The following is a 71,414-nucleotide window of genomic DNA, read 5'->3' as shown; positions in this document are numbered from 1 at the left end:
AGAATATGTTTTCTTTCTAGACCAAATATATAAAAATATATTTTTAAAAAATTCCATAAACAAGAGTTTTTTTTACTTGCAGTGCGGACATAACGGAGGCCCCGTTGCCTGGGCCCTCAGCCAGCTCTGGTTTGAATACAATGGATCTTGATCAACTGAAGAGGGAAAAAATAAAAATGCAACTGAAAATTTTAAAATTACAAGAGAACTATTACACTTTGAAAGTAAAAGAACTTAAAAAATGAGGATTAATGGTTCTGTAAAGCTGACATTGCAGACAATAAATTAAACGATTGCTGTGTTTATATCCACAAACTGACACGTTAGTTGGAAGTTTCTTTGGTGGAATATTACTTTTGACAAAAGCTACAAAATCATAGAAGTGTGCTGCATTTATACACCATACTTTTTCTTTGCTATACTCAGTTTTCCTTTAGCATTGTTGATTACCATGTTTTACTTTGTTTTTAGAATTAAACAAATAGCTGATATTTTCTTCTGTAGAATGTGAATAAACATGATTTTATCTGTAAATCATATCATGTAAGAATGGATGTTTGTGTAAAAATTGGCTAATCGTAAACCTAACTGAAGAGAAAATAGCTAAACCTGAATAAGACATGAAATTAAGTGTACTCGTACTCATATGAATGAAAATTCATATGTCTCAAAAGATGTGACGTCCAGAAATAGAAGGGGGGTGAAAGTTAGGTGAAGAAGGGGTATGGGGTTATTCCCTTTATCTTCTGTCTTCTTCTGAAATCAATAATGTGACATAACTGTTTTGAGGGTATTCCCTATTCTTATTGTCCTACTTGTGCAAATGCAAATATATATCAGCATGTGTAAATTCATTCTTCACAAGCCAAGACTGCCTAAATGAAACTGTCTTTCTTATTGTCCCTTCAAATAAAAGCATACATAATTACATTCAAATGATTTTATTACACTAAGTTTTTCTACTTTAAAACTTGTATAAAAAATCACCTTGTCTTTGATTTCTTAGAAGAGACAATGATACAATAAATAGTTTTAAAGTGTTTTTGTGGATGTGACTCCATTTAAACAGGAGAATTTCACTTTACTTGAAAGATGCATGTGCCACCCTGCCTAGACAACTTGTCCCTCCTTTGCATCCCATGTAAAATTTTGTAGATCTGCCACTGTTGGAAAATCCCAATGATTTTTGCAAATTAAGGCTCAACTAAATAAACAAAGAAAATTGTGTTGTTTCAATTACTTCAAAAATAAATATTGTGATGAATAACTAACTAAATGTTTTTCCCTTCTAAAAACAAAAACCCCCTAAAAGGTAACATTTGTTAAGTTATCATAGGACATTCACATCAGTTCATTTCACATTTAAAATTTAAATCGTAGTAAACTATTATGGTTCAGCGGTTGCTCAGATGAAAAAACTTTCCCTCAGTTTATTTGAAACCTATACATACTCCTTTAATGTGGATGTATCTTGTTACATGGATATGGAGAGAAATATGCATAAACTACTGTGTAGTAAGATGTATTAAGATCCAGCGTAAAACTGGGACATCACGACATCGACCTTGCTTTTTCTATTTGTATTTCTCTTGACATCACCGACTTTTTGTTTTGTTTTTCTCAAATAAATTGGAAAAAAAAAAATTCTAAATAGCTATTGACCACTTTGCTAGAAAATGTAGATTTACCAATTAGAGAATGGTCAATTCCATATTACCTGGATTATATTTATATTAAAAAATATACAACGATTGTGCAAGACAAGCATATGTTTACTCCAGAAGATGATCCAAAGTGATGTACAGCCTTTGTGTTCCCCATAAGCGGCTGAGCACTGACTGACTTTTCCCAGCAGAAGATCATCCAGCATGTAGCATCAGATTATTTAAACCATATATTAACCTTTATGGGCTACTGTGTACTGTCTCTAATTGGTAAATCACATTTTCTGCTATATTTAGAAAAGGCGACCACTTTATTTGAATAAATTTATAGATAAAATGCAGGTATACCGAGGAAAGTCAGATGTCCCAGTTTAACACTGGGACATGAACGCATCTTAAGTTTGCGGATGTCGGTGAAGCGGGAAGTGTGAAATGCGTCTCAAAATTATACACATTTGTAAATCATATCGTACGTGCACTTGCAACCGTTTCGAGGTTTCTCTCCATATATAAATAGCGACTGTAAATGTCAGTCTGAATCGTATTACCTGTAAAACCTGCCGTCATTGCCGGAAGTCAGTGTTTGGGCACACACTTAATAACTGGGGGTGGGGTTTTTTTTTCAGTGTAACTGAAAAGTAAAGTTTTACTTTCCTGCGTGGGACATCATTTGCTGTCTAGTCGGCAACAGTGGTAAGTCCCTATTCTGGAGTTTCACATCTCTGTTTGTTTGTTTGTTTTTTTTAAACAAGTGGGGTTTTATACATGGCCACAAAGTGTCGCACGGAGTGGAGTCGCCGAGGTGCATAGTGCGTAAAAGTGGCCAAATTTTGCTTATCAGTAATAGAGTAAGCATCCTCTGGTATTAACATCTTGATAAAACTGTTGACGTGGGTTTCTATGTCATGAGCAGCTCCTGTAGGAATAAGGAGTAAGTGGACTAGAACTTTTGTCCCTATAGTGTATTTCACTTTTTACTTTTATTGTATTTACATTAAAGTAGATGTAAAGTGTTTAGTGTGGCAGTTCGTGTCAGGTCTTCAGATTTAAATTTGCAAGAGAAAAACAAGAGGTGTGCTTTGACTTTGAAACATTGCGAGTAATATATCAATCATGTCTGTGACAGATGGATATAACTGTTCTAAAGAAGTTAGACAAAACAAAAACAACATTTTCATACAAATTTGTCCAGCCATAATGACAAAATGTGAAATAAATAAAGGAGAGTTCCAGTGTTGTGCAAAAGTCTTGAGCCAGGACACGTCATGCGGAGATATGTCAAGTTTTCAGCTAATAGCTCTTTGGACATCAGTTGGTTTACAATAAAAAAGAAAATTCCTGTCAAACTGTGTTATCTGTGGCATTTTTCAGAGATTCAACTAAAGAAATTGGAAGAAATTGTATGTTTTTGTGACAGGCTGCTAGTAACAAAGTACCTAAAGATACAATTTAATACTGGTTCCTTGCTAAGTTATTTGTTATATATTAGTGATGGGTCGGTCGCGAACGAAATGGCTCTTAGAGCCGGATCTTTGACGTGAACGACGGGAGCCGGCTCCTTATCTTTTTTTCTTTCTCTCACCCTCTCTCTCGCACTTTTTTTTCGCTTCACTCAGCATGCGAGCCTTGTGCTTTAAGCTGGGAAGAAGGGGGGAAGGTAGTTACACTCAATAGCACAGGAACAGAGCTGGAGTGAGAGACAGAGAAAGAGAGCCAGGGACAACAACATCACATTAGAAAGGTATAGTAATCATCCACAACTATTTTCAGTTGCAGATGATAAAGGATTCAGAAAGTTTATTCATGACAGAGAATATGCATGTTCTTTTTGTTTTCATATTATAATTTATATTTAATTGTGTTGTGGTTTGCAGTGTTTTGTGTTGTTTCACTTTAAATTTGTAAAAGGAAAAAGCTGAAAATTTAAATAGTTAAAAGTTGAAATGTGAATAGTTGATTTTTGTATTATATGATTTATTTATTACATTTTATGTGGAGTGAATAAATAAAAGTATATTTACGGTGGCCCCTAAAGACAAAGCACATACAAACTTCAAATCACGTACGAACCCTGAAGCATGTACAAACTCCAAAACACGTAAAAAACACGTACAAACTCCAAAACACGTACAAAAGACAACAGAAGTGCTCCAGGATGCTAGGGGCAGTGTTGAACCTTTGTTACCTAGTAGCTACACAAGCCAGCAAGTACCAACGACCAGATTTGGTGTGTGGTAATAACAGGTAAATGAACATTTATTAATTTTTTTATTATTTGACTATATATGAATGCTTGTGTATAAATACACAAACAATACACATATGCTTTCATGCTTTCAATTGTGTAATTTAAGTGATCTAGTAGCTCTGTTTTGGAAGTTCAGTTCATGCTAGAAATGTGTTTTGGAGTTTGTACGTGTTTTGTCTCTAGGGGCCACCGCATATATTTATATATAAACATATATAAATAAAACCACTGTTTTTTAACATTAGTAATTCCTTTTGTGCATAATTTTATATTATTGTTAATAATAAATTAATTGAAGCAACAAAACAACCCGAAGAGCCGGTTCGGAGCCGAAAGAGCCGGCTCTTTTTAGTGAGCCGAACCAAAAGAGCCGGTTCTCTAAAAAGAGCCGGAAATCCCATCACTATTATATATACAGTGTTATTTAGACAACACTGTATATATAAGTCCCTCGAGTTGGGTTAGGTGTTTTTAATGCTTGAATGATTCATAGGTCAGTGTTAAGGGGCCTAACAATCTAAAAAAAATATTCCTCTGAAATATTCAGGCACAAGGATGGCACTGAAAACAACTGAAAAAGCAGCTAATCCAAGCTGATGTGTTCTTTAAGTTAATTCACAATTATATTGCACTAAGGAATTCAAATATAGTCAGATATGTTAAAAAAGTAATGTAAGATTACATTTTAATATATATAAAATTTACAAAATATTTTAAAAAGTCAATGGTGTTGTGCATCTTTTTGAAAACCAGAAGACATATCTATCTGACATCTATCTGATTAATTGACTGATTTGAAAGTTACAATGAGTTTTGTCAAATGAAGTCTAAACTGAAATAAAACAAGACATGAAAACTTTGTCGTCAGACCACAATGACAAAACCTCAAAATGTTAATACTGAGAACTGTTTTCAGGACCAAACTATTAGTATCGGTATGAGCTGAACTCGAGATCTGTGCGGTGGTCAGCAAACATTTTTCTTCTCTCCCACAACAAAAGACGAACAAAGAATTCAACATTCAGTTGTGCTATTTCTTTTTATGATCGTGTCACTCGGGTAAGGGCTCAGAAATGTTGTTTGGGGTGGAAAGTAATCAATGATTACCCTGAAATCTGTTTAGGAAGAGTATATTTTCAGTTTTGAAAAATAAATGGAGAGGAAAAGATCTGTGGAAGAGGAAGACCAAGAAGACTGTAGATTAAGGAAAAGATGGAACGCTGAATATGATGAACCTTCTGATGATGAAGACAAGAAGAAGGAGGAAGATCATAAAACCTGGAAGACAGAAGGAAAACGTAAGTCCTTAGTCACCCAGCACTGAATATCTTTTTAGATTTTTGAATATGTTTCTCTAATTGTATGGCAGGAAAATACATTCATATTATTTTATTATAGGGAAATTATTATTGTTGTTGTTGTTGTTGTTGTAATTTAGAGTTTTTGCCTGTAATCTGTGGAACCACAGAGGGCATCCTTGACTGTGAGAAGCTGGAACAAAGTAAGCAAATACAATTATCTGAGAAGCATAAGCACATTTTATGGAAACCATTAAACAAGAAAACACTTTATACTCTTTGAAACTGTGCCCACAAATAAAAATCATGTATATAAAAAAATGGAACTTGACTTCAATGATCTGTAGTCATCAGTTTCTCTCCAGCTGAATGAATGCATGATAGATTATGCACTGGTGATTCTGAATTGCCTTCCCCCCATCTCATGAAAGCTGGGAAACATTATTGCTCTCCATCAATCATTTGGGAAAAGTAAATACAAACCTACACTAAAAAAAAAATCTCTAAACCTTGGATTGGATTGCAGATCAGGTGCGAATGTTTTGAACATCTTTAAGAATTAAGAAAAAAATAAAGATAAAGCATTTTCCTTTTGTGGTTCAAATATACAATTTTAAACAATGTGCACTGTTTTAAAGAGGATCAAATGTTAACTTGTCAAAAGTTAGCTTTATTTTTCAGTGTTCTTTTCTACTGTCATTTCAATTTTCCTGTGTGTTTGGATGATCAATTTAGGTGAGGCATGTATTAAGTATGAAGGCAAATGGTATAAGCCCCCTAGATTTGAGATACTTGCAGAGAAAGGATCGTGTAAAAAATGGAAAGCAACTATTTTCTATGATGATCAACCTCTGGAGTATTGGATTAAGGTACTTTTTTTTCTTTGCATTTCTATTAATCAAAGAAAATCAGATTTCACTAAATAAACTGTCAAACTAACTTTTCACAGGAAGGTTACCTAAAAACCGAGGGATACAGAAAAGGAAGATCCAAGACTAGAAAGGTAACTGAGCATGAGAGTATTGTAATTCTGATTTTCAAAAATGAATTAAAACAACACTGAGAATGATAATTAAAGGTCATTTTTCTTGAACCTTGAATCAAAAGGAAATACGATCATCCGGCTCTGAAGAAACTGAAGATGATAATGCTGAAGGTAAAGACCAGCTTTCAAACAGTGAGGAAATGCTCGTGGAAACAGAGCAGAGAGAGTAGAAGCTGAAAATGTTGGCAGTGAAGAAGATGAAGAGAAACAGGCAGAGGGAGAAATAGAAGATGAGACTGTGTCTGCTGTTGCTCCTAAACATACTGACAAGAGTGTTATTTATTAAATGATGTTATTTACTATTGGCATGTAACTATCCTAACAAAAAGTGTCTGTGTATGAAAATCACTCTTCTCTTTTCAGAGAGGACAACAAAACATACAATTTCAACAGTAGCGAAACATCCATTCAGGGGGAAAGAACTAAGAATTATTCTCAAGAGATGTTTTGATGGAAGACAGGTAAATATATATATATCTTTATTTTATTTTATTTTATTTTAATACACTTTACTGTCTGGTATTTTTGGTCCTCATGTGAATGTTAATGACATAAGATTACCCTTATTTTTTAATCAGGCCATATCATCAGGTCAGAATTTCAATGTAAAATGCAATACTACAAATCACTGGTTACTCTACGAGTAACTATTTTAATTCCATCAAAGTTTCATTTCCTTTTTGCCTATAATTTAAACTTGATATCACCAATACAACCATAAAAAATAATGCATTAATTGCTGAAACTTGGAAATTTTATGTCAGTGTTAATGTGGATCATCACGATTAACGTGACAGAAAATATCTATCTATCTATCTATCTATCTATCTATCTATCTATCTATCTATCTATCTATCTATATATATATATATATATATATATATATATATATATATATATATATATATACACACATATATAAATGTAAATCTATAAGAAACAGTCAAAAAATCTTATGCAGTTTTTTGGTTGTAGACCTGTGTAATTTAAAAATGAATATCTGTTGTTGTAAATGTAAATCTAATTTAAATGTTTAATTTTTCCTCAGGGAACAGGTGCTTGTCACTCCAAGTGGATGGCCCGTCCAGGAGAGTGCAGCAGCTCAGCAAAAGTTAACACACCCACTGCGGCAGTGACACTCATTGCTCCCTCACACATACATGACCTATCCATCAATGGGAGTAATGGGGAAGGCAGTGAAGACCAGTTACCACAAAGCAGTGAAAGAAAAGAACAGGAAGCTTCCACATCTTTGGAAATAGTGAATAAAACTGAATCCAGTGCCTTAAACTCTGGTATTAAGAGAGTTTAACATTAAATAAATATTTAATAGCCACTGTGCATTTTTTTCATATATTTGATTAATTGACATGTTGACTTTTGCAAAGATGCAGGGATGGAGGACAGAGAAGATGGCCATTTAACGCACTGTGGAAATGAGAAAGAACAAAACAGAGAAGATCCTCTTGACATGTCCAGATCTGAAGTTAATGGAAATACCAGAGATGTGGCAATACAAACTGTGCCAAAAGTGCTACTGAGTGAGTTCTTTAAAAACCAAAAGCAGTTGCATGTGTTTTGGCTTTCTTATTTTCTCAGTGTTTTTCTAGAAGAGATTTCTACTATCTCTTCTGAGAAAAAAGTCAGAATTCTGAGAAAAAAGTCAGAATTCTGAGATTAAAGTCAGAATTCCGACCTTTTTTCTCAGAATTCTGGAAAAGAAGAAAAAAAGACATGCCCACTTTTTTTTCCCCTCCGGTGGTCCTAATCCTCTTCCGTACATTCATGGCCATAATCAGTGCATGACCACAACTGGAAGTGTATTTGAACATGGCATGGCTGTTGGTGCCAGTTCCACCGGTCTGAATATTTCAGAATCTGCTACTCGGGTTTTCCCAAACAATCATCTGTAGAGTTTACAGGGAATGGTCCTAAAAAGAGAAAATATCAAGTGAGCAGCAGTTCTCTGGTGTAAAATGAGGTCAAAGAAAAATGGCCAGATTGCTTTGTGCTGATAGAAAGACAACAGTAACTCAAATAGTGACTAATTGCAATCAGGGTATGCACAAGAGCATCTCTGAACACCAAACAGTGAAACAGATGAACTGCAATAGCAGAAGACCACACAGTTTGAGTGCTGCTAACTTGAAAACTATTTTGAGAAATTATTTGATTCTACTAATAGTAATTACAAATAATTATAAAGTGTACATACATAAATCTAATGCATTGTTATCCCTATCAAGAAGCAGAAATGCAGCCTGCAGAAGAAACTGGGGGAGATATTGTTGAAGATAAGGACCAGTTTCTAAGCAGAGGGCAGCTGGCAGTGAAAACAGAGCAGAGAGCTGAAGAGAAGGTCGGGTCTGGACATGAAAACGAGGTTGTAAACTCAGAAGATGCTGGGAATGAAGAAGAGGAAGATGAAATGGGAGGAATGGAATCTGAAGCTGTACCTGCTGTTGCCTCTAACCACACTGACAAGTGTGTTATTAAAGGTGATATTTCCCACAAGTCTCCTAATGGAAAATAGTAAATACTTTCTTTGTGTGTGTATTCATTTCACTTTTTGGTAACATTTTGTCTTTTGTAAAGAAGGCTCAGCAGACAGAGGAGATGCACAGTCAGCAAACTGTGGGAATGAGAAAGAAGCAAAAGGAGAAGATCCTCTTAACATGCCAAAATCTGAAGTCACTGTAAAAGCCAGAGACGTGGAAAGAAACACACCAATCGAACAGCAGAATGTGGAGGAAAAAACAGAAGAGGAAATGAGTGAGTTGTTCAAAAACTGAAATAACTAGCATGATTTTTTTCAGCTTTTTTTTTAAGAGAAAATTTTTTTATGTATTTATTTGATTCTTTATTATTTTTAATCTTTTCGGGTCTTTTTTCCCCAATATGTTTTCTAAATGTACAGGTCCTTCCTGTGAACCTCTGGCTGCGTCAGATGAGTGTGAACATAAAGATGTCCACTGCTCTGGCCACAATCTAGCTGAATTACACTCCATGAGGCCAGAGAGGAGGTAAGATGTAGCTGTCCTATCATTTAGGTAAAGATTTTTAATTTATTCACAGTCTTAAAAGGTTTTTTTTTTTAACTGCATTTATTTCTACAAAAACAGTTCTACTTGAAATAAGCCCAACATTCCTAATATTCCTCTTAAAAGTTTAATTTTTTCCACAGTTCATCTCAAGCAACTCAAACCTCTGTCGGCATTAATTTCTCTCACATGTCAGAGGCTCTGTCGCCTGGGCCCTCAGTCAGCTCTGGTTTGAATACAACGGATCTTGATCAACTAAAGAGGGAGAAACTAAAAATGCAACTAAAGGTCTTAAAATTACAAGAAGAGTGTTACACTTTGATAATAAAAAAACTTAAAAAATGAAGATTAATGCTTCTGTAAAGCTGAATTTGAAAAATTGCTGCAGTATGTCCACAAATGACATGCGTTATTTGGAGGTTTCTTTGGTTAATTGTTACTTTTGAGAAAAGCAACAAAATCATAAAACTGTTCTTTGTCTTTGCTATACTCAGTTTTCCTTTCACACTGCTGATCACCGTGTTTTACTTTGTTTTAATAATTCCACATACAGCTGATATTTTCTTCTTGAAATTCTGAATAAACAACATTGATGCTTTTTATCTGTAAATTGTGCAGATGTCATCAAACTGTGTTTTCTTTGGACTTTGCCCAACCTGTAATAATTATTGTAGGGAACTGCGTTGTAATTAGAAGAATACATTCCTTGAATTTTTTGAAGTGGCCTTGAGCAAAAGTTCTCCAGCCATCATTGGCTGCTTTGTCACTCATTTTCAGTCCGGATTTTTAAATGTGTACGATGATTTGTAACTTTTGAAGACTCACTCATGTTTCAATCCACACATAAATACAAAGCAATCTGACACACGTACATCTAAACCTAAATAAATACTGATTATTTACACACAATTTATTAGGTTCAGCTTTACGACTACGTGTGCAAATGTCTAAAACTACATGTACCATTGCTCTCTCGCTCACTCACAAAGCCTAAAATCCATGTGGACAAATCACCTGATACGCACAGATCACGTCCCGTGTGGGGCTTTGAGACAAATTTAATGCTGAAATGATGTCATAATTAGTAACACAGCAAAATGCCTTGTTTGTTTCTGTTGAGTTTTGAACAAGAAAATCATATTTATACAAATTTTCAAAAGACCCAAAAACATGTTTATCACATCTTTTGTTTGTGTTCAGATGTCAAACTAAAAAATAGAATGGAAACTCTTTTTGTACATTTATATTTACAGTTCATTCATTTATTAATAACACAGACACTATTCTGTCATATTTTCTTCCTCCTCTTCCTCTTCTTCGTCATCATCGTCATCAAAATATTTATCCTCTGCATCTCTGTTGACAATGTCCAAGTTGTCATAGTCTGGATTCTCATCCACCTCCCTGTAACACAAACACATAAACACCTTAAGTCACTTTCAAAGCCCACAGTGTAGGATTTTTGTCATTTTCCACTGAACTTCAGAGTTTGTAACTTTTCCCCTCCTCTGGAGTCTCTTTACTAACTTGTGTTAACGTGTAATTTCACAACAGCTTGTACAGCACAGTCTCAATATGAAACAGAAAACAGTTGTGAAAAAGTTCAGTTGTTAGTAATGTATTTTCAGTATGGAGCATACTTTGAGCATGTGTCACGCAACATGCCCAGACAAAGTGGCAAGCATGTCACTATGGTAACCATAAAGCTACAGATTCAAAAGAATTAGTAAGCGTTGAATTTTAGGCCAAAGCGTGATCGTTTTCTAAACTTAAACCTTCAGCTTTTAATTCCTTACACCAACCAAGTTGTTTTTAGTGCCTGCACATAACCATGTAATGCATTTGGTATTGATAAAATGATTTTACATGTGGAAAGTACTGTGGAAAGAAAAATCTGTGTATATGTGTCCGGACAGATGAAAAATTGTGATCCAGGACACAAATGAATAAAATACAGGTTGTCTGTACCTCATGAACTGCCTTTAAACTGCGCTGAGCTTTAGCAAAAATAACTTTGGCAGATTACTGAGTTCTGTTATTCTGTGAACTGATAAATCTATGAGGAATGATCATCTCAAAGCTTTAATAACAAAACTAGTTATTTTTTTCAGCAACATTCTCAAAAAGCCTGCTTACTAATTTGAAAATCTTACATTACAAACAAGGCAGCACGGTGGTTAGCACTGTTGCCGCACAGCAAGAAGGTCCTGAGTTCAATTCCAACATCAGGCCGGGGTCTTTCTGTGTGGAGTTTGCATGTTCTCCCCGTGTTTGCGTGGGTTCTCTCCGGGTACTCCGGCTTCCTCCCACCGTCCAAAGACATGCAGCTTGTGGGGATAGGTTAATTGGAAAATCTAAATTGCCATTAGGTGTGAATGTGCGAGTGAATGTGAGTGCGAATGGTTGTCTGTCCCTGTGTGTTGGCCCTGCGACAGACTGGCGACCTGTCCAGGGTGTACCCCGCCTCTCGCCCTATGACAGCTGGGATAGGCTCCAGCGACCCTGAAAAGGATAAGCGGTAGCGAATGGATGGATGGACATTACAAACACCTACAAACATACACTAAGGCTACGTTCACACTGCAGGTGAAAGCGCATCAAATCCAATTTTTTTGACCCTATGCGACCCATATCCGATCATGGTATGACAGTGTGAACGGCACAAATCCAATATTTTCAAATCCGATTTGGGTCACTTTCATATGGTACATGTGGTACTGAATCCGATACATATCCAATGTTTTAGAAAGCGACTGCTGTTTGAACGGTCATGTCGCATTAAATCCGTCTTTTACGTCATTGACACAAGACAGACGCCAATTATCAGCTCCGGAGAAGCTCCTAAGAAGACATCGCGAACGCTTCCTGGCCATCCAGTGTAGATGTTAGTGAAACTGTTGGGAAGACAACGTAAACATTTTATTTCTACTGTATAATCTGCAGATTCTGACAGAAATCTGCAACTATCCTTTGAAGCACCGCTCCTCTAAAACAGCAATAAGGATAATTATTAGGTTATTTACATTATTATGTAAATAACAAAATAACTTAAAGCAAAAATTGGGAAACGTAAAGTCCGAAGTCTTTATATTAAGGGCCATCAGTCAAACAATACTGTTTGCTCTGGGTCTAAACAGAGCGCGTTGTGTGTGACGTCTTCTTTTGCGCATGCGGGCCGCTTTGAGCGTTCACACTAGAGCGCGTTTGCTGTCGCAATTTATTTGTAGTGTGAACAAGCAGACAAAAAAATTGGATTTGATCAAAAAATCGGAATTGAGCATTAAGACCTGCAGTGTGAACGTAGCCTAATAGTCTGAGGAACTTGAGCTGTCAAAGGCAGCTTTAGGTTGGCTACAACGCGATGAAGAAGCCTTTAAACTGCTCCTGTGTGCTGTGTGACTGACCTATAGTTGAAATCCTTGTCTTTTCCATCCAGAAAACGCTGGTGCATCTGACTGATGAACTCCTCTCTGAGAAGAGTCTTCTCCTCTGGCGTCGGCTCCCATTCCTTCTGCTGGTCTCTGTCATCTACAGCATGAAACACAAAGCAGAATAAGAAAAGATGGAGGGAAAAGAAGAAGAAAAGAAAAAAGCCTAAATTTTCTTCTTTGCTTAACTTCAGTGTGAAGTTTTTTCTTCAACCCCAACTCTGACTGACCGTAGTCGTCGTCCTCCTCTTCTTCCTCCAGTGCGCCGTCTTCCTTCTCCTGCTCCTCCTGCAGACGATTTTGGATGAGTCGTTCCTGGTAAGAGTTGAGGAGCAGATTGGCGAGTCCTCCTGTACCTTGCCCCGCCTCCCCGGGTCCTCCCTGTGCACCATCCAGCATGGCCTCCTGGGAGCGCTGTAGCACCTGCAGCATTCATGAAGGTAATTAGAAATATACTCTGAAATATACAAAAACATAATCACATATAAAACGCAAGATAAAGAGAACTCACCTCTTCATCTGTCAGGTACTGGCCGATATACTGTTCGTACAGCAGCGGCTCCCTCATTCGCATCTGTTCTTCACTGAAGTACTGGCCGTCTAGAAGAGGAGGCATGGCACAAAAAGAAACAAAAAACCAGGCCGATGGCGAGTTAGAGAGAAAAACAGAAGTTGGTGGGTTGGCTGCAAGTATTTCAGTTGACATTATCAAAGACTAAAGCTATCTGCACAAATGCTGCATGGTGGCATAATTTAAAAGGGTGTATTACATCATTAACTGCTGCTGCCCCTACCCTTCTGCAGAGCCCTGAGCGCAGCATAGCGCTGATTCCTGACTCTGGTCCTGTCGGTGCGTCCTGCAGCCCGTCTCTGTATCACCTTGCTGTAGTGCTGTGCTCGTGGGTCTGAGCTGACATGTGCAAATGCTGACAGATGCTGAGGCTTCAGGCAAGCCTAGAAATTGTAAGATGAAAAACAAAATATAATAATGGAATTCTTCACTTCTTTACCAACACTACAATATTTAGTTAACAGTGTATTTTGAAACTGGATTTTTTGCAGACCTGTAATGTAAATGTTCCTGTCTGTAAAGAACTTTTGGGTCAGCTTCTGTTATTTAATGTGTTATAGGTAGACATAACAGTCAACACACAGTCACAGTGCATGTTTGAAGTACATATTTTCATTTCTAAACAATAATAACAGTTTATTCAACACAATTCAGTGCTCTGCAAACTAAACTCAGAGGACAGAAGTATCAGTCGCATCGCACTAGTACCAACCCAATACCAATGCCAGCGCTGGTATCAAAATGATATTTAGATCGATAGGCCCACCTCTACAGTTGGGCTCAGAGGAAGATTTAGTACTTAAAAAAATATATAGCTCAACAGCCATCAGCTGCAAAATATACAAGGAATTTGTTCCCACTGAAAGTGAAAACAAGACACACTTCTTTCACTCTTTAAGGCAAAAACAAAGCTAAGTACAGCCAGGCTAAGGAGGAGGAGATGCTAACAGCTGATGATGTGCAACACAAATGTCAACAAATGACTCCACTGTGTCATTTGAGCACTTGCTGGTTGCACTCCATATGACAGGAACACTAAAAGGGATGTGGGAATTACTGACACTAGCACTAACTAGGCTACTTTTGTGCTTAAATTTGATTCATGCTCAGTCACTACTATTGTACTACAATGCTGGCACCTTGTTCCAACAGAGTAACACATTAAGTGATAAAGAGTGCCATCAATGGCAGCACGTCACCGGGAAAGAAGTTTGCCTTCATTTACTTATGAATGTCGTTGCCTCTAAGCATCTATATTGGGCGATGTTGCCCTTCACTAACACACACACACACACACACGTTGAACTGTGGGCACATACATGGTACCTCTCCAGGAACACCAGCGGCCTGCTGCGGTACTGATGCAGCAGCTCCTCTCTGCGCTCCTGCACGGTCAGCTCAGCCTCTCCGATCTGCTGGCTCTTCACCAGAACGCCGCTCACAGCTATGGCCTCCATCATTGCATTCACACAGCTGGACTCACTCAGGTTTATATTCTGTATGATGAGCAGAAAGAGTAAATCGGCGAGGCGTCATAATGGCAGACCGCACCTGACACTGTGGTTGAAAAGAAAAAACAAACAAACGCTGTTGTCGCTGATTGCTTCACCTGGATGTCCTGCACCACCCGCTGGGTGTCTTCAGAGCTGCTGGAGTCACATCTCTGTCTCCGTGGCAGTATTATCTCTTCTATTTTCCTCTCGTCTTCAGTCTCACACAAGCTTGGCTGTGTTTGAACAGGAGGGTCGATCTCTCCCCACATCATTAACCGCGGTGTCACTTAGCCACCGTCTTCCCAGGAGCTAACGATGGTTCACTAAGAAAAGCTCAGCCTACTGCCAACTTCCCCTGTTTGTTTCTTTTAAACGACCAATTAGTTTTTACAATTTAATGTAAAACCTCTTGGATGAGAAAATCTCTTTTATGGAAACCTCGCGTGTTATTTTACCTTTCACTTATTTTGTATAACGTTTCATCGCCATAACGGTCCGTCACTTTTGTGTGTCCCCTTTTCTCTGTGCAACCGAAAGAATTGTTCCTCCCCCACAGCCTTTTCTTTGATGTCTTTGTCGCCACCTTGTGACAGACTTTAATGCTTATAATTTTTTCCAAGATAGAGAAATATTTTGGAAATAAATATTAAACATAAATTGCACATGGGTCACCTCAGCTTTCTTTTTTATTCTTTTATCAATTATTGCTTATCATACTGTGGTGTTTAATCACTGTATAGTCTATTATTTTAAATCTATGAAATCTATGATCTCAAATAATATGTTAGGTGATATGACCAGTATTTTTCCAAATATTATCAAGGTCAGGTTGAAATGTTTTCACCTTGAGGCTCTGTCTATGGCTTCGTCTTGGTTGAAGTGCTCTTCAGCAAGACAATATACCATAAACTGCTTCTGTGTGCACATAAAGGACTGTTCAGCTTTAGAGAGATAAGTGATAGGTCACAGCTGTCTCTGTCTGAGAGCCACTCTGGAGAGTAAGAGCCTCTTCTTACTCTCCAGACTTTCAGGTGTGAAGCATGAAAATCAAAGAAGGGAGAAAAAGAAGAGGAGGTACAGCAGGATTTGGCATTAAAGGCCAGTCTTTGAAAACAAACAAACAAAAAAAAGCTGCTCTTGTAATGGAAATGATGTGTCTTGTGGTCAGGGTTGAAATTACTATGTTGTATTTTTGCATAAGTGCATTTTACTATTAAGAGCTGTTGGATGGATTCATGGTTTCACCTTTGCTGCAACCTCTGAGGGCTGGTAGATGTACATCTTGTTGTGGTAGAACTGAGGAACAAAATATTAATTTACTTTAACACTAAATGTGTATTATGCCATTTCTCCAACTAGTAATACTAAGTAAAATAAAATAAAATAAAATAAAATCAAGGTCGATTGCTGCTGCTATTTGGGTTAAGAGTGAACATTCTTTCTTTTTTTTAATTGGTGAATGCTATGAGATAATGCTTGCAGAGTTTTTCTCTGTGTTTGGCTAAAACTTCTTGTGGAATTCATTTAAAATAAACTGTTGTATGATTTAAAGTGCACCTCCAACTTTAACCCATTGGTGGTGCTGGAGTTCTTGAGCCATGGGCATAAAACTTAGTGGAAAGTATCAGAGGGTTATCATCAACCAGATTTCAAAATATTTTAGCATACAGTTTTCAGATCAACCACATACTTCAATGGCAGGAGAACAGGAGGGAGATGATTAAAGAAAAAGAATCAGCGTGGATAATGTTTAACCCATAGTATCATCTTCTTCTCTAGCCTTGTTTTGGTGTTTCAGAGGTGTTACAGTGAGCTCACAGTAATCTGACACAGCTGTTCAAATGACTGTACTATTTAGACAGGAGTATGCTGCGGGCCCCTTTTCGAAATGGCATGTCTCCACCCGCTGGACAGCAGAAGTACTACAACTCTCATTTCTGCAAGATAGAAACAAATACGAATCTATGGTGTCTGGTTAATGAACACAGTCCTATCTGTTCTCTCCAGACAAGTGTTACTCTCCATCAAGTCCCATTTTTAAAGCTCTAAATAACAGCACATGTATGTGTGTGTCTGTAATCCCAGCACCTGTGATAAAGAGGTCCTGCGTATATTGATGTGGCCAGCTGGTCCTGCTATTTAAACCCATGGCAGAGAGTAAAGGAGTTTAGAGGAAAGAGAGATGTAATATCAGAGGAGGCGTGGGGGAGATATGAGGGCTGAGTGTTGACAGAGGAAAAGGGTTAAACTTAGGGGCCAAGAAAAGAGCAACTAATTTTATGACTTTTATCAAAAGTATTTCATTATATCGATCTGTATTTACAGCACTATAGCTCCATGCGTTATACATTAGACTGGTATGTTAGAGAAAAGTGAAAGAAATGAGGTGAAATAGACCATCCACACAACCTTAAAAAACAAATCACAAAAAATTATGTGCTGACTAAAATATGGAAAGCAAACCGGTGAGCATAAAATGTTCAGAACCCAAAGTGCAGTTTTCACTGTGACAAAACTTTGTGCATCTTTCTGAGCTGTCAAAGCAAGGTCCCATTATTGTGAATAGTTTGCAAACAAAACCCTGAGTCTCTAATTCATTCTGTTTGCTTTCCATGCAGACTTCAGGTTGACTGACACGTGAATCAATAGTTAATAACTGTATTTTGGTTTTGCAGTCAATTATTTCTCAGGGGGGCCCAAAGGGAGAGAAAGAGAGTTACAGGTAAACGTGCCAAAAATGGATACCACTGAGTCAACAGCTAATTAAAAATGTAATTGCTCAGTTACTTTGTTACAGGAGACAATGGAGTCTTTATTTGGAAAGCAGAAATAAATAGAAGGCAGAAGTGATTATGGTACAGTCATAATAACATAACAGTACCACCAGGGGGAAGAGCAGCAGTCTGGATGATGAAAATATAGAAGAGGTTGATTTATGTGCGTAGTATAGTTTAGGTTTCAAAGATAAAATAGACTAGACCTGGTTTTATTTTTTAATCCATTTAAAGAGTTTGTGTGACATGATGATGAAATATTGGACTTGAAATAAATAAACAGCATCCATCGACTAGCTACCTGGATACATATTCTTTTGTGTACTGCAGCCTTTAATTTCCTGTATTCATTCGAGGTCTGTCAGTAGTATTGAGTCAGCTTCTAAATGAACGCACAAGATGACTCATTAGATTACTGCGACCGCTTCTAGGCAATGACTTTTGACATCTGGACTTATTATTTCCTCTTTGTGACACAGCAGAGAGTCATTTTAGATATTGATGAACACGTTGTGTTTGACAGTGACGGAGAGCAGAGGGGAGAAGGTGGCCCAGTAATTACAACTGCGCTGGTTGTAAGCAGCGTTTGGTTTATTTATTACTTGTTTGGACTGCCGCTTTGTTATTTTATGATCTTTACCTTATAACATAAAGCGCCTTGGGGCTGCAATGCTGCTCAGCATGCGGAAACAGTCATCTGAGGCTATGGTAAACATAACAGAGCACTGAGCAGCTGAAGGGTTGGGTGAAAAAACAGGCCAGAAAGAAAGGAAATATCACCAGGTGACCAAAAACGTATCTAAAATGAACTTCTGAGTATGTCACAATGTTAAATGATACCTTTGAACCATCTAATGAAAAAGGTTATCACAGTTTGCTTCCATGTGTGCAGGGCCCAATAACAAGTTATTGCAGATTTTAAAGGTCAGTGGAGTTGTGACTGTTTCCTCAACTTTTTGTTAAGAGAAATGTATTTTTCATTGCACGTGCCAGCTAAAATCCTTTTATGTACGCCTTTACATTTGCCTTTAGAGGTGATGCACACAGTACTGTGTGCAAGTTATGAGCTCCCCTCATTTCTTTATATTTTGCTTCCAAGCAGCCAGACTTTCTCGTGCTTTTTCAAAGCGCTCTGTATAGTTCTCCGGGCTTTTTAAAGATCTTCTGTTGGCTGCTTCTTTCATCCATTTTAAGACCAGCCTTGGTGCCTGACCATTTTCAAGGAAGCATAAAATAGGCCTCTAACCCAACAGATGATCCACGGTTGTGTTTAAATGTAGCAAAGCGCCAGTTTCAAATTGTATCCTTAGGTACTTTGTATTTAGCAGCCTGTTGAACAAGAAGATCATTTGTTGCAGTTTCTTTAGTTTAATCTATAAAAAATGCAAAAGATAAGACAGTTTGACAGGCAATTACCTTGTTGCTATTTTTCCACCAACAAGGTAATTCCCAAAGTGCTATAAGCATAAGCATCTCAACATGATGCACAGTTTGTCCTTAAAAATTTTGAGGAAACTGGACAAGTGGAGGGAAAACGAAGGAGGAGCAGCCCTAAAGGAAAACTATCTGTAGGTGATGAACAACATCTGAAAGTCACGAAGAGGAAGAAATCTGACACAGGACCTGACAGATGCATCTGAATGCTCTACTGATACACCTACCGTTCACTAAAGCCTCACCAGAAATGGTCTCAGTAGAAGGTTGGCTGTCAAGAAGCCATTATTATGGAAGGGAAGCAGAGAGGAAAGGCTGAGGCATGCCACATTAGAGAAGAACTGGAAATCAGTGGCAACAGGTCAGATGGAGTGATGAATCAAAATTTCTAATATTTGTTTCAAATATTTGTCAGTATCTACAACAGAGATCAGCAGAGAGGTAAAACAATAAGCATCGAAAACCATCTTTAAAAGGCAGTGGAGGCTTTGTCATGGTTTGGGGCTGCATTTCAACCAAAAGTACCATCTGATTTAGATTCACCGTGCAATACTATCCGGAAAGCATCTGATGGCAACACCGTCATTTTTCATCATGACAATGATTCCAAACCCCCTCGAAATGGATACCTGGATAGAAAAACACACAATGGAACACTATTGTCTGTTCCTCGACACAAAGTTTGACCACCCATGACAATAGTGAGGTCATCATCTGGCCTCCTAAGAGCAACATTTTTGAAGCAGTGTGGGATCATCTTGAAAGACAACAGAACAAAGGCAGCCAACATCTAAAGAAGAGCTTTGAATGTCCTTCACCAGGTCTGGAGAGCTATTCCTGAACACTACTTTAAGAAATTATAAGAAAGCTGCCAAAGAGAGTTCAGGCAATGCTGAAGAATAAAGGTGGTCAAACCAATTATTGAAGAGCTTATTAGAATTGTACAGCAATGTTTTTGCCTTGTGTACTGTATTTCCATATGTGTTTGCATAGTTTTCAATAATTCACCTTCACCTATTTCCCATTTTCCCAGCTAAATATAAAAAATCAGACATGACTCAACAGTGATGCATAGAACTGTATTTCAGCATGGAGTTTCATTACTGTCCTTCACAGCAGTCCTTCAGACAGATATCTCCCATGTTATTATGCTGGCTGAGTTGGCACAAGGATGAAGGTAACAGCTCAAAGCTTTTTAGCTGAGTGAGCTAATGTTTTGTTCCTGTCAAACGCTGTAAAGCAGCACCAGAACGGAGACTTCCATAATAGTGCTTTGTTATACAGCACTTACCAAATATACTTTCAGATCCCCACAGCAATACATTTACGACATATTGAGAATCTTCGCCAGCACAATATATCTTTTTTTTTCTTTTTTTTTTGCCTGTCCCATTTGGTTCTTTAGCCGTCAGAATTGTTGTCTGAAGACCAACAAGGATACCCAGTGGATTTATTTTGCCAAATGGATCATCGTGGCATTGCCGTATTGGTCCATTTGATCGACCTTTGTTTTTATTATTTATTTTATTTTATTTTCAGTTGTTACAGACGGGACAGACATGAGTGAGGGATAGGAAAGGGAGAAAGAAAGAGGAAGGAAAAGAAAAACAGAAGGGGAGAGGGACAGTGAGAAAGGGGGGAAAAAAAATCTCCTGGATCACCTGTTGAGAGAAAAAAACACAAAGCAACATACTAAACACAACACCATCGCATTAATCTAGCTAAGTGTAAACAGCAGTAAATACTAAATATTGAATGTTGTTGTGCAGCATGCAGGACAGACAGCGCACAATGTGCTTTGAAGTAGCAGCCAAAAAAGGTGTGATTTAAGTCTACGAACAGTGAACACCCGTGTGCACACCTGTGTGGATCAGCGCGCTTGTATTCAAATGGTTTCCCCATGTAATGGTCTGCAAGAGGATGTAGAGAGCCATAGCCCTGTCCCCCAGAGCATGAAGCAGGCATGGAGGAGATCCAGGCCCCAGACATCCAGAGGCCCCAGAGTGCGAGAGCCCAAGGAGGACCACTGGAGGGGCATCCGTGCCACCCTCATGGGAAGGGCTGAGGATCCCCAGACGAGGGGTCACCCAGTAGCCACCGAGCAGAAGCTAGAGGGGGCTGCACCGGCGTGCCCGCCGGCTCCGCTGGCAGCCAGCTGTGCCAGAGTGAACCGAGCCACAGGCACAGAGGCCGGAGGCCCGAGGGCCCCCCGCGCCCCGGAAGAGGCCAGCACAATATATCAATGTCTGATCAATTTTGAGATTTGGGAGATTTCTGGCACAACTTCAACTACAAAGTTCTTGGAGTATCGACTAAAATCTAAAGAGGTGCAATCTTCAGTGGCAATTTTAACATGTATATAATACATTTCAGCTTGTGGGTTTCATAAAGCTCATTATAAGCTATTATAGAAAAAATTAGGTTAAATGTAGAGTAGAAAAAACTAAATGATTAATAATAGCTGTCTGACATACAGATCACAAATGAGACATTATTGGATAATAGACAGTCATGCTTCCCTGGCAATAGATGAATGAACTGGAGAAGTGTGACCTTTATGACAACCCCAGTGAGGCCACAAACTGAGGTCAGTCAAACAATTATAGAACAAACTTGTTCTATATACTTTTATACTTTTTGCTGAAGCTTTATTCTCTTTAATTTGGCCAATTGTTGATACTTTTCGCCAAACCTTATTCTTCAAATCACCCAGGCACCCTCAAATACCACTCTTACCTCTATGAGGCCCAATGGTGATTTGAAAATCTGTCACTAAAACATTCATCCTGGTTGTTCCTTTGTTCCAATGGTCAAGAACTATGACTTCTTCAAGAACTACTCTGAGATCTGTTATGTTTATTAATGTTTTTTGATCCACAGATTATCATCTGCAATTATCTGGAACAACAAGAGATAGTCCTCTGTGTGGGAGATTCACAATTCTCTTCATCTCAGTGTTTACAACTGATATCAGGACACGCACTTTAAAAAGTTTGACTCAGATATAAAGCAATGTAAACATATTTAGTCTTAATAATAAGTCTTAATCTTGCACTTACATTGCTTATACAGATACATTAGTGTCGAGCAGAGTTAAACAGTTTGTGCATGTAGATAGACTCTTTATGACAGGAAACAATTGCACACACAAAACACACAAGCACATGCAGCAGAGCAGGATTAGCCCTGGCAGCATTTTGGTTGGAGCCTTATCTGAAGTAATGGTGGATGAGAGTCTTGATTCATTTTCCCCTCTCCTGTCACACTGAGGAGTTCTTTGCCTGAGGACAACACTTCTCGCATAATAACACCCTCAGTATCAAGAACACACTTGGGAGTCATCCTGCATGTTTAACACAAATATGCAGATTCTCACTAGTTATGATCTTATCATTTACAAATCCACATGCTTTATCATGTGTTTTCATCTTCAGCTTGCTCGTTGTTTTTGGAGCACATGCAATAATATATATATATATATATATATATATATATATATATATATATATATATATATATATATATATATATATATATATATATTTTACATAATGCAAACATGACAAGTACCATCGGCTCCTTGTAATGCTAACTGACAGATGAGAATAGAGCGCTTAGTTTTTTTCACCTTGAAAGGGCTCTCTTTTAATGTCATGTCATATTAGTTGATGTCACCTGGGACAGGGCGTTAATAATGGAGATGAATGGAACTGTCAGTGGAAGGGAACAGGTGTTTTATACTGACAAGCAGGCACAGAGAGGAGAAGACAGTCGCACTGAAGGAAAGGGATAAAGGCAACATGAACGGCTGCAGGCAAGTATACTGTATACACTTTAATTAAGCACTGGGAGAAAACAGATCATCTTGGGAAAGAGATACACAGCTACGTATTTACCAAGAGGAGTGTACCACTACACTCTCCTGCTGAATGTCAAAACCACAACTGAAGACCCTTCAGTTCGCTAGATGGAAATACAAAATTGGTTTAAAAAAAATCCACTAGAAACTAGCATTTTTTGGCATATTTTGGCAGCAATATTGGAAACAATTACAATGTACTTTAACCTACTTTGATGCGCCATTTTCTTTTTGCAGTAGTGGTCCAACAGGGCAAGCAGTGCTTGTCCAGTGAAATCCAAACCAGAAATTTCAATAAGGAGAAATTCATTGGAAAACATTGACTAGATTTATTGAAGTACAAAGCTTTTATCATATTATATTAATATAATTATATCCTATTTGGCAACTGGACTCTATGCTGAGGTAGCAGAGCAGAGCAGAGGAGGAAGCGGGAGAAGACCTGTGCAGTCTAGATGCTTGTGGTAGTAGAAATGGAACAAGTGGAAGATTGATCTCTGATTGACGCAGTGGAGATGGGGAAGAGCTGAAGAAGAAGAATTGATTTTGACAGCATGGGAAAGAAGTGATTAAAATAATAGACTAAAACCCAAATAGCTTGGGATACAGGCAGGCAAGTGCATACAGATCTTTGTTGTTGAAAGTACGCACAAGTTTATCAATTTGAAAGTTCAAGCTTGTCAAGCTGAGAGGACAGCAGCTATTTCTGGTTGTTGCACATGTGCATTGCAGATAAATCTCTCAATTTATGGAACACTAGTGAACTAGACAAGCTACTGTTTGCTTTGCTTTCACTGCACTGAGATCAGTTGCTATTCTTTGCAATGTGCAGAAACAGAGCCAGTGTTAGCAAGTAAAAGTGTTATCATCAAAGCCTGGATGATAGAGATGGGACATCAAATGCAAATCCACTCTTCTGCAAAAGTCATCACATGCCATGGCTCTGGCTGTAGCTTGAGCAAAAGCCACATAAACAGCTTGTCCTCACTTGATTTTAAAGCAGTTTATAGATGAAAAGCTGCCCCTTTCCTTCTCCTTTTCCTCCTTTTGTGATAGCTATTATAGTTTTGCATTTTTAATTTCTATTTATTTTTATTTCATTTTACATTTTCAGTGCAGTTTAGTTTAAAGCCTAGGTTATACTCTGTTGTGGACACAGACACAGACAGATAGACCTCTGATAGTGGAATAGTCATTCTTTTTATACTTCTTTGACATCCACTCGAGGTCTGCCGTCTGGGGACCAGGTCTAGTTGGTGCCCAAAAACAGGCAGGTGCACGAACGTCCGCACAAACCATTATGCTAACCATCTGATAATGTCATTTTTATGTCACTGGGTCCTGAGTGGACCCTAGCAGACTCATAGACATGGAAAGCATAATCCCTGCTTAGTTCATTTTTATGATTCAAAAATGTATTACATGTAATAGTCATTAGTCATTAGTTTAGTTTTTCTCAAAGTAAACATTATCTTTTAAGTGAATTTATTCGCATTATCTAAGGTGAGGGTTTGGTATCTTTCCATGATTACGTTTCGATTTTTGGTTACTTTCCTAATCCAAACTCCAAATAAACTCTGTCAAACATTGTGAGCAGAAAAAGAGGAAATAAAAGTCAGACAGCTGGACAGAAAGACAAAAAAATAAATAAAAATAAAGCTGACAAAAAATGATGACGGGCACATGGAGTGGCAGCAGCTGTTGAGATGTTGGATGTATCACTGACACCACACTGAGCTCAGATCAGAAGTGCAAAGTGAGAGGAATTTGGTGAGGAGAACGCGTGTGCGTGTATTTGTGTTCGGATGCGCCTGCTTGTGTCTATCAACGGCTGAGTGACTGAGTACAGCAACAGCTGTGACAGACCTCTCGAGCACAGCTTCACTGATATACGACACACATGAAGGCATGCACACACGACTTAGTCAGTCCTGTAGCAACAGCAAATCCAGGAGACGCTCTTCTAAAGCACAGTATTGGAGTTTGTATAGTTTGCATTCGTCTACTCTCTTTTTTTTTTAAAAAAAACTCTGTTAAGGATTTTCTTCTAGACACTCTCTCTTTTGTTTTTGCTGAATCTAATCAAGGAGTTCTTCAAAAGAAGTGGTTGGAAATGGCTGTTTTGATGAGAACAAATCTCTTTTGATCATGACTGACACCAGAAATGTTGCAGATTTCTTCTTTTTTACTTTTCTCTACTTTGAAGGATATTCCTTCATTTCAGTCAGAACAATGGTCTCCCAGAGCTTGACTCTTTAAGCGGATTGCTTTGTTTTGGGGGGATTTCAAGGCTGCAGAAATCCAGCATCTGGACTAAACTGATGTCCACCATTGGCTGTCGTTCCTATTGTGGTGTTTTTGTGGATGACTCACTCAGGGGTAATTTTCCAGTTTGCTAACGCTCGCCATGCTGGAGCACCCTCCATGTGTCCGGATTGACCCTGCCCCTTTCAGGCCTCAGCCAATCAGATGCAACATGGATAAGCCAGATATGCGTTTTGAGTTAGAGCGCCAAGCCTGTCAGAGTCTCAGACAAGGTGGGATACCTGTTTCTAGTCACGTTTCCAGTTCACATCACATAAACATTTTTAGAGCTGCACTCACACAACACATGAGGATTTGAAAATGTGTGTAGCTCAGTTTGATTGTATTAGTAGTTCTTTTTAAGTAAAGCAATTTTGTGAAAATGTACACTGAATATTTGTAGATATTACATCAACTGTTTTAAAAGTTTAGGCTTTCCCATCAAAGAATAGAGGTTTATTTTCTGGGCCGAGGTGTTAAAGGGATCAAATATCCTGCTAGTGGCTTGGTTACAGTTGGGGCACAGCCAGCCTGGGCACAGCACACGTCGCCTTGAGCAGATGAACCGAGCAACCTGTTGGCTGGAGGTCCCTGGGCCTTGAACCAAAGTATCTGGACAGAGAGGAGTGTGGACCAATTTAGACAAGGACAAACTCCAAGAGGCTTTAGTTTCTTTTCATTAAAAATTTAAAGGCATGTTATGGTGCATTGCCACAGTTTCAGTTATTGAAAAATATGCAATAACTAATAAATAGCAAAATAACAGCCGCAGCTATGCCTAGCAGAGACTGCCCATGCATCCTTTCACCACATCGCTTCTCACGTTTTCCCATCAGACCGAGTGTGCACAACCTTTTAAGCTGTCCTTACACTTTATGTACTTGTGTGCGAGTTGGCAGTTTACAGTAATGTTCCTCTTAATTCTTTTTTTTTTTTTTTTTTTTTGGCAGAAAGAAACAGTTTTATTTCAAATATGTGGTTTCTTTTCTAGAATATATGGATATGAGAATAGTCGATGCTGATCATAATTGGAAAATTATGTTCCTCTTAATTCACAGGGCGGTCTAGAGGGATTGGGTTTCGAGTGGTTACAGCATGGTCGGAAATAGAAAACTTGTGGGGCGGGGGAGAGAGGGGGGACACAGAGGCAGACCACAGGTTGGGGGCAGACAAGACAATCTGAACTGCCCACTACATCGTGTTTACCATATAGAAGACTCCTTAGGAAACAAGAAAAGACTGATGGATAAATACACACTGTAACCAACTGTCTCTGCACAACTTTGAAATAGAAAAGGTGGTCCACAAATCCATGCACATTCAATTTAATGTAGAAAGCACTCTGAGTGAACTGTTCACACAGAAGTGAACCAGATGTGATACATCGGCTAGTCATTATCACTGTCACACATGCAAAGCGGTCAAATATGTGAAAATAATTGTATTATTGTTATATATATTTGACAACCTCCTGTACTTGTACCTCTGTGTCCTTAATGAGTGTTTTGGACACCTCATCATGCATTAATTAAGATGTGAATTGACGATCATTAAACAGGTTCTGTCAGGGAGGCTGTGTGTCAGGCAGGAGTTGGATCCAAGATGCAGGATTCAAAGGATTCAAAGAAAGTAAACTAAAAAGCAGCTTTAATGCTGAGCCTGAACAAAGCACACAATATCAAAGACCAGAAACGAGGAAACCAAAGCTACAAATCATCTAAGAACCCACACTGGCAGGGAGGACACAGCCATGAGGAAGAATGTGACAAGGGTCAAGGAAATACTGAGACAATATATATAAACACAGAGGATAATGAGGGAACAGCAAACAGCTGAAACTAATTACAGGTTACAAGACAGGGGAAATTGAGCTAAATACAAAGCAGAAGAGATGTGAGACCGCCAAAATAAAACAGAAAGAAACAGAGCACGGGAACTGAAACACAGATAAGACAGAAGGGTAAACAACCACAGAGACAGACTGTCTTCACAAAAATGCATGAGGAGCACAGGAGGAGTATGATTACAGAAAAAACATAGAATACAAGCAAAGTAGAACCAAGAGAACAAAACTAAGAAGACGTGAGGATACAAATAGTAAAAAACAAAAGAATTACAGCTATAATGAGAACCAAAACCTGGAATAACCATCTCAAACTCAGTATATCCAATAAAGAAGAATTCAAAAGTCCAAACACAGAAGATAGTGGGTCAAAGACCTAGGATCATGACCACTTCTGAATTTTTCCAAGGATACCCTAGTAAGCTGTACAGGAGATCAGCCTCACTAATTTCTGATAAACACTCAGTCTTTTTGTTCTGGAAGAAGAGGTTTGTGACAGATGAAAATAAGTTGTAGCATATGAAAGGTCTCGTTTTACCTACATTTTGATACCAGGCTCGTCTTCTAGCAGTGATGCCTTCTGTGTAAAAACGTTTTTTTAATATGCTCACATAACTGGCTTATGGAGTGGCTATGAAATGGAGAAATAACACTGGTGTTCATATTATGTTGCTCAAACAACTTTAAGTCATGAAGAAATCTCTTAGGCTCAGTGCAGTCTTTGCAATTTGTTGCTTCATTGCCTGTTCAGCTTGTGACAATTTTAGTTTCGGATAATGCAATTCATTTCACCAAAAAACAGTCGCCTGAATGCTTTGTATTGTAAGGTAAAGACCCTACAATAAAACAGAAAACCTCAACAGTCAAATAACCCCCTTTGACATAGATCCCATGTTTCATTTTACTCAATGAGCTCAATGGGCTCTTTTGCATGGTCAAATTGCACAAAGTGCTGTGTGCATAAACTGTTTATGACTAGGCTAAAGCGAGACTTCCTCTTATGTAGTAGCGTTTGACCAATGAGTGCACATTCCAAACATAGATTCTTTCTCAATACATACAGTAGCATCGCTTTGCAAATGTAAGTGTTTGTCAATGTGTGTGTTGATGTGTTGATGTGTGATTACACTATGCCACCATAAGTGGAGATTAAAATGTGCATCTGCACTGCAATGTATATTTGCGTGCATATGCAAATATTATGCATGCTTGTAATGAGTATCTGTGTTAGTGTTTGCATAGTGTGGCTGCCCATGTTTCCCTGCAGGAGCCAGTTAAATCTTTCCTGCTGCCAAGGGGAGAAACTGCACCATCCATGTCAGCCAAGTCCTCATCACAGAAATTAAAGCGATATGAATGTTTTTGTAGGTCGCTCATAAGGACTATCTGTAGATTCTAATGGGCCACAGTAACACAGCATGGTCCCATTTTTTCCAACTCAGGGAAGAAAATGTAGGCCACACTCAAATTTCTGAAAACATTCAGCTTGTCCTTATTAAGTAAGACTTTTTACAGGTATAAAGACAGAAGACATGAACCTGAAAACCTGAAAATGTAAAAGGAAGACAGGAGATTTAAGAGATAGATGTGGAAGTTTGGATTCGGGTTTAGAAAAGACTTGAAATCTGATAATATCCAAATCTTGTTCATTACACTACATACAGTGCAAAAAATCTTGACCCGCCCCTCATTTCTTGATATATTGTTTCCAGTGAATTTCTTGTCATTTTGTCATTGTTCAAGTGGTCTTTAGTAATAGTTCTATAGGTTTTCTGAAAGTCTTTCAAAGTTCTTCTTTGAACATTGGCAGTGTGGGATCACTTTGACAGAGAAACAAAGGCAGCCAACATCCAAAGACCTGTGAATGTCCTTCAAGAAGCCTGGAGAACTATTCATGAGGAATTCTTAAAGAAATAACAAGAAAGTTGCTTAAGACATTGTTGAAGAACAAAGGTGGTTGTACAAAATATTGACTTTCTGGCTTGTTAAAATTGCACAAGCTTTTGCCTTATGTGCCATATTTCCAGTTTGTACATGTTTTAAAAAAAGTAGCTTAACCTAATTGAAATGAGGGGTAGATGTTTGCATAGTACTGTATTACAATTAGTGGTTTCAGTGTTTTCTGTGCAGCATTTCATCTATTTTAACCTCTTAAGCCCCAACACCCCGGATACGGGGGCAAAAGGCAGGAGATCGCATTTGGGGTTAGGCGTTGGGGCTTAAGAGGTTCACCTGATTTCAGTTCTCTAACAAACTGGGCAATAATATGTCTATTATTTATCATATGGAAGCAATTAACTCATACTCCTAAGGTTTCGAATGGAGTTTTCTGAAATTATGGGCCCTTTGTTAGTCATTGGTGCTACTTTCGGTCATTACACAAATGTACTATTTATAAAGTGGGGGGAAACCTGCAGTCAGGTGAGACTGAAGAAATCACTTGGATGAGAAAGGAAAAGTTTCTTCCTCTATAAACACTATGACCAGATGAACCAACGTTCTGTGACCCCCACTATTATTTGGTTAAATGTCCCTTGGCAAGTTTCACTTCGGCCAGCTTCTTTTGGTTGCCACCAAAAAGCTTCTGGCTTGAGACTGTCTGGATATTTGACCATTCCTCGTGAAGGAATTGGTAGTTGAAGTTAGTGTAAATTGGATGGTCTCTTTGCATGGACCTGGCTTTTAAAGAATAGTACACAAATTTTAATAGGTTTGAACTTGGGGATTTCGGAAGCCTATTCCAGAAAATGGAATGGTCGGTCTAAATGTTAGCCTGCTTTATTCAATCATCTTTATGGTCAGACGGGACACAGTTGAATGCTCCAACAGGATAAAGATCCCAAAGATTCAGCAAAACTGGTTTTGGAATAGCTGAAGGGTAACATTAAGCTTCTGAAACTGGCTTCCGAAAGTTCCAACCTTAAGTCTTTTGAAAATTTGTGGCCCATCATTCAAAAATAAATCTTAACCAGGAAACCAACCAATTTAAATGAACTAACAATTTTGTCAAGAAAAAGTGGTACGATGTCCAGCCCAAAGTTTATTGATGGCTACCATAGGGTTCTGGTCGAAGTGGTACATGCTGAGGGACATTTAACCAAATATTAATGGTGGTGCATGTACATTTGAGTCTATATGTATACTTTTGACCCCGTGTAGAGAAAATCCATAATAAATTCAAACTTTTTTTTACCCAGTTCTTGTTTTTTAACATCGTGTCCATAGTCAGTTCCCCCCCTGGAAAAAACAGTTCGAAGACAGCCCAAAATTATCATGACATTTAACCAAACTGTATTTCTACATTAGTTAATTTCTTTTACTTGTCTAAAATTGACGAAGTGCTGATCAAGCATACCCACATGGGGTCTTAGCCCATGGTGGAGGAATACTCTGATGAGGAAAGCTGAGCTACAGTTTCAATGTCACTGGGGTGATCAGCTTCAGCCCAGAAAGTACAGCAGTAAATTTTCACTTTATGGATATGTCCTTTCAAACCACTGATCAGACATTATGGCTCAGCACTGAGTACTGGATTTGTACTTACTGTAGAAGGTTAAATTTAAACATTTAATAGAACCTATTTAGGAAAATGAGAACAAAATGTGACCAGGCAAAAAACAAAAAGAAAGAATATTAAAACACAGCTATTCTGTTGTGCACTCACTTTGTCCTCTGTCACTCTGTCCTCACTTTGTCATAAGATTTTCCCCAAAAACTATCAAAAGCATATGCACGCGCTTCATTTATGTTAAAAGAAACAAGCTAAACATAAATGTCTGGCTTTGCTACATGGGAACCAAAACCTGCAGCTGAGACCAAAAGTTATTTATTAATCCCACTCAATCACCACATCACATTGTCATATTGCCTGATCTGCTCTGAAAAGACCTGTGATTGTAGGTGAAGTTATCTCTTATTGGTAGTCACAACTTATAACACACTGTGCAACACCTCAGCCACACTTCTATGTGGCAACTGTGTGTACTAATACTGTGGATGCAGAAAGTCAGAGTGCGTGAAAAAGACCTTCACACTCAAAATGTTTCCAGGTACTGCATTTTACTGCAACTCACTGCTCAGATCAAAGTGCTGAGGTACAGAAAATCCTTTCCTGCCAGTGTATATTTTCATATCATCTTGAAGTTCAGCCCTCAAAATGTTTTGCAGATATAAATAAAGTTGTGTGAACAAATCAATAATTTATAAAATACAATCAAACAAGCATCAAGTTCAATCCAGGCGCTCTCAAAATGAGCAGTCTGCTGTCTTTTTTTTCTCACACTCTGTGGGATCTTGTAATGTCACGAATGTGTGACTGTGGGCTGCCATTTCATCAAAAACGTGAAACAGGAAACTGCCAGTACGTGTGTTCATGTGTGTGTCTGACTTCCCTTTGTAGTGTGTTACATAACCTTTGTGCATCCGATCATAAAAGATCACAATTTTTGTAGCAGCTAATAGCGTAGAAAGAAAAGTTCTCATAGAGTAACTTGGATATATCACGGCAGCATAACTGCTTCAATCTACTGCTTTCATTTTGCTCGTGGGCATTTGCTTAGTAATGTCTCTACCTTTGTGGCGTTCGGTGGGTGAGAACTGAGATAAACATGCATACACACTCAGTCTGATGATGTTTTCCATTCATTCTGCCGCTACTGACTTGCATCTTGGTGTTCAGTTCTTCAGCTGAAGTTGCAACAGAGAAGGAGCAGAGAGGAGCTCGTCAGCCAGGGGATCATGCCACGTAAGTTACAACAAAACACTTTTAAGAAATATTTTGATATGAACTGTAAAATGAAGCTGATGTAAACTCTTACAATAACCTTGTTAGTAGATACAACCAGCACATCTGGTACTGTGCCAAAGTTTTGGGTCCCACCGTATGGTTTTTTATATTTTGCTGCCAAAGAGCCAGACTTTGTTGTATTTTTTTTTATTTGTCCTTTTGAAAGCTCAAAGTTTTTCTTTGGACACTGGCTGCTTTTTCACTGATTTTCAGTCTATTCCCTGTATCTCGCCATTTTCAGTAGAATGCTTTTTGCTTGTTTGTTTGTTTGTTAAGCCACTAAACACTGGCCGATCAATCATTCAAGCACTTAACTTAATTGATTAACCAGAGTTGTGTCTACACATAAGGGGCAACTTATCAAAGAAGTCATTTTAACTTAAATAGACTGTTTGTTACTGGCAGCCTATCACAAGAACATTGTTCCCATTTTTTCAGTTGAATTTATCCAAAATGTCAAACGTAGCAAATTTTGATACAAATAAAACTGAATTTTACATCAAAAAAGGCAATTCTGAAAGAGTTATTTGTTAGTTATTTGTCATGACATATCACAACATGATGTGCAGAGTCTGAACAGTATCTGAATGTCATCTCCTAAGAAATAGGAAAAACTCCAGTAACACAGGACCTTTAAACATTTCTGAAATTGTCATCAACACATACTGATGAGGTCAGGAGAGAAGTACAACCATGAGTATCTACAGCCGTCTGTACAACACTCTGTCATGGTTTGGGGATGCATTTTAGTGAGTGTTGTTGTGGATCTTGTCAAAATTGATGGAATTATGTACACAGAATTATGATTAGATTTTGACTGACCATGCAACACCATCTGGAATGATGAAAAAGGTGAAAAAGATCCCAAACACACTACCAATGCAGTAAAAGGATAGAAAAAGAGACTTGCACAGCCAGATTGGGTAGCTGGACCACAAAGGTGCAAAAGTAAGAAGAGAAAACAATATACAACAAGGGTGGAAATATATATATAAGTGAAAAACACACAGTGGAACACTATCAGTCATGGATTGGCCTTCCCTGGACCTCAACATTATTGAAGCACTGTGGGGTCTTCTTGACAGAGATCAGCACAAACAGCAGAACCATCCAAAGCTTTGAAGCCTGGGGAACTATTCCTGAAGGCTACTTAAAGAAATGACAAGAAAGCTGCCTAAGAGAGATCAGACTGAAGACTAAAGGTGGTCATACCAAATATTGACTTTCAAGCTTTTTAGAATTGTACAAACTCTATCTTACCTTATTGCGCACTTTATTTCCATGTATGTGTGCATGTTTCAGTAAACTGCTGCGCCTCTTTGCCATTTCCCTATCAAAATATAAAGACGTGATTCAAGACTTCTGCATGATATTACACTCATTTATTCATTGGTCCATTAGATTCACTAAAGGTATGACATAACATTTAAGCGTGTAGCAGATATTATTTTATCTGAAAGGTCATTTATTAAATTTTTTTAAAAAGTGGGATTTAAATTTTTGTTAAAAAATTAATTAATGGCAAATCACGAAAAATAAAGAAAATTATGTGTATTTTGCTACAAAAGAAGGACTAGTTTTGTCTTTAAGATGACGCAAAAGGAATCAGAATCAAATTATCTTTATTAAGTGGAGTCCCTGCGGTGTCAGGAGAAGAAGGTTTTAATATAATTACAAAAGAATAGTATAAAAAAAGAGGAATAAAATAGTTTTTCAGTTATAATGAAAAGAATCTTATTGCACATAAAAACTATTGCACAGGATGTTACAGGCTGTCATCCATTGCACAGTATTCGTCAGGTTGTATTGGAAGTGATTACTTGTAATTCAAAGCCCTAACAACTATAGGGGAGAACTGCAATGTTCCAAAAAATAGTAATGTCAAAGTATCTTACTGTATATTTTACAGTTTTGTACTGTCTTTCTAGAATATCATTAAATTTACATAAGTAGACTGTGATTTTACATGTCCAAGGTAAAATAACATAACATCACTGTAAATATAATAAAACACAATTTACTTGTTTTTTAAATATATTTTTTTGTACATATGCATATTTAGATTGTAAAAATACATTCAGAAATGTATCATGATTTCACAAATATTTGTCTGTTATTTGAAAGATCGAACTGTTGAATTCAAATGTAATGCTATGGAAAAGTATATAACATGATTCCTATAAGCTTGTGTTACATCACATAAGTATTATTATCATTGCTATTTAGGGCGATTGTAGCTCAAGAGTTGGCAGTTCGCCTTGTGATCAGAAGGTTGCCGGTTCGAGCCCCGGCTCGGACATTCTCGGTATTGTGTCCGTGGTCAAGACTCTTCACCTACTGGTGATGGCCAGAGGGGCCGATGGTGCGATATGGCAGCCTCACCTCTGTCAGTCTGTCCCAGGGCATGCAATCCATTATTATTTAAACCAACTGTTAACTGTATATTTCTGTACATTTACGTATTATGATTCATATTGCCACATTCATTGACCTTGTTTATAGGTAATTTCATTGTTTGATCACGTTAAAATGTTCCTAATTTAATGTCTAAAAGCACTTGGAAAAGGCAGAATCCCATGTAACATTAGCGCAACAAACTTTATTGTCATTACTGGAAATAACTGTATTTTTATGAGGAAGTTATTTTCTGTTACGGTAGTATTTTGGCGCCCCAGCTGCCGGAATATTACCGTTTTTTAAAGATGTTTTTTTTAACAGTGTGGCTATTGCTGATGGCAGCAGTTTGTATAGATTATGAGCAGGGTATGGGGAGTCTTTTATGATATTTCCTGCTTTCCTGAGACAATGAGAGCAGTGCAGTTCATCTAGAGGGGGTAAAAAACAGAAGGTGATCCCTTGGGCAATCTTTACAATCACACACAGAGGCGGTAGCATAGGATGCTCTCTATTGAGCAATGATAGAAGAACACCAGCAGCTTTTGAGGGATGTTGTTTTCCCTGAGGATTCTCAGGAAATAAAGTCTCTCTTGAGCATCTTTCCCAGCTCCACTGTGTTCACACCCCAGAACAGGTCATCCTAGATGTGAACTCCCATGAAGCGGAAGTCTGACACCATCTCCACCCCATCCCCATTGACGTAAAGTGGTTTAATGTCCATAAAAGCCACAACAGTCTTCTTCATCTTGGTCGTGTTCAGGAGCAGGTTGTTGTCCTTGCACCACACTGTCAGTCGCTCCACTTTGTCCCTGTAGGCAGACTCATCCCCCCCATATGTTATAAAAAGCTTGTGCCATGTGTTGCAGTTTGCTTCTTTTTCAAATGCTTACGTTTGAGGATTGCATATAGGCTCATACAAAAAACATGAAAGCAGCACAAGAACCTTTAACATGTAAATCAAGTAACACGCAACATTAAACAGAGAAAGATGCATTTCAGCATAACAGCTACATTAGTTGATGCAAGTTAGTAATGAAATGAAAACAGAAGCATCTGAGTGCAGTCTGCTGTGCCATTTTAGGTTTATTCTAAAGAGATTTGGATTGCAGTTAAAAGGTGTCATTGTCTCCTTTCAGTCTTTACAGTGAGTTACTCAAGATCATACTGCAGCTGCCATCATGCATATCCGTAGCTGCTTCTTATCAGATTGTGAGAGTTCCCCATCTGCCAAGTTAGCTGCAACTTTTGGCTCGGTTTTTAAAAACAGGCACTTTTTTTCTGTTTGGTTTATAGAGTCTTAATTATTCTGTTAAATGGACAATTTCCCTTTAATGCTACTTTAGGGAGCATAATATGTTGTTCGGCGCATGCATTAATACATGTATGTAATGCACAAAGTTCTGAATGCTTTACAAACTGGTACTATTAATGGTGGTTTTTTTATGCTCAGTGTGGCTAACTTTAGCTTTCCCCACATTTTATTTTCTTCAGAAAATGAGGCTCAGTCTTCCTCTGACAATGATTCTCACAGTAGGTCTATAAGCAGTCTGACACAGGAAGTGTGAGACAGTGTGTTGTGTGTCTTATCTGCTAATGATTCTAATATTTACCTGCTCATGTGGTAGATGTTTCAACTGGGAGCCTGAAAACTATTCATATGGACTCTGTATGCAAGCGCTTTATTGCTGCTGAATGTGTTCGCCATCACAAATATGCATTTACTATTTTCCCTCGCTATAGGTAGCATTTAAAATACAATAATGTCATCTTATCTTTGTGGGCAGACAAACAACAACTCTAAAATGGAATTATGTAAATGTTACCTTTGTTAACATGCTGGTACTGTTAAATTTCCATTTTATTTATTGGCAGCATTTCGTGCGCACCACGCTCGTCGTGGTCATATTAGGTGTGACCACAGGAGTCATCACAGTTCTTATCTGCTTCCACTTTCCTGCCGAATGTTTGAAAAAAAACTGACATGGAGATCAAAGATGAATGTTATGTGCATATGTTTTAATTCAGTTATCCCATGCCTCTCTTTGCTTCTTAACAAAAGGTGTGTAGCTTTGTTAGTTTTCTGCAGTAGTATTCAGGAACGTTGCAGTTGAGCCAGGGTAGAGACCGATTAACCCTGCACAAAATCAACTAGTTCTTTGTTTGAGAAAGCACCTGAAAGTTCGTTTTGTCACGTAAAGGCTGTATTGCAGCGCGCCTGAACTCTGTGGTGTGCTTGCTGTTGTCATGTTCTAATTGACTAGATTTATGTGGTGCCTGGGAACAACCTTTAAGAGAAAAAGAAACTCATAAGTCAGCCATGTTTTGCAATAATGAGCATGCAAAACGGCATTGCATCTGCTTAATATGATGTGGTTACATATTTCATTTATTGTTCCTACATGTTAGTGACTTCATGACCGCAAGATGAGTATAAATACAGAGCCAGTACAACAGAACAGTCTTTCTCCCTGGACCATTCGGCCCAGTATGCACTGCACTTCGCTTTAAGCCTCTTTCTAACCTTAGTAAGGTAAAAACCATGCTACAGCCATGTTGTTCTTGTGGGGAAACTTGACACAGCACTCAGTGTGATACCTCACCTAGTTTGTAATTTTTACACTTCTCAGAAAAAACACTAAAAATAGTTTGCGAGTTCACACTAACCTGCATGTGATCAGGCTGAGTTAAACAAAGGAGGCGGGGACCTTTTTTATTTCTAAAGAATGGTTAACACAGTCGATATAATGAGCAAAAACACAAGAAAGAGACTGAAAGCATTAATTAGTAAACCTGCCCTAGTTGCATGGGATTGCAATATTTACTTTTGCAGATGCTCCTCCACTGATTATGAGCTCTGTAAATATCTGAGTATTGCATGTATACTTGGTGCAGTATTTGAAAATGTATCAAACTTTACACAGCTGACCTGCAGGACAGCTAAAGACATTAAAGAGGAAGTGCTAGACAGCAGGAGACTGAACAGTTGCTGTCAGAGGAAGTGATGTTGTTCAATGTTAAAATGTTTAAAGATTGTTGCTTAGCTCTAGCAGGGTGGTAAGGAACCACTCGTGCACATAATTTCTCTCTGACCCCATCTCAGCACTCTGTGTTTCCTCCTCGTCTTTTGCCCTTTGGTCTGTTGTTCCATTTTTCTTCCAGCTGCCTCCTCTCATTTGTCATCTCTCCCCATCTTCTCTACATCTGTTTCATGATTCTTTATCTTCCTTAAATCTATTTTATCCTCTTCACTTTCACTCACACTTTTAACCCCTCCCCCCCCTCCCCCCAAGTGCTCATCCAGCCATCCTTCCCTCGATCCCATCACTCATTTTCAATGTAGCTGACTGACAGGCAGGTTTATACACCCTCAAGGTGGACACATAACCTCCTTGTGGATGGGTGAGAGGTCTAAGAGGGCTGATGTCTCCAGGGTGTGTGAGAGTGAGTGTGTACCGGCAGTGTGACAGTGCTCAGTGACGTGAACTGAGGCTTAGGTACCAGCAGTTCTGCCCCGGGTTTGATAATGCAGCCATACTGTGTGTGTGTGAAGTACAGTACAGTAAGACATTTTTTTGTTGTGCTAGCTTTGCCGCATGAGATTTGAAACTATATTGTGACTAGAAAATGACATGCAGCCCTCATCGTAGACACTGGCAACTCCACACTTGGTTTAAGACACAAGTGATGTAAACACATTGGGCTAAAGTTGAGTCTAAGACTTTGAGTGCAAATAACTCCAGTGTCCTCACATACATGTAGTATGGATATGGGGACACTATATAATAAATGTGCTGCCTGTATGGTGGCCCTGAGAGGTCAAACACACTGCAACTTAAAAAAAAACAACCCACCAGCAAATAGAAATATTTTACTGAGTGCATCTTTTTGTGAACCAGATAAGATGGCATGTAGTCCTACACAGTACTGTGATAGATTGAATTCTGGATAAATTGCAATCACTAGCAGTGAAGCTCCCCCAACACCATCGCCCACCAGTCCATGCTTGATGGTATCTACACATGGAAAGATCACAGACTGAATCATTAATCATACATTTTTGATCAAAGTCCAAATTTTCAAGTCAATGCAAGACATGTGACTACTTGGTCATCCACAGTGGTGTTTTTCTTTGCAGCAATTTAAACACCAAGGCCTAAATTTACTGACAGTTAATGTGAGAGTCCGATTGCCAAGAACATGACCAAACTAGAGTAATGGTGTCAGTGTTGAGTCTAATAGTGTGGGGAAGAGGAAGTGATGTAAAGCATAGACTAGCAGCCTGAACATCCAGGAAAACAGGAAGATTAGTGGTTACAGATCTTCCTCATTGAGCTTTAACATAAGCTTTACTTGGCCAATTTGGAAATTTGACACCTGGACCATTGTATTTAAAGAGAAGGTAAAATAATAATTGTGCCACTTGGAGGAATTTTACAGACAGTTCCCAAAAACAAAGTCAGATTTTGGTTATTTTTGAAACACATTAGAGTTGGCTGGTTTTGCAGGTATATCTGGAAATCCGCTTGTTCTTAAAAGTTTGAAACATTTATTAGAATATTTAAACAAAATTCTTTGTCTGCTGCTAAATAATTTGGTTCTCACATGTAGAATATTTATTAGGTCAAGATTTAGATCCTCTTTTTTGTCTTAGACTGCTTAGAAGCAAAGCTATATTGTAATGGTTGAGCTGTTGCATTTAACTCAGTATCACGGTGTCATGATTACCTCGAAGGTTTCCATTACCACTAATCCCGAGGCTTTGCATAATCACAAACCTGCACAAGTCTTACTTAAGTCATCTTTGAATACTGAACAGTTTCCAGGAAATCCACTGCTGTAGAGAAGCTCATTGGGTCGAAGCAGTCAGACTTCATCCCTTTACATTTCTCCTTTGACTTTGTGATTTTTTTAAGCTTTTTACAGCAGCTGTTGTTGGGGACCAGTATCCCAGCCATCATTGTACTTTATGCACTACATTGAACTGGTATTCAAGAAAAAGCTTTGGCTGAGACCATCAATAGACTTGATATTGAACTAAAGAGGCAAAGATCCATGAAAAGCTCTTTTGCTAACCCCCCACCCCCACTAGCATCAATACACAAACCACCATGTTAACACCCTATCTCTTTTTGCCTGATTTTTTTTTTCCTTTACTATGCTCTCTCTTTTTATCCTCTTAGCACTGAAAACTTCAGCTGCCTTCCATGAACAGAGAAGGAGTTTGGAACGGGCTCGGGTGAGTATGCCATCCTCAAATCAGTCACTGATGTCAAACTGATGCAATTTAAGCTTTGAGAGGTTTTAAAACACGTATCATTACAGAAGCATTCTGATTTGTCTTTTCCTGCTTTAATGTAAGCCAAAAAAAGATTTGGGATAAGACCATTGGCTCAGACAAATAGACTTAGACTTGTATAGAGCAATGCGAAACTATCCACCAAATCAGTGCTTGCCCCAAGGGCAACATCATCGGCAGTTGTGAGTGAGTACATGGGAAGATGGATGAGTAGGTTAAAGTAATTCTCCATTAGTAACTAGCTAAAATGATTAGATAAACACAGGCCCTTTAGTTAGCTTAGGAAAGCACGGTCTACATTGTTAAGAGAAGGGTTTATGTAACTACACCTAAAGAAGGAGAGGAACCACAATGTTTAACAGTGTACAATAAAGGATTTGTGAGTGCAAAACTGAGAGATTTTCCACTCCTTCTTCTTCTTGTCTCTTGGTCTCTCTCCAGACGGAAGACTATCTCAAGAGAAAGATCAGGAGTCGACCAGAGAAATCTGAACTGATCAGGATGCACATCTTGGAGGGTAAACACTACACAGAGCCTCATACCTCTGGAACTTTGGTCAATCTAAGGAAAAAGACACATTAGATCCATGCACACTCGTAAAGAATTTCCATGCCCGGTTTGTATGTCTATGCAGAGCCGTTCCTTCAGGTCAAGCAGCTGAAGAAAGCATGCCTCGCTGTTGATTTGAATGATAAGATTGCCCAGAGGCCAGGGCCCATGGAGCTGATCCATAAAAACATTCTACCCGTTCACTCCAGTATTAAACAAGCCTTCATAGGTAAGTGAGAACTATTTTTAGGCAACAGTTTCAGTATGAATAAACAGGACTCAACTTGCCCTTTACATCATGTTTTTGCAATTTCACCAAATTGTTTATTGGGTTGCTGCCATCTTCAACTAGATCACCGTAAACCCCTCTCAGGATTACTTCTGCTGAGTGGAGGAAATTATTATCTTAAATGTTATAAGTGCAGAGTTATTTATGGTTGATTGCAATAAGCTGACCACAGAGAAAAAACCCACAAACAAAGCGTTGAGACCAGATATAATGATCTTAAGCAGATAGATGCAGTTATTGCAGACAACTTGTGTAAGCCTTTCAAGAGCTTATCCGTAAGTCTCTATTTTCCAGCCATCAATACACAAACACACAGTCTCGATATGTAGGGCTGTTGCACAATAACACATTAGTCATGCCAACTTTAGAAGGCCTTACTTTGCAAATTTTGTTTTATTATTTCTGCCCCCTCAACAATCAACAAGTGTACTATTGCTATATAATTTCCTGCACACAGCCTGTGTGGAGGAAGGAAGTGTGATATAGATTTTCATCAAAACACACCCACACTGTGAGGCTCCTGACAGGAGATCCCTCCTGGCCCCTTCCTCCACCTATCATGAATCTACTGATGCTTCCTCCCAGATCCCAGATGCTTCAGTTGTCCTCACCACATACTCACACAGGCACCCATACATGTCAACAAGAACCACCTAACATACAAATTTTTCACAAACAGCGCACTGACAGGCAAACACTTCAATTGATCAATTCTATGAGTTTGGAAAGGTTGGAGGGGGGTAATTGTAAATGATGCATGACCTCTGATTCCCATTTTAACAGACAAGAGACGAAGATACTGCTTACTTCTCTGTTCTCGGTTGGTTTTAAACAATCACAGTGCCTGTTAATAGAGAATCACTTGCTAATTGAAGAGGTGACATTTTAAAATAATGGGGACCTATTAAGCTTAATTCAATTGCATATTAATATTTTCAGAATAGATCACTAAAAAAATAATCCTTAGTTGTTTCATACTGGCCATTAATGAAGATTCCTCCATTCATCTATAGTCTGAAATGAGCGCTTTTATAGCTCTTTTCCAGTAATTTTTTGAGGTAATTTCATAGAAAAAAAGAATGCTGTATTCATAAATATACATTGATTAGTGCGCAACTACATCTTCCAACAAATAGATGCATTGTCATATACTTAGAATTAACCCATTAAAAATACACAGCAACGAACGCAAATTTTGATTTGTGTCTTTAGCTATGTTAGCAATATTTTATCATCTGAAAAGGGGTCCACTTTACCAAAGATGCAAAAATGTGAGTCAGAGCTGTAACACATGAAAAAGTCCATAAACATGCTTTTTTATTCTAATATTGTTGCAATTACTTATTGTCAGCAGATCAGATATACCACCCTTCCATCTCTGGACAGCTGACAATGAAGCAACTAAACAACACAGTTAGCTGGTTATATGCTAATGTTGTGTCAACTAATGTGAGACTCGAGTGTTTTAACAGTCACATTTCCCCTCTGAGAAACAGTTTGATTAACTTTCTCACATCATATGAGAGTTTTTGAGACCAACAATGTTAGATCCACTTCAACAAAAGTTTCACTTGTGCGGGCTAACAGCGGCAAAAATACTGGAGTCTATTTGCTTACTGACATAAAAGGATATCCTCAGCAAAAGAAGTGACTTTCACTTACTCATTGACTCGTGTTCAAGTCCTGTCACAAAGTTTTACAGTCTCCTCCAGAGTAAATAGACTCCAATATTTTTGCTATGGCTGTTATGGGGTCTGGTGTAAATGCAATGTTTTGATCTCTCTTGGCTATCTTGAACATGTTTGTCCTACAATGGCCACGGTAGCTAGGATTATGAACTTAAATTAGGAGAATTAAGAAAACAGAGTTCAGTTGACTGCAGTCTACTGACATATAGCAGTGAGATTTTACCCACCAAGGTCATTTTCTATATGTTTGGTTGCCCATTGTAGTCAAGAGATAATGATGATTTTTCACGTCCCGAGGCGTTCTATGGTGACCTTCCGCGTTCCTATGCTACACGGCGGATTGTGGATGAAATTGAATAGAGGGAAGGTCCCGTGTTAACACCTGTTCCAGCCCTGTATTCCAGCCCTAGGTGTTTTCAAAGCGATTTAAATAAAATAAACGTACATGTGTAGATTTATTCCAAACAGTTCTCATGTTTCCTCATTTTTCAGAACTCGTAATATAGAGACCTGTTGGGTGGCCAAAAGCGTAATATACCAATGATTTGTCACCTAGCCTTAAATGTTACACTTTGGGAGTGAGAATGTGTTGTCTGCTGTATGATGCTTTCACTGGCATCATACAGCTCCAAGAATAAAAGAAACTTCCTGAAATAAGGATGAAGATCGTCTAAGTGGGATTTGTATAAAGAACACTTTTTTTTTCTTTGTACTGTGGGAGCAAGGAATCGGTGGGTCCAGCTGCTTGATTGATGTGTAGAGGAAGAAGGTTGAGATTTAATAACAGACTGTGTCAGTGGAATATCCATCTCTGTCACTGCTACACAATAAACACAATTACATTACCGCCACTTTTGGTAGGAGCACCAGGAACTAGCTAGATGAAGTTGACATATGAGCATACAAAGCATGATGCACTCCCACACCCACACACAGCACAGCTGTAAGCGAGTCATTACATTATTAAATCAGCCCCGTGTTGTCTTTTCATCATTACCTGCTGATGGTAAATTAATGGACAGCAGTGTGTTCTAAATAGCAGTGGGCTACTGCCCGTTAGCACCTCCTGTAATTTAATAACTCAGTTCTATTATTAAAAAAAATGGCTCTACAGCAGTCCTGGGGATCCTAGCGGGTACTTTTATTCCTTAAATCCCTGTGAAGACTCATAAGTCTGCATAATAATGAAATGATTATATGATATGGCGAATGGGAAAGCTGGCAGGCTTGGATTAAAGCTATGCTGTAAGATGTCTTAACCTTCCTGTGGCTGGCTAATAAGGAAACTTTGGGCATGTGGTTGACAATTTTCTTTTCAGTTTTTTACATTGCTGTATCTGATTTACTATTATATCACGCTCAGCTGCATTTATCTGTTGCATACGAAACATATTTTAAAGATATTTTAAAGAGAATATTATTAGTATAGCAGGCATAAACAGGGGAAGCCGCCACATAAACAGTTCAAATACTCATCGCATAAATTACACAGACGATCCTTCAGAATCCTCAGCACAACGTCATCCTTAGAGAGACGCCATCTGTTACATCAAAACTGTTATAAAAGCCTCGTTTGGCTGTGTGGGAAATGAACATAGATGAATGAAAAGCAAAATGCTTGACAAAAACCTGACTGATCACAGGTGCATCTAGGACTGGCTCTGGTGGACATGATATGACTACAGAAAAGTGTTTAAGTAGTTTAGACAGCTCTCTCGCTCTCTGTGTCAGTTGTTGACGGGACACTGGGGACGAGTGTCTTGTGTGCATTTTTGTAGGATATTGAACATTAACAAATGCAAGCCTTTGATGAGTCACCAATACTTGTAGAGGAGGCACCGGTGATAATTTGTCTGACTTTGGAGGTGCCCACAAGGTGTTAGAGTCACAAGCAGAAGTCCAGTGGCTCAGCTCCTGTTAATGCAAGTGATAGTGTTACACAGGCACACAGACTTGGGCAAGGACGTAGAATCACTGGGTAGTACATTTATTTTATGGTTTAATTTAACTAGATAATGTTTATTTCCTTCCCTCGTCTCCCCCACAATGCTTCTCCTCTCAGAGACGCAGTTTCAAAGAGCCTCGGGAGAGAACTCTTCATTTGATGAGGACACTAATGACAGTCTGTCTCCAGAGCAGTCCACGTCTGTCAGTGAGGAGGGTTGTTCGTTGGGCCTGGGACCTCTGCCCACTCCAAAGGAAACACAGACAGGCCATGGCATCCCGTCTCCTACACAGGTAGGATCACTGCAGAGAGTGGGACTAAGATGCTGTGCAGAATGTATGCAAGACTGTAAATCTACAGCTTTGTAGAGGCTGTGAATTAGTGCATTTGTCTGTGTATATGTGACGTGCATCAGATTTACCACTGGTGGTGGTGTAGCACAGTGTGGGAGAGTTTATAGTGGGTGCAGTTGTCACAGAGGGGATAACCGGGCTGTGGTGAGGCGAAAATAACAACATTTTGAGCACCCACTCACTCACACACTAGCAAGTTTAGCATTTCGCTACATCAACCATCTGATGCACGGAAAAGTACTATTTTGTATCATTTAATTACTAAATAAAAAGCAGTGAAAACTACCTGGAGATTTATTCACTGAATAAATTAAAATCCAGTTCTTCCCTCATTGACGTGCATCAACAACAGTACTTACAAACCAAGCTAAGAGGCTATAGTCGTGTTACATACTGCAGATTTTTGGTATTGATCCCATACCAAGTAAATACATGACCAATGTTGCTAATGCCAGTACCGATACAAATACTTCCAACTTACAAAGGCAGCTTACGTAGGGGAGAGCGGTGTGTAATGACTCACTGGATTGTAAATGTTCCTGCCTCTAAAGCACTTTGGATCTTCTGTTGTTTAAATGAGCTATAAATAATATACTTGTCACAGTCAACATATAGTTGTAGTGCATGTTTGAAGTTTATTTTTTCAGCTTCCAAAAAATAATGATTTAGCAAACAGTTTAGTGGGTTAGAGCTTAGAGGATAGAAACAAGATATCCATCCAATACCAGTGTCGGTATAGAGAGTATTTATATTTGGATCGATCCACCAGCCTCTAAGTAACAGCAGTGGATGCAGCGACTCCAGACATCTATGGGATGAGTTTGATTGTCATATGGACATTTGCCATGTCCATGGGGGGGGGGGGACAAATTGAGCATTTGTGAACATGGTGCGTTTTGTATGTAAACCTTTTCTGCTATGTAATTTTACATTTACCACAATCTTCGATGTTCACTACTTTAAAAAAAAAATGAAGACCTTTTCAAATGGGATGATTCTTTTTGACGCCTTGCAGTTTAGCCATGAATGATCAGCCAGTGTTTCCATTCAACCAATCAGGTCCCACCTACAGCCCCTTCTCTCCTACCAACCTCTGGGTCACCCATTTCACTCAAGCTGACCAATGAGACAGGGGCGTCATCTCTCCTGAGGACAGGTGCCAACAAGGTAACATCTGTCAGTTCAGCTCTGTTAGTTGTTAGACACGCATACATTAGACTGGACCGCTTCAGTCCTGTCACAATGACGACTAAATTATGAGCTTTCGTAAATGATTATTTTAGCTTTTAGTGTTAATTGCTAAAATTATTATTGAGAGCTGTTCCGAACTGCAGATGATGAAGTGAACACGGTCTCCATAGATCACCTCTGGTGGCAACAGGAAATCTCGCATGTGTTGTGGGTTTCTCATTTTGCTTCCCTCATATTGTGGTTTTTAAGTTTCATTTTACTCTCATTAAAATTACTCATCTTTTTTTTTTTTTTTAGCCACAACCCAAACCAAACTGTGACCGCTCTGGCCTGAGACACAAGAAAACCAAGGACAAACCAAAGGTAGAAACTTTTCCTTCTCTGAGGAAACTATTCCAGTGCTGGCATTCCAAATACCCAGTGTAGCTACAGCTAAGAGGAGGCAAATATTTGTCTGAAATGCTGTGCTGTAGTGCTGAAATAATGACTTGCTGTTAATCTGGGTGCTTTCCAGATAAAAAAGTTAAAGTACCATCAGTACATCCCTCCTGATCAGAAGGGAGATAAAGAGCCTCCTCCTCATCTGGATTCATCCTATGCCAAGATCCTCCAGCAGCAGCAACTCTTCTTGCAGCTCCAGATCCTCAGTCAGCAGCAGCAGCGCTACCACACCATCCTCCCTGCACCAACTAAGTAAGTCCAGATGCATGCTCTTCTGAGGAGTGTGAAGGATTGCACGTTCAAAGGCTGGAAGGAACATGGGACATAAACGTCTGTTTTCAGAACTCAAGAGCACCTGTTAAGATTTACTTTTGTGTCACTGTATTTTTGCCCAGCAGATCCCAGACAGCTCAGCAGCCATCTTCCTCTTCTAAGTCCATGCACACCTCCTCCTCCCCACCTCGACCTGCTGGTGCACCTTTAGACTTCTCTAAACATTTGGTCCACACCTGTCTAAGTTCTGTCCCACTAGGTGGAACCAAACCAGCGTCTCTGCCTCCAAACCTCGATGAAATGAAGGTAAATTGCACAGCAACACGCACATCCCAGAGAAACCTTTCCTACCTTATGTGTCATTTTTATAATATGAGTAACATGCATGACTGCATACTAAGCATAGTATAGTGCAGAAAAGAATTAAAAGTCTAAATAAATATCTGTCTGTGCGATGACCTGTCAGAACCAAGCTAGGTTTATAGCAGGAACGGACGATTTATCAATAAAGGCTGGAGTTAAGCGATGTATTAAAAGTGTGTAGTAATGGTAGGGCTAAGTGGGTAGCTGTGGCCAGGTGGGAGCCACAGCAGCAATATGTTCAGGGAATCCAGAGATTTCTCTTGAAAAATATAGTGGCAGGGGGGCTGGAGGAGAGGCTGGAGCTGGAGGAGAGGCAGGGTTAAACAAGCAGATTTGCAGATTAATTCAAAAGGCTGGAATGAGACTAACTGGCTGTAGTAGCTGATTCTACAATCTGGAGTTGTAGTGGAGTTGAAGTTGAAGGTGATTGGTCCATTCAAATGGTACAACTCAAACCACTCCTGAACTGAGACTAATGTAAAGAGAAGAGGGAGGCTGGAGCAGCTGGCCTGACATTCGTACCCTTTAGATGGAGTAAATGGGAGATGTGATGTGATGCATGGAAAAAAAATCCTCAAGGTTTCTTTCATTCGATGGAGCCAACCAGCTCAGTGAAGTTAAACAATGAGACAGTGATGGATTACTTCTTCTTCTTGTTCTCGTTTTGATTTCCCTTTCAAATTTATCCTAATCTCTTTGCTTTCCCCATCTCTCTTTCTTCTATCTCAATTCTTTTTTTAATGCTGTCTTTACATCAGGTTGCGGAACTGAAGTCCGAATTAAAGCTGCGTAACTTGCCCGTCTCCGGCACCAAAAACGACCTCATTGAGAGGCTGAGGACATATCAGGAATTAAGCCGAGGCAGTGACACTACCTCATCTCCAACAGCAGGGTGTACCACAGGGCCAGGGGCTGAAGGAGCAGGAAAATCATCCAAGAGCGCTGCAATCATCATCACCAGTAACAATACACGCATAGAGGTGATCCTAGAAAGAGTATATAAACTTTCTGTTAACTGTCTAATACCAGTCTTTCTGGACATTTTTGTGTAGCTGAAGCGGGCAGCAGTGGGAGCCTAAATGCAGCAAAACCTCAACAGTTCATGACCTGCAATGGGAGCCTTGCCTCTTCAGCTGTCTCCTTCATTCCCTCACTGACTGACATGAGTCCAGAAGACACCAGTTTTAACAGTGACCTCTTAGGGGAGCTGGTAATACCTTTTTGTTGCTATAATAAACCTTAGAGGACTTCAGAAATTTACTGAAGAAAGCCGTGCATTACACATATTTAAGGGTCACAGTGATAAATTCACTTCCTCTCAGAACTTCCTTGTTTGACAAGTTCAAGATAAAAACTAAAACACCACAAAGTGTTGATAATGAGACACTTATATTGCTAATGAAGTTGAAAAGCGGAAGATGATAGATTTTATTAAATTAACAAAAACAATAATTATAAACATAGCAATAATAAACATTATGGCTATGGTAAAAAAAAAAGTGAAACATTCCTCAGAGATTTTGGTCCACATTGGCATGACAGCGTCACACAGTTTTTCTGGATGCACATCCATGATGTGAATCTCACGTTCCACCATAAAAAATGAATGAACATGAAGTACATTTGTATGACAAATTAAAGGAAAACCCAATTTACATGTCTTTGTGAGGTGTTAAACCAGCAGTCCCCAAAACGTTTTGCGCCACGGATCAGTTTATATTTGACAATGTTTTCACAGACCGGCCTTTAAGGTGTCGCAGATAAGTACAACAAAATAAACCCAGTACCAGTACCAAAAAAAAATAAAAATCATAACACACAGGAAAAGACCCAGGGAAACAGAGTTAATGATAAAAACCCTGAAAACGAAAAATTTCACACCCAAGCCTCAACTCTCACAGCCTGATGACTCACGGAACGGTTCCGGTCTGTGGCCCGGGGGTTGGGGACCGCTATGTTAAACCATGACATGGTTTAACATAGCACCAAAATTAGTTCAATTCTGTAAAAATCCTACAGCACATGATTCCTCTTATTTTCGTACTGATCAACTGTTCAGCTGTTCAACTGTTCAACTCTGACACTATCAGCCTGGAAGAGTCCCCATGCATTAGGCAGAAATGTTTAATGACAGAATAAAGGTGATCGCTCAGATCCCACACTGTAACAGAGGCACTGGACCATTGGTATTCAAGTTTTTCCTTTAATTTGTCAGCTCCTTGTATATTGTAAGGTGAACCATTATATAATTAAAACTGCAGACACACAGTTTGCTTTACACTTATAGATTACCTATTTCTTCTCTCAATAGATGAGTTCACCTCTCAACCAATTGAGCCTCCAGCCATCTTCAGTTGCTCAGCTCTCCACAAACGTTAAAGAGGAGCCTCGATGCTCGACTCCCACTCCTTGTCAATACTCTTTAAAGTCTGCCTCTCTTCAAAGACGCTCCTCAGTATCTTCAGGTGTCCCAGCCACTACGAGCACAGCTCCTGTACTGAGTGTTGATAAAGACAGATTGCTGCAGGAGAAAGATAAGCAGATAGAGGCACTGACCAGGATGTTGTGGCAGAAACAGAGATTGGTGGAGGTGCTAAAAATGCAGCTGGAAAATGGAGACAGAGGAAAGGCTCCAGAGCCAATCAACCCTCTCGGGGTAAAAGAAGAACCTCTCGATGAGCCTGATGTTGCCTTCTCAATGGACTTTGATCGATTTCCCTCGCAAAAGTCACCTATTTCACAAGAGATGGATATTACCAAGGTAATTGTGAAACAGGAAGTAATCGAGGAAGAAGAAGTTAAACCTGAGAAAGCTTTCCAGTCCCCAATCACTCATGGACTGCCGCAGTCCTCAACCCAAACACAGGAGGAGCAGCTGGCTCAACAACACACCATACAGAAAGTCCTGCTACAGCAGCAGCAGCAGCACAACATCCAGAATCAGACGCTGGAGAATCAGACGCTGGAGAATCAGACGCTGGAGAATCAGCACGACCTGCAGAAACTTTGTCAGCAGAGAAAGAAAAAATCTCAAAACCAGCAAAAGCAGCTCCTGCTGCAGTCACAACAGCAGCATCAGCAGTCAAAGCACGTGCAACAGATGCAGCTGAAGCAACAGCTTCTGCTGAAGCAACAAAAGTCGCACATGTTGCCACAGCAAATGAAGACTAAACAACAGACTAAACAACTACAGCAAATCCAGATTCAGACCAAAATACAGCTGAAGCAGCAACAGGTGCCCAAACAGCAGGTGAAGCAGCAGCAGCCATCTAAGGTTAGGACTGGCTTTTATCTATAGTGTGTGGGGCTGGAGTTTTATTTAACTGCATTGCTTGTAAAGTTCTGCTGTTAAAAAGCATCCTGAACAATCAGCTCTGGTAAGAATTTAGAGTAAAGAGAATAATTATAACAATCATATCTGGCAAGCACTGAGTATGATGAATCAAAACGGAAGTTAATTTGTTGCCATGCTGGTATGCAGTGAAGTGTAGACTAGACTGTGTCGGTTCTTCCCATAAAAGTTCTCTTTTCTGTTGAACAGGTGCCTCAAGCATACCTGAAACAGCAGTCAGGCTCAAGTGCCTCTTTCTCACTGGACCACCTTAAGATTGACTCCACCCCAACCCTGGTCACTGACACCAATGGTAACCATTTTCTGATTGCGCTGACCAATCACCTTACTGGAAACAAAATAAAGGACCCTGCTGAGGGAAAAGCAACCAATCACATTACACTGCAGGTACGTGAACTTGCAATCTTGTTGCTTTTTGAGCTACAGAATTACAATTATAGTTAAATGTAAAGAATATCAAACAGTACTGCAATACTCAACATAATGTTTAAGAAGATTAATTTGACTAAGTTTTACAATGATAGCATTAGTGTTAAAATGTAGAAAGACTGACTCACAAAAGCTTTGTCAGTCATATTTACATAGATTAATTTATTATATAAATATATAGTGCGATATAGTCTATACAGCATTAATGTTGGCCACACAGGCACTGATCTCTGCATTTCCTGCAAAAAAGTATCAAGCTCAACTCAGCAACTCAGGGCAAAGCTGTATTCAGATCCTACAGGTGGATGTTGCACTTAAGGCTGGCCTTTTGGTCGAAGCATCAGGAAGCCGAGTAGCTTTTAGGTTGGTGGTGTACAAAGGCAGACCAAAAACGGATAAGCAGATCATTGTTAATTGAGCTGGACTGCATGAAATTTGTTTCATTGCTTTGCTGTCCGTTCACTTCTTACATTGATAACTACCTCATTTGTTCCTATAGCGACTCCAGTCTACTCCAGCCAAACATCCAGGCCACAACCCTGTTAAGCTGACCAGAGCTGATAGTAAAGCTCAGCAAAGCATGCAAGTGAAGTTTGTGAAAAAGCACACTAAGGTGAGGATTAAAACAAGACATTTCTGATATGACTTTGTTGCCCAAACCTAGGTAGTGTATACAATGGGAGAAATGATTCTTTGATTCCCTGCTGAATTCATAAGTTTGCTTATGTACATAGAAATGGAAAGCGTCTAAATTTTATGGTAGTTTAATTTTAACAGAGAGACAGAATATCAACCAAAACTCTAGAAAAAACACATTACATAAAATTTTGAACTGAATTGCATGTCATTGAGTAAAATAAGTATTCGATCCCCTACAAATCAGCCAGAATTCTGGCTTCCACAGATGTGCTATGTGCCCACGTGGAACAAAGATCGATCAATTGGTCAATCGATCGGTCAATCGATCGATCAATCAATCAAAGATCTCAACTCGTTATGTGCATAAAACACACCTGTCCACAGCATCACTTTATTCCATTCTAACCTTTTACAATTTGATTTATATAGAGCGAAATCACAACAACAGTTTCCACTTTATATTCCAAGCTAAAGGCCCTAAAATACTACAGAAAAAAAACAGAGGAAACTATGAACAATAATGAGAAGACAAAACTCCCTTTTAACAGGACAAAACCTCCAGCAGAACCAGGTTCAGGGAGGGGCAGGCATCTGCCACGATTGGTTGGGGTGAAGGGACACACTGTGGAAGAGAGCCAGAAATTAATAGTAACTAATAATTACATGCAGAGAGGTGTATAAACACATAGTGAGTCAAAAAGGTGACAGAAGAAGAAACACTCAGGTCATGATGGGAACCCCCCAGCAACCTAAACCTTCTGCAGCATGTCTAAGGGAGAATTCAGGGTCACCTGATCCAGCCCTAACTCTATGTTTTATCAAAACAGAAAGTGTTAGGCCTAATCTTTAAAAGTAGAGAGGCTATCTGTCTCTCTCCACCTCTCCACCACCATAGGCCAAGAGTTGTCAAACAATGTCAATCTGCACAAGGCTGGAATCGATTACAAGACTTGATGAGAAGGTAAGGATCTGTTGAGGCGCCATGAAAGAAATCTAAAACGACCATCAATCCCTCTTGGTCTGCCACTCCATGTAAGATCTTGCCTCATGGGGTGAGAATAATCATGAGAAAGGTGGTGGATCTGCCCAAATCTACACAGTCCTCCTGTGTAGATTTGGGCAGATCTACTGCTTGTTAATGGTCTAAAGGCAGTTGGGACCACAGTCACCAAGAACACCATTGGTGACATGCTACACTGTAATAGATTGAAATCTTGCAGCACCCAAAAGGATCCCCTGCTCAAGAAGCCACATGTACAGGCCCATCTTAAATTTGAAGGCTTGGGAAGAAGTGCTGTGGTCAAAACAAACCAAAATCAAGCTATTTGGCATCAGTTTAACTCACCATATTTGGAATAAGAGAAATGCTGAGTATGAACACCAATGCTACAGTTAAGCACGGAGGTGGAAACATTCTGCACTGGAGCTGTTTTTCTGCTGAGGGCACATGATGACTTCAATGAGGGGCCAATTGACAGGGCCATGTACAGTAAAATCTTGGATGACAATCTCCTTCCGTCAGCCAGTACACTGAAGGTGGATCATGAATGGGTCTTCAAGCATGACAGTGACACAAAACACCGCCAAGGCAACAAAAGAGTGACCAAAGATGCACATTAAGGTCATGGAGTACCCTAGGCAGTCTTCCGACTTCAGTCTTATAGAAAATCTGTGGAGAGAGCTGAAGCTCTGAGTTGCCAAGAGCCATCGAAGAAACCAAAAGGATTTTAAGATTTCTTTAAAAATGGGGGGTCACCTGTGATGTGTGCATACCTGGTGACCTTCTACAAGAAATGCCTTACTGCTGAGCTAACCAACAACAGTTTCTCTACTTTGGGATCAAGTACTTATTTCGGTCATTAACATAAAAATCAATGTATATTTCTGGATTTTTGGTTTATATTCTGTCTCTCTCCATTAACACAAAACTACCATAAAAATTAGAGACTCTTCAACATGTGGGTCAACTATTTTTTACCCCACTGTAACTATATTGAAAAACTTAAAGTGTTACATTTCACAGCTCTTACAGTAGATCAGCATGATCAATATGCCACTATGAGTGGGTTTTAGCTCAGAGCATATTTCTTTCGTAGCAAAATTTTGTGATAAAAATTGTTGACTCTGAGGTATATAGATTATCTGTCATATCAAGGATCTCAAAAGGCACATCATCTTCAAGGCTTTAAGCAATTGTATTTTTAAATATCATTTATCTCTATTAGACTACAATTTTCTTAAATATTTGTACCATTTCTTTTTATATTTGATGAGTTATACAGTTTAATCTCAATGAAAACCACACACCCCCTGAGCCATCTCCAGTGCTGAAGTCTGTTAATGCGCCACAAAGAGATAGAGAAACATGAGAGTGCACTCTAGTGAGTGCAATCGCATCGAAAATTAATGATGTATGCTGTTTGAGACAATGAAAGCGGTCCTTGATAAGTCTCTGACACTAGCCCGATGCTGATTATTATTGCTTTGCTAATTACTCCTACGACATCCTCCATTACGATGATTTACGGTGTTAATGGAGGAAGAACAAAGACTCTATTGCATTTTGGCTAATTGAGATGCACAGTATATCCTGCCGAGTGCAGGTGTGCTGGAGCGTGTGGTCACTGGGCCAAGGCCTGCCTCAAACACCTCAGGATTTAGTGGAACACTGTATCCTGATTAGCAATTTTTCCGTGTCTCGTTTTGCCTTCTGTGACACTTGATTTAGAACTTGTCTACATCTTATGAATAAATTTACTGGTAACTACATCAGTACTGCTGACTTTTATTACTTTTACGGTGCTTACAGTCCTTTCCAATTTTGTTCTTTAATTGAAAACACAGAATGGACTACTTCAAGTGTCTGTAGAAAAACCACACCAGGGCACAGCTCAGTGTTTGTCAGCACCACCCAGTCTACAGCCATTCTTCAGGGACCAAGAGCCTGCTCCCTCAGGAAAAAACACCCCTTCATCTCCTTCTCAGGGTGTAAGTAATCCAGCATTGATGTGAATAATTTGTCATGGTGGGCCTGGAACAGGACTTGGAACTTTTTAGTTCTTCATTCATTTTCGCTCACTTCCTGTTATCTCTACCAGGAGGTGTGCCCAAATCTGGAGGACTTGTTTAGTCCTGTATCTCCGGCTTCTGTTCAGACAGCAGCCTCATCTCCCGATGACAAAGTATGATGATTAAAATTAAACTATGTTTTTGATCATGGGCTTTCACATGAGGCATTTGAATCATATAGTAACACTATATGTAGTTTAAAACATAACATGTTGTTTCTCATCAGGACACAGATCATGAAGATGATTTCATTGACATCATCTTGCAGAGAGGAGGTAAGATCTCAAGATCTCTAGATCGATAGATAGATCATTTTCAACTCAATCTGGAGAGTAGCAGGGGCACTGAAAAAGCTCAAGAGGTCCAAAGTTGTTGTTTTTTTTCCTCATTGGCTTTTTGTCATCACATTTTCACCACATCTCATTTAAATGTTCAGCAATTCCATTATGGAGTCATGGATTGGTAGTTATCAGCAAATAGCGTATATCAGCCAGTAATATTGGCCCGCTGATTGGTCAAGCTCTAAGCTATATTTAGTTACTCTGTAGGTTTCTGACTTAATCAGTGTTTTGATTTGTTGTCACTAATACCTGCTGGGTTCTGTGTGGGGGTCGTGCTGTTGGTTTCACTGCCTTAAGCCTTCCCTGGAGATTTGCTCCAGAACAGAGCGAGCCACTAAATATAAATTACTGCAGATGGAAATAGAGAGAGATGTAAATAATGTTCTTTTGCCCCTAATACTTGGTTTAAAGTTATTTCTATTTTTGTTGTTTTAATGTTATCTTTGTGTTTCCTTTCAGAAACTTCCTGTAAGCCTCCACCAGACCTCTCTCTGAACCGCCTTAATCGAGACTCCTCTGCTTGTTCACTTCCTCCCTCGCCACTCCAGGTATTGCTGCCCCTGTCTCCCCCCTTTCCCCCAAGCTGTGGCACTCCACACTCTGACCCCTCTTTGCAGCCTGAGCTTCAAACTGTGGCCGACACCACAGGACAGAAACAACACCTTAGTCATGCTGAAAGTGGACGCCTTGAGGACTTCCTCGAAAGCACCACTGGAAGGCCTCTTCTCGGGGTGGAGCCCGGTGGTCTACTTAGCTTGATTGATGACCTTCACAACCAAATGCTGTGCACTTCCAGCATTCTGAACCACCCCCTTTCTCCCATGGATACCTCAGACACGGCGTCTTGGGAGCAAGGGCTAGACAGTATGGACTGGTTGAATCTTACCACAGAAAGAGATAGAGAAGAGGAAAGTCCATCACTGGCTCTCCAAACTCCACCTAGTGTCTTTTCCACAGACTTCCTAGATAGTTCTGACCTGCACATACATTCGGAATTCTCCCTATAGCCTAGAGCTACTGGAAAACTGATATCCTATGTAGATGGGTGCAGTTACTCATTATCCAGTCACTTATACATAAAAACATGCAACTGATTGCTGAGGTTTCAGTATTTGATTAGGGCACTTAGTCTCTATGTTCTCATACATTTGGAAATTGGATCTTCAAGAGCTTTGACCTTTGTTTATTTGTTTATATTTTGCTGCACTGATTTTGATGCTCTTATTAGGCAGGTCCTATATCTGTTAGTGCATCTTTAGCAAAGGTCTTGTTGACACTTTTGTGCTTTTAACTCCAACATAATCCCCAAAAATATAAATTACTCTTATCTTGTCTTACCATAGACACAGTGTTCAAGTAAAGAGGTATGAAAACTTACTTGATATCTGTCTAATGACAATGCAATCTCCTTGCTTGTAATTTAAATAGTAATCAATAACCAAAGTTAAAGGAGAAACTTTTAAAATCGATACCAATATTGGGTGAATTTAAAAATGAGATATTCTGATATATCGGCCGATATTTTTTCTCCTTTCAGGCACAGAAAACACAAACAGATTTCCTCGATAGTTGCTATGTGTAGTTATTTATTTACTTGTTTGTACATTGCCCAACTCTGCTTGGACTAGTTGGACACCAATGCAACACTGATGTTGCAAACACATTTACTGCCAAAAGGGAAGTTGCAAGCGCCCTTTGTTGGGCAAACTATGCAAATTCAAACCCACATAACATGGTCGAAGGGTGTTTCTCCCTTCTCTTCTTTACTTTCAAATTTTTCAGTCATCAGCCAATAAATGTAGATACCGATAGATCATCAAATATCTAATGCTGGCTAATAATAGTGGGATTTACAATGACTGTAGCTCCATGTTATGGAAATAACTTTGGATATTTTGCAGGCTACAGCCATGAAAGTGTTACTACTGTATTTAGTGCTAGTCAAACTTACACACATTATGTATGTGCTACTGCTCTGGAACTTTTCTCTGGATTTTTCAAGGATTCATTCCCATGAAAAATTAAACTGTTGATATTTTACAAGCATTAGCATGCTAATATTTTATAAGTGTTGCGGTACAGGATACATGTATCTCCAGAATTAAGTACAAAAATCATCCAAGCATAACATCAAAACTTAGGTACACATTTAGCTTATGCAAAATGTTTGGAACAATCATGAATTATTACATCAAAATCAACAGTGTTACAATAAAGGGCATTTAAAGGCTGCATTTGGCTTAAGTCCCACAGTATAGTGGAGAAAAAAACAATGACAGTGTTGGTATTAAATGTTGGTTTTAAAAACACAGACTGCACAGCACTGTTTGCATTTGAATTTATAAAACTATGCAAAAAAAAGAGAATAGAAAATTGATTGTGACAGGAGAGTTATGGAAGGAAACTACTGAAAATTGTTGATTGTTTCATTCACAGCCCAGCTTCTCCTAAAGAAATATTATAACTAACCTGGTATTGTGGATGAATAATCTCAGTTGTTCTCCTGACTGAAGTTTGGCCTGTGTATAGCATCCTGCTATGCGATTGCATTTGTCCTTAACCACCAGAATCCCTCACGTTAACTTTTATCGAGTGGAAAAAAAGTTGGCGTTCATCCTCCAGCTTCACTGTGCTAATGTTATGCTAACATAGCTGTGTCGCTAGCAATCACGTAGCACAACATTATATAGCAGGTAGTCCAACTTCAGTAACCCTACAAACGCCACTGCTGTTTAGTTTTCTGTCTTCATTTATGTTGGAAGTGGTAGCAGAGCTGTACGTTTTAATTTGTTTCAAAAATCTCTCAGTCAGAACATGGTATGTCATGTTTAGGTGGAAACTAGCGAGCTAACTTCTTGTTAACTTCTAACTCCGTTAAATTTAATAAATTCTATTTTCATGGATTCCTGGATGTTAAACTTAATTGTTACACCTGCTAAAGCAGCAACGCTGATGATTTTATTAAAGATGAAAGAATTTAGACCGTTTTTAACTCTCAGTGTTCGTTTGACTTTGGGACCTGAATAGGACGCAGTTTTGGACCCAGATTACTCTGCGAAGCTCCTCGCTACAGCAGCTGTAATGCTCTGGCAATCCATCAAAACATTTTTTAACAGATTTCTGCACACCAAAATTGGTTCGAGGTCAGTAAGTACAACCAGAATTCATACATAAGGCACACTCGATTTTTGAGAAAATTAAAGGATTTTAAGTGTGCCTTATAGTGTGGAAAATACATTATACAGAAGAAAAGAATATATCGCAATATATATCGTTACCGCATGTGATTCAGATTATATCGCGATATGGCTTTTAGGCCATATCGCCCAGCCCTACATTATATAGAAGATTAACTGTATGCCAAAGACAAATCCCTGGTTTTGTCAGTTTTGAATGTATATGGAATGTGAAAACTGATATGTGAGCTGCTGGTTCTTGAAAATAATGAGGAAATAAACAATATAATAACAATGCCCCAATTTATTTGGCACTTTTTCAAAAGAAAATGTTGAACTAATCAGTGTTTTTGACAATATAAAGTGTGATGCCCAGTGTTTTACTGTTTTGTTTGGGTTTATTTTAGAGTTCCAAAATTATATAAATGTAAATACATGAAACATTATTTTAAAAAACTCTGAGCATTTTATATTTCTGTTTAATGTGTGAATCTGTTGGTATGATATGCTCACAGTGCTTCATGTTTATATACTGTTTGGTATTTATGGTATATTAGTGATCCCCAAAAGGATTGGAAATTGCCTGTATTCAGCCGCCTTTATGTTTGCTCTTGTTATAAATGATCAATGCACACGTGATGATGAAAGAGAATAAGATATGATATAAAAGGAGAAACTCTTGATGTCTGATTCACTTTTCTTTAATTCAATTATTCTTAAAGGATTTTTGCAGTTATTTTGATTTTTACTTGTTTAGTTGTCTTGTACTGTATCAGTACTCCTACTGATATTGAGAGCTTTTAGTGCTGTCATTTCACATTTCAGACACTGAACACTTACCATTTTAAAGCACATTTGTTTCTAATTTTCTTCTTGTGTAATTCAGGTTTCGTGGTGCCGTTTGATCACAAATTAATTTGTCTTGAGAATAACAACAACAACAAAACATTTGAAGGCAATGTAGACAACTATGATGATATCCATGAACACATATGGTGAATTTACCATGCACATGCAATATACACGTCATTACATTTTTCAGTGTGTTACTATTTATATTGTACTGCATGTGTAATGTTCTGGCTCCTATGAAAGAGCTGCTACTGCATTTTGAATTTGTTTTATGCAATACTAATATTTTATAAGTGTTGTGGAAACTGTCATATGACCATGTTTCCCCTGTGGGAAAAAAATATTTCAGGGACTCTGTTGTAGGTGGAAGAAATATTTATTGCATCTTAGAGCCAAAGAAAGGACAGTCCCAAAGGCTACTCTTTTCTTTTTCAACTATTCATATGTTGCTCTTTGTTTACTATTCTTTTCAGATGAAGAACTCGCTTCGTCTGTGCTTCTTTTCAGCTTGTCTAATCTTCAGGTTTCTACTATGGAAGGAGAGTAGAAAGTGGACAGTGGTCCTAAGGTCACACATACAGTCAGGTGATGGTGATGCAAAGACCCTTTAGACCAGCGGTCCCCAACCTTTTTTGCACCACGGACCGGTTTATGTCTGACAATATTTTCACGGACCGGCCTTTAAGGTGTCGCAGATAAATACAGCAAAATATAACCACTACCAGTACAAAAAAGGAAGATTTATTCATAACACATGGAAAAAGACCCAGGGAAACCGAGTTAATGGGAAAAACGTTAAAAAGAAATAACGATAAAAACCGATAGAAACCCTGAAAACCATAAATTTCACACCCGAGCCTCAACTCTCGTGGCCCTGTACCAAACAATTCCCCGGGGGCTTGGGGACCGCTGCTTTAGAACACACCATATGAGGTGTAGTGCTGGAATTGTTACGCAAAAAAAATATGTAATACACATTAATTACTCCCTGGAGAATGTAATATGTTACACTACTTATTACATTTCTTTTGCATTAGTTAGCAATATGTCCTGAAATACATTGTCAAGTTAACAATAAGAAGCTTGGGTTATAGTCCCACACACTGACACAAATCCCTATCCTAAAGAGGACACCAACAAAAACCATCTTTCTTTGGTGTTTGAATGCAAAAGCTACAACACAAAGAAAAGTTGAAACTGCACTCTTTTTGTGTACAGTGCTGTGTGGCTGTCTATGTCTTATTAAATAAGCTTACTTATTATCAGTGTTGGGCAAGTTACTTTGCAAAAGTAATTAATTATAGTTACTAGTTACTTCTTCAAAAAAGTAACTGCGTTAGTAACTGAGTTTCAAGATTCTAAAAGTAATTAATTACTTGAAAAGTAACTATTGCGTTACTTTAAAAAAATGTTTAACCCTCTGGGGTCCAGGGTATAATTGGCCATTTTTAACCACTTTTGATGTTTCCTCTACATTTTACCTTTAAAAACGATTTACTTTGCCTTGTTTGGTATCATCCTTTTCAGCACAACGTCACGTGTCTGAATTTACAGTTATGTTTTCATTTTGACATACTGTATTAACACAATAGATCTAAAATCAGACAAAAAACATCAAATCCGAGTAGAAAGTTATATTTTTTACTGTAATAACCACAAACATGTTTATTGAATCATATTTCATAACTTTAAATGCAAATATAAATTGTCAATTTTAAACTCCTATGCACAAGTTTTGCAAACAAAGTTATTTGCAGCCATTTACCTTTTACCCTTTTTTATAACCATTTCAAATTATTTACATAACAATCAGGTGTTCTGCATTCGATAAGATGCCACACAAATTATTTGTGCCACTCCAAAAAAGTAATTTCTGTCCACTATAAAGGAGAACATCACAGCCTGATACCTGCAGGTCTGACAGCAGCAGGTGTATCACTCCTCCTGTTTCCATCCGCGGGAGCGCGCGCAGCTGCTTAAAGCTGTAGCGCCCAGATTACTTACAGCTACTTCCGTGCAACTGATATAAAATGTGGTAACCTGAACACAGCTTCAACCGTCTGTTTGTTGAAAAATAGTAACGCGACCGCACCGCATTTTCTTGTTAGTAACGATAGGAATAGTAATTAGTTAGATTAGTCGTTAATGACAAAAGTAATGCCATTAGCAACGCCGTTACTTGTAACGCCGTTATTCCCATCAGTGCTTATAATTAACTACGTACTTACTTAAACATGTCAGTCATGGTACTGATACTGGCCACTGTGGACCTAGCATGAGTCTATTTTTATATAATTTGTTATATGTGGATCTTGAAATTCATAAAATAATCAAATAATCATATTTGCACCCACTATAATACATATGCTATAATAATATTAATGTAAAAGTAGACATGTTACAGTACATTTAATAAACATTGAACTGTTCTCTTGCACATACGGATTGACTTCTTGAGATAATCGCTACAGCACACTCACACTCACTCAGCAGCAGAAGCTTTGATTCTATAAGCCAGAATAAAACAGTTTTTCAGTGAATTCATTCTTTGATTAGTTCCGGTTTGCTTGTTTGTTCCTTGATATTCGGATGTTAGCAAAGCCGATGATACTGAAGATAATTGCAGGCTTATCTTCACACCCACAAGCTTGCTGTTTATTTTCAAAGATGCATAGAATCTCAGAAATAGAAATTCATAGAGACCTACAGGAGAGCGAGGAATGCAATCCAGTGTTCATGCAAAGCAGTACACATATACACTAGTGTGTGTCTCCTCAATGTATTTCAGTACTTGAACAGGGGGTGAATTATATGTTGTCACATCACTGATAACACAGATCACATATGAAACGTAACACAGATGAATACACACAGACTCTCACCATCAGGGAGACGGAGGTTTATTTGAAAATGATAACATACTCTATAGTCTAATGCAGGGGAGCGGATACTCCACAGTGGGGGTCCATTGCCTTTCACTCAAACCCATAACATGGAGGCTGGTCTCCACCTTCATCATTCGTCCTTTTTTCCTTCTTTTCATCCTAGAAAAAAAGGAAATATTACAGCTGGGTGTGCTCTTGAGGTAGTTGAGAAAAATGCTGAAAGGTTAAAGCTCTGAAGCAATTATGCAAATTATCACTAGGTAGCTTAAACTATACATGCACTGGCAGTTTTTCACATTTGCTCCTCTTTATAGTATATCATTGTTAACTGTTTTAAAAATTCACTTAAGGAAAAGTGGAGATGTGGTTCAAGTTTTGATCAAGCAGCTTGCGTTGTCACACCAGACAACTTCTTAACTTCTGGAGATGTCCTTAAAGCTTCCATCCCGGCAAACTGCCCCATTATCTTGCTTTCCCTGACTGCAGAGCTTCACCTTTGGCATATGAGCCACAGCAGGGGGTTTGATATTAGACAGCCTGAAGTGATTCTGCAGATGCTTTGATGCATCTCAGTATTACAGCAGGGGGTCCGCTTGTGATGTGGAAATATGTTAGCATTTCCAAACACAGACAGCAACACATGCATCCACAAATATACACAATACATACATTTACAACACGTGGACTTACAAGTACACAATGGTTGTTTTATAAGATTCAGAGCAATGTATGATTACAACATTGTGGTGGTAACAAAGGTCTACACTTTGCTAGGAAACTGATACAGTGATAGTAGAGTCTGTTCCTTATCCTTCTTGAGCAATAGCTCTCCAGGTTTTCTAAAGGGGATTTTTTTGGACACTGGCTTCTTTTTCATCCATTTTTAGTTGTTTAATAGACACAATAGACACATTAGCTAAGAACCTATTCAAAATTGTATTTTTAGGCACAGTATCTAGCAGCCTGTCATACAAATGTGTAATTTGCTCCTGTTTCATTAGCTGAATGATCCCCTCCGAACTTAACCAGACATTTCACATTTGCATTCTTCAGTCCATTAGACCTGTTGCCACTGATTTTCAGCCCAGTTCTTGTGTAATTAGGCACAACAGCCTTTTGTCCCTGTTTCTGTTCATTAACGATGGCTTTTTGACTACCAACCTTCCACTGGATCCATTTCTCGTGAGGGTTCAGTGAACAGTTAGATCAACTGAGGTACAGATGCATCTTAGGTCTGATTTTTTTCTTGTTCTTGGATGGTTTTCAGGCCTGACACTTCTTCTTTAACCTCTTCCTGTCCAGATTCATCAATTTTATTTAGGACATGCTGCCCACCATGCTGAGATATGGCAAGTTTTCCTCTAATACCTCTTTGGGAATCAGCCTGTTTGTGCAAAAATACAACTTTAAAGCAATTCACTAGCTGGGCCCATGTCCTCATTTTAGGTTTGACAGCATTTTAGAAGGTAAAGGTGAATGGCTTGGACATGAATTGAGCAGAAGGCCTTGAAGGGGACTGGCAGTGGCTCCTGGGCCTGGCAGATAAAAGTGAAGAAGTTGAAGAATTAAAACGGGAGGGAGGGGAGGGCACTTTATCTCTAATTAGAAACTTTAACACAGTACTACACTATGAGATACAGTTGAAGACTTCCTGAACCTTTCAGTCTTTGAAAATCAGGAAGGAGCACATAGAGACTACTTGATAACACAATAAATAGTTTTGGTTTATTCAGGAAGAAAATTCCTCAAAAACAAACAAACAAAAAACATGTGGTAGAGATGAATATAGGGTTGAAGCCAACACAAAAGTGATGCAATTGGTTGTGTAGATGTCAGGCGCAAACATCGAACATGACAATCACTGGTAGCAAGTGAACATGAAGATTAAAGAAGGCATATCAAACACTATTTCATCTGCAGACTGTTAACACCCACTGGCTCAAACTGGATCAGACTCAGTCCATCTCCATGCGATGAGTCGCTACTATTGGCTTAACAGTCCGTGTGTGTGTCTCCAGTTTAAGACTACAAAAGCACTGATGTGATGACCTCGTGACAAGCTGCTGTTGTTGTAGAGGACATTTGACAGTCCTTTGAAAGCTGAGGTTATTTCAGAGCCAACACCATGACTCCTCTGTGGTGGATGGAAGGAGTGAAATTAATTTAGGTTTAACAGATTGGGGTGAATATATGACAGATGACAAATAACATGCAAAATGTGGATCAGTCTGGAAACCATCAGCGATGACATGTTTAGTGACATACAAAGAGACACATTTATACTAAAGTGGCAGATTTCAGCTCCAGCTGCATGTGTAGATAACAATGCTGACACGGGCTGTCAGATACACATGTGAATGGATAAGACATGCCTGCAAGTACATGGACACACATATAAACACGCCAGCATTCACACACAGAAGTAATGCACTTCAGTTCAGTTTTATTTTTGTAGCTCCACCTTACATCAGCAGCCATCTTAAGGGCTTTACGTTGTTAAGACCATGCAACTTCAGAGTTTACTCCCTCTGTCTGATCTGTACCCCTAAAGTTTGGTTAAAGACTGATTGCTGAGTACCACGCCCTGTTTGGAGAGCATGTAATGCAAATACCTCCTCAGACATCTATGTCAAGCCGTTAACAGATCTACGTGAGTGGACAGTGAGTAATTGCTTTGCAAATGGCCCCAATTAAGCCACTAAATGCATAAAACCATCAGCCTCACTGTGCTCTGCAAGAGTGCTTTTTGCGCGAGTTTACTGTTCAGGAGGTTATCCAGGCTATACAATCATTCCCTAATGGCAAAACAGTGGGACCTGATGGTTTTTGTCCAGAGTTCTATAAGACATTTTGCGACATTCTTGCACCACTAGTGCTTAGGATGCTGCGCAACTCAAAAGAAGAAGGAAAATTGCCTAAAACTTTATGTCAAGCCAATATTACACTCATTTTGAAAAAGGGAAAAGATATGACTGACCCTACTAATTTTAGGCCGATAGCACTTCAAAATCCTGACCGTAAGATAGTTACAAAAATCCTGGCTACTAGATTGAACAAACACTTGGCATCCATTATTCATCCTGATCAGATGGGGTTTATCCCTGGTAGACTTTCCTTTTTTAATGTTAGGCGATTACTCAATATCATCTATTCTGACTATAAAAATTCTAAGGGAGCCTCTGTTTTGGCCTTGGATGCAAATAAAGCTTTTGACCAGGTCGAGCGGCCTTACATGTTTGAGTCACTGCGCAGATATGGGTTTGGTGAATCTTTCATTTCTTGGGTCAAACTGATTTACACAGAACCAATGTGCTCTGTTTTGACAAATAACAACCAATCTGCCCCATTCCTTCTGCAGCGCTCGGTGCAGCAGGGCTGTCCACTATCCCCAGCACTCTTTGCCATTGTTTGAGCCTCTTGCTGTGGCTATAAGAGTGCATCCAGATATCAAGGGGCTCCAGGCTGGAGGTGTTGAATCACTAATTAGCTTGTATGCTGATGATGTGATACTGTACTTGCAGGATGCTGAACAATCTGTTCCTCTGCTCCTCAGCCTGATTGCAGCTTTTGGTAAATTATCAGGATATACCATTAATTGGTCAAAGAGTGAGTTTATGCCTCTTTCCAACAACAGCTCACCAGAATTTCTGCAGCAAGTTCCATTCAAAGTAGTTAGAAATCATCTACACTATCTCGGCTTGATTATACCTAGAGATCCCAAATTAATAATTAAATTGAATTTCACTAAGTATCTGTCAGGTCTAAAGCAAAGCATTGAATGCTGGAAAACACTACCTCTGTCAATGATTGGACGCATTCATTCAATTAAGATGATTTCTCTTCCCAAGTTTTTATATCTGTCAAAATCTCCCCACTTATCTTACAGCAGCCTTTTTCAAACATTTGGACTCATTCAGTACTATATTTGGAATGGTAAAAGGGCTAGAATCTCTAAAGTGCATTTGAAGAAAACCAAGAGAGAAGGAGGGCTGGGTCTGCCAGTTTTTAAACATTACTACTGGGCTGTTAATATCAGAGCATTAGTGTTCTGGCAGCAGGACTCCCCAGATAACCAGGCATCGACGCACCCATTGTGGGTTAGACTGGAAGCTGAATCAGTGAACAATTCCTCTCTGTCGGCTATGTTATTTACCAAGTTTCGAAAATTAGACTCTTATAAATGTCTGGGTTTTGTATTAAAACAAACCATTAGAATCTTGAATCAGATTAGAAGATTTTTGGCATTGCTAGACACATCTGTACCTACGCCAATATGTTTTTATCATGATTTTATGCCTCCTTGGTAAGACAAGACTTATCATGACTGGAGAGACAAGGGTTTAGTATCTATTAAAGATATGTATATTGATAATAAATTCTCGTCATTTGGTCAACTAAAAGGGAAATATAATCTGCCGCATTTACACTTTTATAGATATTTGCAGGTCAGGCATTACATTCAAACTAAGTTTAAAGACTTTGCAACTTTACATTCGGAGAACGAGATATATGAAATACACCAACCTGATTCCACACATCTTATCAAAAAAATTGTACAATTATTTGTCGACTCTATTAGGCAGGCTTGGGAGAAAGAATCGGGGATGAGGGTGCCCGAATCTATGTGGAGTAAGTGTCTGTCCAAAATCCATTCCTGCTCTACAGTGGACATCAATTAATTCAATTTAAAATCCTCCACCGGTTACACTATTCTAAGGTCAGACTGCAAAAGATTTATCCTTCTATCTCTCCAATGTGTGACAGGTGCAGACGGGCAGAAGGTACGTTGTTTCATGCCTTTTGGTCTTGTCCCTCATTAAGAGGCTTTTGGTACAGTACTTTTTGACTGGTACTCCAAGGCATATATGAAACCTTTACAGCCTGAACCTGAACTTGTAATTTTTGGATGTTCTCCGACGTCAGAGCTACTCCCGGTTAAACTGCAAGGGCCACTGGAACTAGGCCTGATTGTTGCCAAGAGACTAATACTGAGGGAATGGAAGTCCCCCACCCCTCCTTCCTTTTGGGTAACAGACATGATGTTGATAATACAAATGGAAAGGTTCAGTAAATACTCAAAAGACTCTCTTCTGAATGTCTGGAACCCCTTTTTGGAACACTTTGCAAAAGCCAGATTGGGCTAAACTAGATTTGTAAACTTTCATCAACTTCAGCTTTTTGTCTATATGTATATATATATGTAAATATATGTATGTGTGTGTATATATGTGTGTATATATATATATATATATATATATTATAAAGTGCAAGTTTGTTTGAATTAACTGTTTTTTCTGTAACGCATCTGAGCCTGTTTGTGTCTCTTTTTGTTTTGGGTTTGTTTTTGTGTTATATTTTGAAAATTTTAAATAGAATTATCAAAAAAAAAAAAAGAGTGCTTTTTGTGAGTATGTGTGTGCATGAAAAAGAGAGCGTGTGAGTGCAAAAGAGAAGAAGTGTACTTGGTGCCGTGTGAATGCAGGCCAGTGGGGAAGTGGAACAATTGTGCTTGGGCGCAAGAACAAGGCAGCCATGCCCAGTGTGAGTGAACCCTTAGAGGCAGAACCTCACCACTCTGCTGTGATCCTGAAATGGATCTCTGATTTTTGGAAAGCAACAGTAGGGCTGGATAACTCTTTTTAAACAAGAAAACGTGAAAAAGATGTTCATAGAGGTTTATGGGTTTGTTTATGAACAGCTCTCGCCACAGCATTTCAGTCAGTTTGCAATTTTGTGTGGTTGACATGACGTGTTTGTGCTGATGTGCTGCATTAGGTTGTTTCTTAGGTGTCTACCACCTTAATGCTATGCATTATTGCCAAACATCTCCACTTTGGTCTCGTCTGTCCAAAGGACATTGCTGCAGAGGTTTTATGCTTTGTTCAGATGCAACTTTGCAAACCTAAGCCATGCTGCTATACAGGGAAGTGGCTTTTCTCTCAGGAACTTCTCCAAATGAGCTGAACTGTTCAGTCTTTTTCTAATTGTGCTGTTGTTAGCTTTAAAATTTACCATCCTAACTGAGGCCTGTAAAGCCTGACATGTAGCTCCTGAGTTTTTTGCAGTTTCTCTGAACATTGCACAGTCTGACCTTGGGGTGAATTGGCTCGGATGTCCACTCCTGGGACGATGTCCACACACACCTGAATGCTCCAGGCTTGCTAACTGCCAAAACCTGCACTTTTATAGAGACACTCACGCTCACTGATGACCAGTTAATCAACTGCACTCCATAAGCAGCCCCTTGCTGCTATTTACCCCTTAATTCCTGTGGAAGCAGCAAAGATGTATCTAATTTTTTCAGTGGAGTGCAGAGAATCCTGAGAAATCACTCTTTATCACGTGACTGTACAAGCACACACATACGCTTGTATTTATTGCACTATTGTTTGAACTAAGGTGAAGGTTTAGAAAACGAGGTCTGGCAGTCGTGAGTTGTGTGGCCGCCGTCAGATGAAAGTCACATTCAAGGGCAAATGCAGAAATGACTGATTCGATCTATTAGTGCTTAGCTTCTGCCCAGTGACTCGTGTTGCGTCTCACCTTAAAAGACCTGCAATGATACAACTATAAGAAATGAGAAGCTGAAATTAAATTCTGTTCATAACAAGTGGCCCTTATATTTAGGTTTCATTTAATACATTTGCTGATTAACTAAAACGGCACATCTCAGTATTGACACAAACTTGTGTGACAAAAGGATAATCTAAATCTACAAATGCATTAGGCAGCAAACTCCATTTAGCTTTTAATAACTTCACTGGTTCCTTTTTATAACATCAATCAATAATTTTACATAGTGAAGGGGTTCTCTCATAACGCTGAACTCAACTGGAGAATTTCACACCAACCTTCATCCCTGTCAGCTCTGTCAACACTTCATCATCATTTACATTTTAAAGTTTTTATGGCTCACAACTTTACTGATTAATTCTCTTCTCAAACTTAACATCATATGCACCTGTGTAGCACCAAACAACAGGCAGACACATTTAGAGACCAGCTGGTGAACACAGCGGAACATTTAGCAGCTAAAGAGCCAGATACAGATGCCTCAGGAGACCACAGCAGCTAAGTGAGTGTTTAGTTCGGTGGACAGACGCATCGCTGCTGATGTCACTCACTTACCCAGCAAAAAGTTGAGAAAAGATAACGAAAACAAAACTTTCCACCTTTTTTTACTTACCAACCAGCTTTAAATGTCTTTTTAAAGGTCTGTGGACGTTTGGTGGTTAGAGGGGCTGCGTCTGCTGCATCTGTAAACTCTTGACTAACACATTCACCACATCAGCTTTGCAAGGTGACAGCACGCAAGTGCTGAATGTACTGTTTACTTCCCTGCACGGGTAAGGGAAAAATCTATTTGCCAAAAGTTTTAACATGAAGTACAATATTTTTGTATTTTTTATAGGTTTTCTCCTTTTGGTGGGACTTATTCTAAAAAATCTGGTGAAGTTTAGTTTACAGAACTGCCTGCAAGCCCCCTATTAAAGGCTATGACATCACTTTAATAGACTCTCATGTACTAAAGTGCTTTTTTTTTTAACACTGTGTATCTCAGTTGCCATCTTTGCCCCTTTGCAAAACTGTGAAAATGAGTGCTGCTGTTGGAAATAGTTGCAATGCCTATTTATACCTATAGAGACAACGCCAGAACAGACAAAGGGAACAAAGAAAGTGCAGTTTTGAAAGGTGAGAGAAAGAGCGATATGGTGTGAGAGACTCCAGGAAGAGGTGAAGGGGGAGAGATAAGAAAAGGGAGTGTGTGTAAGGACTCAGACATGCATGTGTTGGAGTATGTGCACTAGAACATTTCGGTCCCACCTGGACCAGAGGTGAGTGTTTGGCAGTGAAAAATAAAAAGATATGAGCTAGTGAGAGAGACGGAGGGAGAAGACAGAGAGCTCAGGAGCAGGAGGGTGGAGAACAGAAATAGCTCCGGCCCATTATCATCACCTCTACCTGTCTGGCTGTCACACCTTTAATTACTGCTGCCACATTGCTGCAAATAGCACTGAGTGAGGGAGGTGTGTGTATGTGAATGTGTGCGTGTGTTGCTCCTTGCGTAGGTATATTTGCGTACATAATATCTATATGTAAAATATGGTTTCCGCCCTATTTTTGTGCTTTTACACGACATGTCAAGTCTCTATGTCTCAGTGCCTGCTTTGTTACTGCGTGTGCCTCTGTGTGTGTCTGCGCACACGACTGTTTGTGCGTACGCGTACGGCGATTATACCTCTCCAGTTAACCACCTGACGAGACGCTGCCTGGTGACAGAAGCTTAATCTAATCTTTAATATGACAGCAGCATTTCTGCGAAACCACCGGCGTCACTAAACTGTTGATCTTCAGTGTGTGCATGTCTGTTTAAACAGACTACAGTCACACACACACACACACACACACACACACACGCAAACATGCTCTTGAAAGCAGATATTTTTCAGAGAGATATACAGTAAGTGTGACTTCATGTGTCGTCTTAAGCACACTGTAAGCAGCCGATGTAGGTCAGGCGTATTGCAAACTGTGTCTGTGACTGTTCTCTGACTTATGCTTGAAACCAAATTTTACCAGAGGGATTATACAGAGACAGGCCACCCACCGACCCACAAACACACACACACAAAACATGTGCATCATCATATGAACACATAAAGGGGACTTTTAAATCTAGGTCAGCCAACTGGTGGAGACAGTACTGACCTTTACCACAAACAACACACATTACCTGAAAAAAACTACAGGTGAGGTAACAACACAGCAAACAATAAAGGAAAATGAACCATCAAGTCTCACAATTATTTGAGACTTTCACTGTACTGTTATTTTGTCTGCCTAATAATATCTAAATCCTCACATGTTGCCAAAAAACGTCTGACCCATCAGGGCACAAACCTTTGGCGGTGTCCTGTGGGTTCTGGCACAGGGACATGGATCAGGCTTGTTTAGGCTCCTCCCATGGAGGCTCAATACGCTCTCTTGTGTGTATAATATTATGTTGTGGAGGAATGATGGAGTACATTGTCTAGTTTTAAAGCTGTTGCTTACCTCCACCTTTAACCCTGTGTTTCACATTCACTTATCTGTAGGAGAACCCTTTTATGTCTCTGTGTCCTTGCCATCAATCTCAAGGTCTGTCTCTGTGTGTAAACTGCAGAGGCAGCATCATATGGCCACTGACAGCTTCCATACTTTCCCCCTCTGCTCAATAAAACTGCTGAACCCTTGCCAGAGCCTGAGAGCAGAGAGAGAGAGAGCCTGGTAGCTCTGCATCCAGGGCTCCCATCTGTTTACAGCAGTGTGCAGTTTTTCTTGTCAGCGTCTCTGTCAGGTTTATATGTTTGCTCTCAAAAGCCTTCATGTCCTTCCTTCCTCTGGTTGTGGAGTGGGCGCCTTCAGACATAAGGTGTGCTGTGTACTGTATACGACTGGTGTTTGTATGTAGCTACTGTATGTAAGTATACATCTAGTCTATAGCATGTACGTTTGTGTTTATAGTACACTTTAATGGAAGATAAATTTAAGCATTTGTTTTAATGTAATCATCTGATATGATAATGTGCAGTATGTAGCCTGTGCTCTCTGTCCTATGAACAGATGGCAGCTGAACCTTTTGCTGTCTTCTCAACAGCTACTCACAAACTTAACTCATCTCACTCATCATTTTCACTCATGTTGATTTGACAACGTCTGTATTTGGCATCAATCCTCAAAAGCCCAAAATCTTGACTCAGATTTGCTCTACAGAGTTTATATTACTTTCATTATTTTTGCCGTGCCTTTAACGAGTCACTTCCTCCACACATGTTACAGCCTGCAGTTGTTGAATCCCCATCGCTTTTTGTATTCGTTACTCACGCAGTTGAGTAATGAATTAGATTTGACACATAAACATACATTAAACGCCTTACTATTACAAACTGATGGGATTTTATACAGTTTAAAAAGCAATTATTAAAAAACCCAGTCCATGCTGCCTAAACAACCCCTGCAAAGCTCGATGATAATAACTCATTGTGATGGCTGCACTTACAGCCACACAGTGGTAATATCACCATATTAGTGTAGAGGCTTTTACATAACATTGCATTC

The 71,414-nt window shown here is 39.0% G+C and overlaps 4 protein-coding genes across 8 annotated transcripts in view; 3 read left to right on the top strand and 1 right to left on the bottom strand.

Moving 5' to 3' along the window:
* The window catches only part of LOC146520416 (uncharacterized), a 12,367-nt gene extending 10,348 nt beyond the window's left edge, over positions 1 to 2,019 (top strand). The window contains exon 11 of the mRNA XM_085157140.1: positions 83 to 2,019. Within this exon, the coding sequence (XP_085013266.1) occupies positions 83 to 245 (163 nt within the window). The 3' untranslated portion in view covers positions 246 to 2,019. The remainder of the gene's footprint in view (positions 1 to 82) is intronic.
* A 42-nt stretch (positions 2,020 to 2,061) lies between these two features.
* On the top strand, positions 2,062 to 9,641 carry LOC146520415 (uncharacterized). 3 transcript variants are annotated; one of them, XM_085157133.1, is made up of 13 exons: positions 2,062 to 2,357; positions 5,036 to 5,210; positions 5,351 to 5,413; positions 5,946 to 6,079; positions 6,160 to 6,213; positions 6,318 to 6,366; positions 6,619 to 6,716; positions 7,304 to 7,550; positions 7,644 to 7,796; positions 8,502 to 8,753; positions 8,851 to 9,027; positions 9,173 to 9,278; positions 9,440 to 9,641. In XM_085157133.1, exons 2-13 carry the CDS (start codon positions 5,066 to 5,068, stop codon positions 9,639 to 9,641), a joined length of 1,680 nt encoding a protein of 559 aa, XP_085013259.1. In that variant the 5' UTR covers positions 2,062 to 2,357; positions 5,036 to 5,065. The 3 variants fall into 3 exon arrangements, with proteins under 3 accessions (XP_085013259.1, XP_085013261.1, XP_085013258.1); XM_085157135.1 differs by having other exon boundaries at positions 2,062 to 5,210; positions 8,854 to 9,027; XM_085157132.1 differs by having other exon boundaries at positions 2,062 to 5,210.
* Positions 9,152 to 15,330, bottom strand: ccdc97 (coiled-coil domain containing 97). 2 transcript variants are annotated; one of them, XM_085157139.1, is made up of 7 exons: positions 14,905 to 15,330; positions 14,615 to 14,791; positions 13,519 to 13,678; positions 13,236 to 13,324; positions 12,951 to 13,147; positions 12,701 to 12,817; positions 9,152 to 10,700 (listed from the first exon to the last, which is right to left on the bottom strand). In XM_085157139.1, the coding sequence occupies exons 1-7, from the start codon at positions 15,058 to 15,060 to the stop codon at positions 10,577 to 10,579; spliced, it is 1,020 nt and encodes a 339-aa protein (XP_085013265.1). In that variant the 5' UTR covers positions 15,061 to 15,330; the 3' UTR covers positions 9,152 to 10,576. The 2 variants fall into 2 exon arrangements, with proteins under 2 accessions (XP_085013265.1, XP_085013264.1); XM_085157138.1 differs by having other exon boundaries at positions 12,701 to 12,824; positions 12,955 to 13,147; positions 14,905 to 15,326.
* Positions 15,331 to 24,519: 9,189 nt separating this feature from the next.
* On the top strand, positions 24,520 to 60,717 carry LOC146520413 (myocardin-related transcription factor A-like). 2 transcript variants are annotated; one of them, XM_085157449.1, is made up of 19 exons: positions 24,520 to 25,392; positions 31,681 to 31,746; positions 39,366 to 39,421; positions 39,923 to 39,998; positions 40,116 to 40,259; positions 44,070 to 44,245; positions 45,365 to 45,472; positions 45,794 to 45,859; positions 46,011 to 46,189; positions 46,336 to 46,516; positions 47,332 to 47,533; positions 47,626 to 47,783; positions 48,885 to 49,847; positions 50,115 to 50,312; positions 50,854 to 50,967; positions 53,838 to 53,981; positions 54,092 to 54,175; positions 54,289 to 54,337; positions 54,863 to 60,717. In XM_085157449.1, the coding sequence occupies exons 1-19, from the start codon at positions 25,263 to 25,265 to the stop codon at positions 55,408 to 55,410; spliced, it is 3,642 nt and encodes a 1,213-aa protein (XP_085013575.1). In that variant the 5' UTR covers positions 24,520 to 25,262; the 3' UTR covers positions 55,411 to 60,717. The 2 variants fall into 2 exon arrangements, with proteins under 2 accessions (XP_085013575.1, XP_085013576.1); XM_085157450.1 differs by lacking the exon at positions 24,520 to 25,392 and adding an exon at positions 30,686 to 31,587 and having other exon boundaries at positions 46,333 to 46,516.
* Positions 60,718 to 71,414: the final 10,697 nt, after the last annotated feature.

Source organism: Neolamprologus multifasciatus, chromosome 4, assembly GCF_963576455.1.
Source record: "Neolamprologus multifasciatus chromosome 4, fNeoMul1.2, whole genome shotgun sequence".
Taxonomy (NCBI): Eukaryota; Metazoa; Chordata; class Actinopteri; order Cichliformes; family Cichlidae; genus Neolamprologus; species Neolamprologus multifasciatus.
This window is presented reverse-complemented; position numbering and strand designations above follow the sequence as displayed.

What these genes read in the sequence shown, in the direction of transcription:
- LOC146520413 (XM_085157449.1), top strand. Translation starts at nt 25,263, where the DNA reads ATGCTGGAGCACCCTCCATGTGTCCGGATTGACCCTGCCCCTTTCAGG. An exon ending in CGCTGCAATCATCATCACCA is followed by an intron (nt 47,534 to 47,625) that starts GTAACAATACAC and finishes ATTTTTGTGTAG; the next exon opens with CTGAAGCGGGCAGCAGTGGG. An exon ending in AGCAGCAGCAGCCATCTAAG is followed by an intron (nt 49,848 to 50,114) that starts GTTAGGACTGGC and finishes TCTGTTGAACAG; the next exon opens with GTGCCTCAAGCATACCTGAA.
- ccdc97 (XM_085157138.1), bottom strand. Translation starts at nt 15,060, where the DNA reads ATGATGTGGGGAGAGATCGACCCTCCTGTTCAAACACAGCCAAGCTTG. An exon ending in TGTTCCTGGAGAGGTACCAT is followed by an intron (nt 13,679 to 14,614) that starts GTATGTGCCCAC and finishes TACAATTTCTAG; the next exon opens with GCTTGCCTGAAGCCTCAGCA. An exon ending in GACAAGGATTTCAACTATAG is followed by an intron (nt 10,701 to 12,700) that starts GTCAGTCACACA and finishes TTTGTGTTACAG; the next exon opens with GGAGGTGGATGAGAATCCAG.
- LOC146520415 (XM_085157133.1), top strand. Translation starts at nt 5,066, where the DNA reads ATGGAGAGGAAAAGATCTGTGGAAGAGGAAGACCAAGAAGACTGTAGA. An exon ending in GAAGATCCAAGACTAGAAAG is followed by an intron (nt 6,214 to 6,317) that starts GTAACTGAGCAT and finishes TTGAATCAAAAG; the next exon opens with GAAATACGATCATCCGGCTC. An exon ending in AAAAACAGAAGAGGAAATGA is followed by an intron (nt 9,028 to 9,172) that starts GTGAGTTGTTCA and finishes CTAAATGTACAG; the next exon opens with GTCCTTCCTGTGAACCTCTG.